General features: G+C 35.5%; 2 protein-coding genes across 4 annotated transcripts; one reads left to right on the top strand and one right to left on the bottom strand.

Annotated features, from left to right (window-relative positions):
- The first annotated feature begins 12,673 nt into the window (after positions 1-12,673).
- CLUB (TRAPP II complex TRAPPC10/CLUB) lies at positions 12,674-39,156 on the top strand. 3 transcript variants are annotated; one of them, XM_068643757.1, is made up of 21 exons: positions 12,674-13,104; positions 13,636-13,865; positions 24,695-24,876; positions 25,450-25,633; positions 25,784-25,874; positions 26,051-26,211; positions 26,699-26,788; positions 26,883-27,044; positions 27,273-27,334; positions 27,498-27,588; positions 29,679-29,842; positions 29,959-30,169; positions 30,369-30,914; positions 31,021-31,233; positions 31,472-31,853; positions 31,939-32,029; positions 32,155-32,239; positions 33,719-33,908; positions 34,808-35,100; positions 35,864-35,954; positions 38,645-39,156. In XM_068643757.1, the coding sequence occupies exons 1-21, from the start codon at positions 13,041-13,043 to the stop codon at positions 38,824-38,826; spliced, it is 3,765 nt and encodes a 1,254-aa protein (XP_068499858.1). In that variant the 5' UTR covers positions 12,674-13,040; the 3' UTR covers positions 38,827-39,156. The 3 variants fall into 3 exon arrangements, with proteins under 3 accessions (XP_068499858.1, XP_068499859.1, XP_090158158.1); XM_068643758.2 differs by having other exon boundaries at positions 12,742-13,104; positions 13,636-14,863; positions 20,692-24,876; XM_090302032.1 differs by having other exon boundaries at positions 12,752-13,104; positions 29,964-30,169.
- An 11,023-nt stretch (positions 39,157-50,179) lies between these two features.
- LOC137835310 (uncharacterized) lies at positions 50,180-52,035 on the bottom strand. The gene is made up of 2 exons (XM_068643759.1): positions 51,513-52,035; positions 50,180-51,411 (listed from the first exon to the last, which is right to left on the bottom strand). Exon 2 carries the CDS (start codon positions 51,344-51,346, stop codon positions 50,462-50,464), a length of 885 nt encoding a protein of 294 aa, XP_068499860.1. The 5' UTR covers positions 51,347-51,411; positions 51,513-52,035; the 3' UTR covers positions 50,180-50,461.
- Between the last annotated feature and the right edge of the window lie 20,054 nt (positions 52,036-72,089).

The following is a 72,089-nucleotide window of genomic DNA, read 5'->3' on the forward strand; positions in this document are numbered from 1 at the left end:
CATCCCAAACTGTTTTAATCAACAAAAAACAAAAACTTAAACACAATTATATCTCCCCTTATTTGTCTTCACAAATAGACAAAGAGAAGAGATAAAACAAGATATAATTGTTTTTATTACAGCAGAATTAAAGCAATAACAGCAGAAATAAAAAAAAAACAGATAAAACCATAAAAAACAATCGATTGTTCTGATAACCAATCGGTTGTTTTTCCTTCATTCTTCTTCATCAGCAAACTGAAGATCAAAGATTTGGTTCTGGATAGCTTCAATCTATTCATCTAGAGTCATGAATCGCGCATCCATGTTGTCAAACCTGGTGTCAATCCTCTGGAAATTGCTAACACAGAGATCATGGAGGCTCCTTTGATTTTCAGCAAAGCTATCAAGCCTATATTCACCATGAGTCTTTCAAAAGAAGACATGGTTTGCATCCTTTCTCCTTGATTTCCAGCACCAGCACTTGGTCCAGCATCTTGATAATCTTCAGGTGGATCTTCATGTTGAACATCCATATCAGCAGGTTCATCTTGTTCAAGATTAGTAGCACCTCTAGATGAGGCACCAAGATCACCATCCTTGCTTATCCATTTTCCACCTACTTTGGTAAAACCCATTTTGCTGAGTGATCCATTGTTCAACTCTTGAGTTGACTTGACCAACTCAGATGTTTCATCTTCAAGATTTACTTCAAAATAGAGTAGAAATTTAGATATCAAAACAACATATGGATAATGATAATCACTTAACCTCATGGCTTTTTACATGTGCTCTTTGATGATGTGAATCCAATTGATTTTGATTTTCTTCATGATGCAGAAGATATATACCAGATCTTCTTCAGTAAGAACAGAATGATTACTCCCCCTTGGAGTTAGAATCCAAGTCACAATGAGAGCAAGCAATCTCTCATCAAGCTTTAGACCTCCAACCGAGCATGTACTTACTTGAGCATGTTGATTCTTCAAGCAACTCTTGTAGAATTGTATTTTGTTAAAATCCTCCACCACTCCAAGGTTTCCCTTGTTGATTCTAAGACCAGAGAACTTGAGACCAGCAACACCAGTCCATACTTCCTGAGTTATCTCCATCTCTACACCTTTCACATGAGAAACTAGATTGTTTCCCTCAAACTTTAGGTTTGTGTAGAACACCCTCACTAAATCTGGATATATGTTTCCCTTCATCTCCAGGAACTTTCTGAGAGATTGATCCTTGAGCAACCTTCTCACGTTATCAAGCTTTTGACTTTTCAGCCAATCAAAGCATACAACCTTGGGGTTGTTTATCTTTTTGATACTTGTTTCATACCTATATTTCTCAATAAGATCATTGTCTCTAGAAATCAAAGATAGAGGACTTGACTCTGCTCTGCACAGAAAACGTCTGAAAAAGCTGAAAATCACATGGTCTTCACATGTGATCTTTGACTAGTCATTAAGGATCTTGAATTCCCAAGATTTTTGAATATTTTCCTTTATGACAGTTGTAACTCCTTTCTGAACGTAATCAGCTTTCAACACAGATTCTTTGACCAAGATTCTCTCTTTTGAATTGATCTGCAACGGATAGAAATTCAAAATAGCAATTAAAACAATTTCTTCATAGTGCTGTCAGACCCAAAACAATCGGTTGTTTTTCTGCAGCAGTTAAAACTGTTTTTAAATTTTAACCATGAGCAGAAAGAGTTCAAAGCAGATGACATTGAGCATAATAAAAAGATTGTTTAACCATGAGAAAGAACTTTGAAACAGAAATTAAGAACAAATAAAGGAAAGTCTTATCCTTATGTTAATTCTTCAATGAACCATGTGCTTTATGATCAAGAAGTCTCTTTTCACTGTTGAGCTCTTTTGCATAGCATTGATTCAGCTTCAATGACTGTCTTTTTCTTCAAGAACTTGATCAGATGACTCAGTCCCTCCTTTGTCTTTAGTTTTCCTGCATAAAAGATTTCAAGCAGCAAGATTTGGTCCCCTTACAAATTTGGGTCCGTTTGACTTTTCTTTGTAGTTAGAAACTTCACATCCCTTAGGAATCCATTTCATAAAACCTCTTGGAACAGAATATTTCCTTATTTAGCAGAACCTAACAGAGTGGGCTTTCTTCATGCAGTAAAAGCATGTAACAACCGGTTGTTTCGTCTTAACAATCGGTTGTTTTTCTGATTTTCTTGAAAAACTTTTTGAAAACTTATCTTGCTTGTTTTGTGGATTAAAGCCTAAACCAGCCTTTCCAAAAACACAGCTTTGAGATGCCAAGACATTCTCAAAGTTAGATTTCCCCTTTGAAAGCTTGTCCACAGTTTCAACAAGATAGTGAACCTTTTTCTCAAGATTTTCACAATTTTCGCAAATGAGAGTATCACACTTGCAAGAAGCATTTTTGAAATGGTTTTCCAATTTTTCAAAATCACTTTTTGCTTTTTCCAGATCTTCTTCAAGTGATTTAACTCTCTTTTCAAGCCAACTGTTAAGATCTTTCAATCGGTTGTTTGAAAGAACCAATCTATTAGCTTCATCATGTGTTTCTTGAAAAGCTTCAAGCAATTCACTGTAATTTTGTTCATTTAATGAAGCACATGAACTTACCTCACTTGAGTTGCAAGATTCATCATCATTTTCAGCAACCAAGCAGATGTTTGCATTTTCATCTTCACTTGATGAAGAACTTGATGATGATATCTCATTTTCATCCCACGTTATGTAGGCCCTTTTTCTCCTTGCTTTTGTTTGGACAATCTGCCTTTATATGACCTTGCTCACCACAACCAAAACAAGTATAGTTATTTGAATTAAAATCATTGGATTTCTTGTTTCCATACCTATCTTTGTTGTGGTTTCTCTTTAGGAATTTGCTGAACTTTCTTGACAGCAAGCTAAGGTTTTCTTCATCACTGGAATCTTGTTTCCCTTTGTGCTTGGATGCTTTTAAGGCTATGCTCCTTGTGCGCTTATCTTCACACTCTTGAACATTGAGACTATTCATCTCTAGCTCATGTTCCCTAAGCTTTCCAAAAAAAGAAGCAACACTTAATGATGTTAGATCTTTAGATTCGGAAATAGCAGTTACCTTTGGTTGCCATGCTCTATCAAGACATTTCAAGATCTTGATGTTCAGCTCTTCTTTATTAAAGGTCTTGTCAAGGCTCATAAGGTGATTGATGATGTACGTGAATCTTTTCTGCACCTCAGCAATTGTTTCTCCTTTAAGCATTCTAAACATCTCATACTCTTGGATTAGAGCATGCTTTCTAGCTCTTTTCACCTCATTTGTTCCTTCATGAGTGACTTCCAAGGTGTCCCACATTTCTTTTGATGATTTGCATTGCGAGACCCTGAAAAACTCATCAGAATTTAAAGTAGAGGTTATAATATTTTTGGCAATGCAATCGAATTTGGCCTTTTTGCTTTCTGCATCAGTCCATTAAGACCATGGTTTCTTAATGACAGATCCATCCTTTTCAAACTTTGGGACAAAAAGACCATTTTCAATTGCATCCCAAATTCCTTTGTCAAGAGATTCCATAAATATTTTCATTCTTACTTTCCAAAACTGGTAGTTCAAATCACAAAACAGAGGTGGTCTGTTAATTGAAGCACCTTCCCCAAAAGGTAGTCTATCAGCCATTAAAAAAGATTTTTTTAGGATCAACTTGAATAACTTTCAAGAACCAAGCTCTTGATGCCAATTGTTAGAATGGATGGCTTTAAACTAGAGTGGGGGTGAATTGTTTAAAGAGGGTTTTTGTAAACTTTTAAAACAAGAATGAATTTATCTCAGGAAACTATTGATAAGAAATTAAGTTTACCAAAAACAGCAAACAAAATCAGCACAACCAGAAAAACAATCGGTTGTTTCATAGAAACAATCGGTTGTTTATACCAGCAAACAACAAATAAAACTGAATTTAAAGAGTTAGGGATAGAAAGATTGTACGCAGATGTTTATACTGGTTCACTCCAAACCCAGAGCTACATCCAGTCTTCTCAGAAACCCTGAGGAAATCCACTAAGCAATCACAACTTGATCACTTACACAACAACCAAGAGAATGACCTTGAACACCTCAAGAAACACACTCTCCTTGGCCAACACACCAACACCAAGATTGTTGATCTTGATCCCTTCAAGAACACACAACCAATCTTAGCAAACACATAAACGAAACTTGTTTCACAGAGTACAATGATTACACCTATTACAGAAGATAATCTTAAATCAATACAAGCAGAATCCTATTCCACAAACTTTGATCAATCACAAACTCTTAGCAATCTCAGCTCTTTGAAAAACTCAAAAACTTGTCAAAGATTGATTCTCAAATCTGTTATTCTGAATTTATTCAAAGATGTAGTTTGTTATCAAATCTTAACAAACTTTTAAATTGCATTAAAAGATTGGTCAAAGCATTTAATGACTGGAGCGTAAGCAGTTAAATCATTTAAAGCTCAGTCAAAGATAAAACAGTTTTTCTGTTATGGTCCCAAAACAAACAATCGGTTGTTTCCTCGAATCAATCGGTTGTTTTGTTTCTTAGCAGTTCAACCATTTGAAAAACATTTTCAATCTTTTTCTCAAAACACCTAAGTATAAACAATCGGTTGTTTTAACTTAGTTTGAAAACATTTTATATTTACAAAGATTGAGAATGCTTTATGCTTTAGATTCGATCAAGGGGTGGATTACAAAACTCAAACTACCCCATAACTATACTAAACCAGCACAACAACACCAAGCACAGCCAACGCTTCAACATCCTTCAAAGAGTTTGGATTCTTCAAAGCTTGAACACCACTTGGTTCAACAGAACCTACTCCTGCTCCTGCCCCGGAGCTTCCCCTGATCCTCCAACAAATCCTGAAAGGTTACCAGAAAGGGGCCATGGGAAGCTCCACCAACGAGGCTGTGCAGGAGAACTTGGCTCTCAGCCTCAGTGAATTCTTTGTGCAGGCTAACACCTTCTCCCATGAGGCAGAGTCGAAGGCTAAAGAGCAACTAGCCTTGGCAGAAGAACTGGCCCTGGCGAAGGAACAACATGAGAAACAGGCTCAAGGCTTCTTCATTCGTGAGACTGCACTAAACCAGGAGCTAAGTGCCCTCCGACAGGCCAAGCTAGAAGCTAACAAGAAGCTCCATGACAAAGGCCAAGAGTTCACCACCCTACTGGGTAAAGTTGTGCCACTACGCACTCAGGTGGTGGAACTCCAAGAAGAGGCTGCGACCAGCAAAACTAAAATGGCCAACCTTGAAGAGCAGTCTGTTGATCGGGAGGTGCAATTGGGCAAGGTGGAGGCAAAGCTCACCGCAAAGGCTGAAGCCCTTGAGAAGGCCAAAGAGGAGCTCACCTTGCAAGCTGAAGACTTCGAGAAAGCCAAGGCGGAGCTCCTTGATGATGTTGTCGATGCCTACGCTGCAGGGTTCGAAGATGCTCTCGCTTAGGTTGCTTGCAAGCATCCTGAGATGGACGTTTCCCCCTTCACGATGTCGAACCACATCATTGATGGGAAGATTGTGCCAAGGCGTCCTCAGAAGGAACTTGCTTAAACTTTAGGCTTGAAAACTGCTTCCTTCAAAACACTTATAATTTTAATACAACTCGCACCTTATTTTACTTGCCTTAATCATCCTTGTTTGTCGAGGTCTGTGTCTTTAACTTGTCGCTTTTACTAACAACGTTATGATGCTAACACCGTACGACGTCCTTGACAAATTTTAAAACTTCGAACTTTAGGTAGCACGCCTTCTCGCCCTCTGCCTTAACTGCCTAACGACCTGTGATGGAAGTGAGCATGTGTGAACCTTCAACTGCCCTTTCCTCAACTTCTTGTTTAGACAAGGAAAACTCCTTTGCTGATACTTGTTCATACTTTGCGGTCTCAAGGTGTCTAGCCTCGAGGCGCGTTACTGGCCTTGTCTTCGCTCAGAGGCGAAGGGAGACTTAGCTGGGTGAACCCTATTGCTCGTACTTGGTGCCCACGCTCGAGGAGGAGGCGTTCCGAAGGAAACCGTCACTCCCTCTTGAGGTGTCTAAACTCCAAGACAACAGATGCACTTGGGGTTTTTCGTACTTGGTGCCCACGCTCGAGGAGGAGGCATCCCTAGAGAAATCGTCGCTCCCTCTTGAGGTGTCTAAACACCAAGACGACCGGTGCACTTGGTGCCCACGCTCGAAGAGGAGGCGTCCCGAAGGAAACTGCCACTCCTTCTTGAGGTGTCTAAACACCAAGGCGACTAGTTCATCGCTGGTTGAACCTTGTTGCTCGCGCTTGGCGCCCATGCCCGAGGGGGGAGGCATCCCAAAGGAAGTTGCCACTCCCTCTCGAGGTGTCTAAACACCAAGGCGATGGCATCCCAAAGGAAGTTGTCACTCCCTCTCGAGGTGTCTAAACACCAAGGCAACAGGTTCGTTTCTGACTGAACCTTGCTCCTTGGCGCCCACGCTCGAGGGGGAGGCGTCCCAGAGGAAGCTGTCACTCCCTCTCGAGGTGTCTAAACACCAAGGCGACATGCTCGCCTCTGCATTGTACAGAAAACTTGAGAATACGCGTACTTCAAATGTAAATTTTATTGGGTGACCTCGTTAAAAAACCCTTAAAAAGGGAAAAGGAGTGTCCCCTTAAACTGTGTACAATGCTAGAGTTTTAACTGAAATAAAACTTGAGATTGGCTGCATTCCAAGTACGAGGAATGGCGCCTCCCTCCAAGGTCTCAAGCCTGTACACCCCGTTTCCCAGGACTTCCATCACCCTGAAAGGGCCAGTCCACTTGGGGGACAACTTGTTCTCCAACTGGTATGGGTGAGCCTTCCGCATTACCAGGTCAGCGACTTGGAACTGTTAAGGCTTTATCTTGGAACTGTGCTTATGCTCCACCCTTTTCTTTACTGCTTCAGCTTTGATCCTTGCCTCCTCTCTGACCTCGTCTATCAGATCCAGGTTCACCTTTCTTTCTTCGTTAGACTCCTCAGCCACGAAGCTTTGAAAACGTGGCGAGCTCTCCTGAATCTCTACTGGGATCATTGCGTTTGACCCGTACACCAAGCTGAAGGGTGTCTCTCTAGTAGTGGACTGAGGCATGGTGTGGTAAGCCCACACTATTCTAGGAACCTCCTCTGCCCAGGTCCCCTTAGCCTTCTCAAGTCTTCTCTTCAGCCCCCTGAGTAGGACTTTGTTGGCGGACTCAACCAGCCCATTTGTCTAGGGGTGCTCCACCAATGCGAACACCTGCTTTATCCCAACCTCTGTGCATAGCTTGCCCAGTTGCTGGCTTGCAAACTGTGTACAGTTGTCAGAAATTAGACGCCTCGGTACGCCAAAGCGACATACTATATTCTTCCACACGAAGTGTTGTACCTTGTGAGTTGTGATCTGTGCTACTGGCTCAGCCTCAATCCACTTCGTGAAGTATTCACTGGCCACTACAAGATACTTCATCTGCCTTACCGCCAAAGGAAAAGGGCACAAAATGTCGATTCCCCATGTGTGAAAAGGCCACGGGCTATAAATCGACCTCAGCTCTTTTGGAGGCACCTTGTGCCAGTCGGCGTGCTGTTGACACTGGTTGCACCGCTAGGCGTGCCTTATGTAATCTTCTCTCGTTGTGGGCCAGTAATAACCCGCACGGACGGCCTTTGATGCCAAGGACCGCCCTCCCACGTGGCTACCGCAAATCCCCTCATGGAGCTCTGCCATTATACGTGTACACTGGTCTCTGCTTACACACCAAAATCGGGAGGGTGAACCCATGCCTGTACAGTTCCCCGACAACGAGGGTGTACTTGGCAGAGTTCTTCTTTATCTTCTTGGCTTCCGTGGACTCCAATGGAAGTATCCCATCGGTCAGGTAGCGCCTATAGGGCGTTATCCATGTATCCCCCTCCTCAACTACGTATACATGCATGGGATCCCCCAGCGGAACTGGGTAAGCGCTTATACTGGGCGTCCTCAGCATCTCCTATGTCAATGACCGATGTTTCCTCGCTCCTCCCCTGAACGTACTAACCTAATGAACGCCTACCATATTATCAACGACAAATGTCTGTGGTGTTTTGAGGGTTTCCTGTATCACCGTCCTCTGCCTTCCCCCCTTGCCCGAACTGGCGAGTTTGGCTAGCAAGTCAACTCGGGCATTTTGCTCTCTCGGGACGTGCACCAACTCAAACACAACAAACACACTCTTCAAGACTTGGACATACCCCAGGTACGCGGTCATCTGTGGATCCTTGGCTTGGTACTCCCCGGTCACTTGACCTGTAACCAACTGGGAATCGCTCTTTGCCAGCAAACTCCGCGCCCCCATCTCCTTGGCCAAGAGCATTTCGGCTATGAGGGCTTCGTATTCTGTCTGGTTGTTGCTAGCCTTGAAAGCAAACCTCAAGGCCTGCTCGATCAACAGTCCGTTTGGCCCCTCTAAGATCACGCTAGCTCCACTTCCCTGCTGATTGGAGGACCCATCCACAGAGAGCACCCATCTGAAACTGGCTTCCTCTTCCTGCTATGTACCTCCTAAGGAGAGCTCTACCACAAAGTCTGCATAAGCCTGGCCTTTGATGGAGCCTCGGGGCTCATACTGAGCATCGAACTCCGAGAGCTCCACCGCCCAACGCACCATCCTTTCTGCCACGTCCAACTTCTGCAGCACCTTCCGGATAAGTAAATTCGTCATCACCACCACCGTGAAACTCTGAAAGTAATGACGAAGCCTCCTAGCCGAGAACACCACGGTCAGGGCTGCCTTCTTCAGGGCTTGGTATCTCATCTCTAGCCCCTGCAATACTTTGCTCACAAAGTATATTGGTTTTTGTACCTGGTCCTGCTCCTGAACGAGGACCGAGCTGATCACCCGCTCCGTCACGAAAAAGTACAACCGGAGCGGTACACCCAGCTATGGCTTACACAGCACGGGAGGAGCACCCAGATACTCCATTAGCTTGAGGAATGCCTCCTCACACTCCGCTGTCCACACGAACCGACTATTTCTCCTCAAACACTGGAAGTAGGGATGGCCTTTGTCCCCTCCAGCGGATACGAATCTGGACAGGGCGGCCATCTACCCTGTCAACTATTGCACTTCTTTCATCAAGGCTGGACTTCTCATGGCAAGGATTGTCACACACTTCTCTGGGTTCGACTTTATCCCACGTTCGGTGAGTAGGAAACCCAAGAACTTACCCGCCTCGACCCCGAAGACGCACTTTTCGGGGTTAAACTTCAAATGATATTTAGCTATTGTCGCAAATAGCTCTTCCAAATCAGACACATGTTGGCCCCTCTCCTGCGAAGTCACCACCATATCATCTACGTAGGCCTGCACATTCCTTCCCAACATGGGTGCAAGGACTCTGTCCATCAGCCTTTGGTAGGTGGCGCCTGCATTCTTCAAATCGAACGACATCACTGTGTAGCAGTAACAAGATGTCTCGGTCATAAACATCGTCTTGCACTCGTCTCTAGGGTGCATCTTTATCTGGTTGTACCCAGAGAAAGCGTTTAGGAAACTAAGCATTTTACAACCCGAGGCGTTGTCCACCAAGGCGTCGATGCTTGGTAGGGGGTACGAGTCCTTTAGGCACGCCTTGTTGAGGTCAGTGAAGTCCACACACATCATCCACTTCCCATTGGCCTTCTTCACCAAGACCACATTCGTCAACCACTCAGGGTATTGAATCTCCCTTATGTGGTCGGCACTCAACAACTTCTTCGTTTCTTCCTGGACGACCCGCCGTCTTTCTTCATTGAACTTCCTTCTTCTCTAGCGGACGAGCCTGACCTTGGGGTCCATGGTGAGGCGATGGCACAGGAAATCTGGGTCTATGCCTAGCATGTCCGAGGCGGACCATGCGAAAGTGTCTAAGTGTCATGCTATCACCCCAACGACTCGGTCTTGCTCCACTTGGTCCAACGACTTACCAAGTTTGAACATTCTGCCCCCAATCTGCCTCTCCACGATATTCCCAACTAGCTCGGGTTGCCTCTCCCAAGTGCTTTTCGCGCGGCGACTCCTGCACGGTCGTCTTTGATGGGTGGGCGCTCCACAACCATGAACACCCCCCTTTTGGTTTTGAGGTTGTTCTCATAGCACCTCTTAGCCTCTTGCTGGTCTGACTTGATTACTATCACCTTCCCACTCAAGTCTGGCAACTTCATCTTCATGTGGCGTGTCGCCGCCACCGCCCTCAATCGAATCAATGTCGGTCTCCTCAACAAGATATTATAGGCTGAGTGGGCATTAACCACTGATGGAAGAGGGCCAAGCACAACTTCACAAGAAAGACAAAAGCCAAGACATGAGCACCCAAAGCCAAACCAAGAGCGTCTAGGGCTAAGGGAGGAGCGTCTAGGCCAAAGGGGAGGAGCGTCTAGCTCAAGGTGGAGAGCGTCTAGGCCAATGAAAGGAGCGTCTAGGACCAAATTGCTAAGCCCATGGCCAAGCGAATCCATGCAGATTTGTTTATGCTACATGAAGGCCCATTAGGGGTAGCTTAGTATTAGTTGTGGTGTAAATAGCATAAACTCGATTCCATGAGACTTGACCTAGATTTGCTAAAGATTTGGTCACTTTCTAGAAGGATTCTCCACATGGCCATGTGCTCCATGTGATGTAAATTTGCATTTCATTTTGATTAGCATTAGGGTTGCATTATGGTCCTCTTTAGCCTATAAAAAGAGGAGCCTACACCTTGTATTTTCAAGATTATTGATAGTAAAGTTATGCTGCCAACTTTGTGCCAAGCTTTGCTTCTACCTAGTTTCTAGGCTCTAATCTTCACCTCCTTCACCTCTCATTGGGCTGGCCGAACCTCCCAACTTCCATACATACCATGCACCTTCAAGATCACCATAGCTCTTAGGAGGATCTTGCTCATACACATCCATGGCTTCCGCACCATCTTACACATGATTCTAAGAAGAACTTCATGAATTTGCCATCAACCACCAAGTATCTTATGTTCTCCGTGCGGGATGCAGAGCCATCCGTAAAGGTGGTCCTCAGCTGCAAATGCCCCCGCACCTCCACCTAGTCCTCCGCAAAACCATACAAGCACCCCGCACCGCAACTCCTCATTTCTTGCTTGCGATGCAGCCAGATCCATCTGGGTACGCTCCTGGTCAGCTCTTGACGCTGCCATCGCTTCTTGGAGGCCCTGCATCATTTCCATAACCTGTTACAGGGTCAAACCATCACTTCCAACTGGTGCAGTAGAGCTTTGCCTGATATTCCTCATTCTTGAACGTTTCTTGATGAATCTTGATGAGTCTTGATGAATCTTGATGAGTCTTGATGAGTCTTCACGATTCTTGACGAATCTTGATGAACCTTCTCACTTTCTTGCGGTTGGGATAGATGTTTTAGAATGTGCCCCACGGTGGGCGCCAAATGTTCCCGCCAGTTGACCTTCGCGTCCTTGGTGCCTCTGATAACTTCGCGTCCAAGAGCCCTCCCTTCCTACGTCCCTTTCCTTTGATGGAAACACCTGAAAACAAAGAGACAAAGGGCGCCCTCGCGGCCGTTTGCACTCCGACGCTCAAGTCAAACTCTCGGGCAATGAAACACCAAACTCTAACTCTGAGAGCACTGTGTGTGTCCTCTCTCTCTCTGTGTTGCTTCTCTTAGTAATGCGTAATGCGTACTAACAAAAGCGTACCTTGTTATGTATGTTGTTACCTCTTATATACCTTTCAGTGTCTCTGCCCTTCTTGCTGACTGTGACTTAAACATCCTGTAGGGGCGCCTTAATGACACTATTACCCAGTCTTAGGGTCATCTTAGTGCGTAAGGCTACCCTGCTGAAGCGCATCTGGCACGGGATGACCACTTGGATGCCTACTTCATGCGCCCAATCTCTGGGGTCATCCACCCTGGGCGTTCCCTGCCCTATTCACGTGCCATGCATGTAGATCACCCCTGGGACGTGACCCTTACAAGTCGTCTCTTTCCCAGTGGCTCTCTGATGGTGATGCGTACTACCGCATTCCCTACACCCCATGCTCGGATACCTCGTGATCTGGGCCTTTTCTTACTGGTAACTGGGATGTGGCTTGAAAACCACCTTTTTGGTCCATCTTTACAGTTGGGCCCGAGGCCTCCACGCCCTGCCTCGATGTCGCCCCCTCCTCAACTCTCCTTATCCGTGAGCCCAACGAGACTCCTCCCGATCCTGCTGAACTTTCCGGTGGACCCAGCCTTTCGAGCCCCACCATGACTTTGGTCAACGCTCGAGTCCGAGGACCGGTCGGTACAAGTATCATATTAGAAATGAAAAATAATGATTTTTAACTTTAGAAAAAAATGATTAGTTTTATAAAAATTAAAACTTACTTATTTCTATAATTAAATGTTTATAATATATATAAAAAAACAATACAGTACAGCTTCTCTAGTTGGTGTAGAAAAATTGTTTTTCTATTTTATATTTCAAGAAAAAACAACAAATATAAAAGATAAAAAAACAAAAACGATAATATTAAAATAAAAATGAAAATATAATGAAGAAAACAAAATATAACAAGATAGGTAACAGAACAAAAATTAACTCCTTATATTGTATACACAGTTAATATGTCAAAGTATTATACATAATAAATAACATACCTAATTATTTTATTTTTTATTCAATATTATATATATATATATATATATATATATATACCCACAAAATTAAAAAAAAAATGGGAAAGAGTGACTGTGTTTCGTTAAAACAAAAGATTATAAGACTAAATAGACTTACGCTATTAACTCTAATTATTCTCAGAAGCAAAGCAAAGTGCAGTTAACATTGTTCCACGGAAAGAAAAAGTATACATAGAGAGTTACATGACGGCTGAGGCAACGGTCTGATGAAATGTGCGAACGGTGATGGTGTACACCGCGAAGCACTAGATCTGCGGACCGTGACCTCTCCGAACTCCATACTCCAACTAGCTCTCCCAACTCGCTCATCCAACTCAACACTCTCACTCACTGAACCACGGCACCCTCTTCTCTCTCTTTCTCCGTGATTTCATTTCCATGGATCTTTCCTGATTCTTCAGATCCGCCATGGCCAACTTCCTCGCTCAGTTCCAGACAATAAAAAACACCTCCGATCGCCTCGTCATTTCAGGTATTTCATCACTATCTTCCTCTCATCGTTTTGTAACGGAAGATCCAATCTCCTCCGTTCCCTCTGCATTCGCTCGTGGTTTCCAAGCATTATGCTATTCGCAATCACATCAAAACGCTCCGTTTCTTTCCGTTTTTATCTTTAAAGGAGCTCTGTATCAGTTTTAGATCGTTGTGTAGGGTTTTAGTTGCGTTTCACTGCATTTTATTCTTCTGCCCCTGTGATATTAGTATTGTCAATAATTGTTGATTGTAATCATCGAAATGAGGTGAAATCCTAATAACCGAACTTAGTAACTCTTCAATTACAATGTATTGTGATGATCGTTTTAAGGTAAAGATAGGTAAAGATGAGAGAGTTGGCAACTGCAAAAATAATCACAACTGTTGTCATTGTTGACAGTGAATAGTCGCAGTGGAAGCAGAAACAGTAATTAACGATAGGTGTAGTATTATTGATTTGGATGTGTGTGTATGTGAGAATGTGTGTGCATCTGACTTTATATTGATGCTTTCTCAAACTGATTCTCAGTGGAGGATGTGAGTGACTTGTGGCCAACTGTCAAACCTGCTTTTGAGGGGCGTTTGCCGTTCAAACGGGCGACTTTGAATAACAAGACGCGGAACCCTGTCTTTGTTGACACATTGCCGGCCGAGTTTATATTAACTACTGATTCAAGACTACGCAGCCGGTTCCCTCAGGAGCAGTTTTTATTTTGGTTTCGAGAGCCTTACGCAACAGTTGTACTTGTCACCTGTGAGGTAACAATAATTCCATTTGTTTATATAGTTTAGGTTGTAGTAGAAAATTTCATGTTTTAATCACATCTGAGGTTAGATGTGAAGAGGTTTTTGTTGTTAAAGAATAACGTATTGTTATTATCATAAATTAGAAGATGAGAAGGTTTATTGATGTTATAATATAGAGAATAAATTGCTATTAATCAGGGGAAGAAAAGATATTTGAGGTTACATGCTATATAACAACCTTCTAGATTCAATGAAGTTATCAATCAGTTTTGCAAGATACATATACTTTTTATTATTCCTTTCAAGTTGGTTTTAGAGCCCCCACTGGGCCTAATACATATAACTAAGCCGCAGCTTAGTTAAGAGAGAAGAGAGTGTAACACAAAGATGAGTGTGACAAAGATTTCAACAAAAAAATCCTCACTTTGATGGTTTACATTATGATAATTGGACTGAGTTGATGGAAAATCTTCTTTGTGCCAATGGTCTATCGAGCTTGGTTAAAACTAGTTTTGAGGAGCCCAATGAAGGGATTGTGTTGATTGATGCACAAATGGAAAACACCAAGAGAAATGATCATAACGTCAAACATTATCCTTTTTTGAGCCATTGATAGATCAATCTTTTAACTAGTCTTGGACAAGTGCACATCCAAGATTGTTTAGGATTCCTTGAAACGAAAATTTGGGGTTGCATAGCATATGTGCACATACGAGAGGCAAAAAGAGGTAAACATGGTGATAAGAGTTTTCTTTGTATCATGTAGGTGTGAGTGATGAGTCAAAGGGTTATTGCCTTTTTGACCCTAAAGCATGGTAGTCAAAATCGAGATCTTACACAAGATCGGAAAGAGAAATATAAATCGTACATCGGAAGATCATAACACGGATCGTAAGATCCTACAAATTTTATAAAAATTTATATACACATAAAATCATTATATCTAACTCAATTATTCCTAGTTTCTTAGGAGATTATGGGGAAGAGTGAGTCACAATTATGGGAGAGAGGTATTAGGTATAACAGTAGTAACTGTTATTAGGTATAACAGTATCAACTGTATATAACGGTCTTAACTGTTTACATTTACTTTGTATTACTACTGCGCTGGGTACTATTAATACCCAGCCTTCCCTGTACATCATGCACTGAATCATATAATAAAGATTACTCATTCTCTATCTTTCTTCTCTCAATCTCTCCTTCTCTCTATACTCTTACATGGTATCCAGAGCCAAAAATGGCCTCATCATCTACCACTGAACCCAATTCTGAAAATTTTTCCTCCAAGCCCGAGGTTCTTCTCCCTCATATCTTTCATACCCCAATCCCTCTGAAACTGGATCCAGACAATTTCCTTGTCTGGCGGCAGCAGGTTAATGCTACCCTTCGCAGCCTTGACCTTCTTTATTTTCTGGATGGTTCTTGCACTCCTCCGCGCTTCATCTCTGCCGAAGAAGACTCTTCCCCAATTGTTAATACAAAATACATCCAGTATGATCGTCAAGATCAGGCAATCTTGGCCTGGTTATTGGCATCCATGACTGCAGGTATCCTAACTCAGATGGTTGGACTGGAAACTTCAAACCAAGTCTGGGAAAAACTCCAGACCCATTATGCATCTCAAACTCGTGCTCAAATAAAGAAGCACAAACAGCAACTGCGTACACCCAAGAGGGATCGCTCCATCTCTGCCTACCTTCTTGATATCAAGAAAACCGTGGACCAATTGGCTGCTGTGGGTTGTCCAATTTCTCCAGAAGATCACATTGAAGTTGTTCTTGATGGGCTATCTGACGAATACGACCCTTTTATCACCTCTGTCACATCTCGCCTTGACCCATACACAGTAGCAGACATTGAAGCGCTGCTTCTTGCCCAAGAAAATCGTATTGAAAGGAATAAACAATCGGTTGATCACATTTTGCAGGCCAATATTGCTTCTGTCCCACATTCTTTCTCTCATTACAACTCCAGTTCTACAAATTATCCCTCCTCCTTCCGCCTCGCTGCTCCTGCTAAACAACGGTTTTATTCAAAACCTCGTTTTACACCATCCAAGAACTTCCCCAAAACACCATCTAATTCTTCTTCAACCCGGGTGCAATGCCAAATTTGTGGAAAATATGGCCACACTGCTCTTCACTGCTGGCATAGATTTGATTCTTCTACCCAATCTCAAGTTACTGCTAATACTGCCCATTTTTCTAGATCTCTTGGTGATGATGAACCTTCGATCCTCGGAACTCCCAATACTCTCCATGACCCGCTTTGGTATCCTGATAGTGGTGCCTCCCACCATCTCACTGCCAACAGCAACAATCTCTCCACAACCACTCCTTACACAGGTTCGGAAAAGGTGGCTGTAGGTAATGGTTTCCAGCTTCCTATTACTTCTATTGGATCTGCCAGTTTTACAGATCTTAATACCCATAATACCTTCTCCTTACAACATCTTCTGCATGTGCCTACTATTTCTAAAAATTTGTTAAGTGTTTCTAGGTTTGCAAGTGATAATCACGTTTACTTTGAGTTTCATGCTGATGTTTGCCTTGTTAAACGTCAGGGAACCAACGAAATCCTGCTCCAAGGCAAGCTTAAAGATGGTCTTTATATGTTTCCAAATCTTGTTCAAACTGCACTCTATTCTGCTCACAATACTGCTATTACTACTGGCTCTTCTGCTTATCATTTGTGGCACTCCCGGTTTGGTCATGCCCAACCAAGAGTGATTCACCAAATTATGAAGATTTGTAATATACCTTTTACTACTAAACGTGCATTCTGTGAGTCCTGTGTTGTTGGCAAGTCCCATCAGCTTCCTTTTAATGCTTCTCAAACTATATACTCTAAACCTTTACAGCTTGTTTTCATTGACATTTGGGGGCCTTCTCCTACCCCTGCAACTAATGGTGCTACTTACTACATCTCTTTTGTGGATGCCTATACTAGATATGTTTGGTTCTACTTAATTCATGCTAAATCTCAAGCCCTTACTGTTTTCAAATCTTTCAAATTATATGTTGAAAAACAAACTAGTTTTCCTCTATTAAGCATTCAAACTGACAATGCAAAAGAATTTCTCTGTTTTAAATCTTTCTTGTTATCTAATGGCATATCTCATCGTCTAACCTGCCCTCACACTCATGAACAAAATGGTTCTGTTGAACGTAAGCATAGGCATATTGTTGATATAGGATTGACTTTACTTGCTTGTTCAAAATTACCCATGCATTTTTGGGGCTATGCTTTCACTACTGCTGTTTCCATTATTAATGTTTTACCCACATCTGTTTTAAACAATCAAAGTCCATATTATCTGTTGTTTAACTCACACCTTGATTATTCTTTTTACAAAACCTTTGGATGTGCGTGTTATCCTCTTCTTCGCCCATATAATAAACATAAAATGAGTTTTCGTTCATCTTTGTGTGTGTTTCTTGGCTATGCCTCCAATCACAAAGGTTACATGTGCCTCTCTCCAACTGGGCGTATGTATATTACTCGTCATGTTACTTTTAATGAATCTGTTTTTCCCTATGCTGTTTCATCTAACCCTTTCTCTTCTGTTTCTTCACCCACTAATAGCCCCCACTCCGATTCTTCCCCTTCTTTAACTGTTTTTCAGCAACCGCCTGTTTCTGTATCTCAACCAGCACCTCCTGACTCACAACCAACCACCTCAGATTCTTCCCATGAACATCCTGATTCCACTGCTTCTATGTCATCTCACTCTGACTTGTCTTCCACTACTTTCACTCCCCTCAATCCTGCTCCTCAAAACACTCACCCCATGCTTACACGCGCGAAAACTGCTCTACTTGGTCCAAGTGCTTTTACTGCTGCACCTGTTTTGCCTCTTCCCAAATCCACCAAAGAAGCCTTACATCTTCCCCAATGGCTTTCTGCCATGCAGGAAGAGCTTGCTGCTCTAACCACGAACAACACCTGGATTCTCACCACTCTTCCTCCTGGGGTTCAACCCATTGGTTGCAAATGAATTTTCAAAATAAAATACAATGCTGATGGCTCTTTTCAGCGCAATAAAGCTCGCCTCGTCGCCAAAGGTTTTCATCAGCAACAAGGTTTTGACTATTTTGAAACATTCAGTCCTGTGATAAAACCTGTCATCATACGTATTATCCTTACTCTAGCTCTTCAATTAAACTGGTCTGTCAATCAAATTGATATTAATAACGCCTTTTTGTATGGTGATCTTGAGGAATCTGTATACATGGTTCAACCTCTTGGCTTTGAAACTGGTGACTCCAACACTGTTTGCAAACTTAACAAAGCTCTCTATGGGTTGAAACAAGCACCTAGATCCTGGTTTCGCAAGCTAAGTACCACTTTAATCTCTCTTGGTTTTCATCCCACTAAAAGTGACACCTCCCTCTTTCTTCACTTCCACAATAACGTTACTCTTTTTGTCCTAATTTATGTTGATGATATTCTAATTACAGGGAATTCTAACACTGCCATTCAGCGTCTGATTTACTCCCTCAGTCAACATTTTGCTCTAAAAGATCTTGGCACTCTCCACTATTTTCTCGGTGTTGAAGCCAATTGGACATTGGATGGAGGCTTCCATCTCTCTCAAACCAAATATATTCAAGATCTCCTCCATAAAACCAACATGCTCTCCTCCAAGCCTCAACCAACACCCATGCTCTCCACAACTCGTCTCACAAAAGACGCTACCACTGCTGTAGACGATCCTTCCCTCTATCACTCAGTGGTAGGCTCGCTTCAATATATACTCATGACTCGTCCAGAACTCGCCTATAGCGTCAACAGAGCGTGCCAGTTCATGAACAACCCTCAACATCACCACTGGAATGCTGTTAAACGTATTCTCCGCTACCTTGCTGGCAGTACCACTCATGGGCTTCATCTTCGGCGCCCATCCCAACTCACACTAAATGCCTTTGCTGATGCTGATTGGGGTTCTGACCCTAATGACAGGAAATCCACCTCAGGCCTTGTTGTTTATCTTGGATCGAATCCTGTTGCTTGGCTTTCAAAGAAACAAAAGGTTGTTTCTCGCAGCTCCACTGAAGCTGAATATCGTAGCATTGCTGCCACGCTTGTTGAACTCAAGTGGATACAGAATCTGCTCACTGAACTTCGTCTTCCTCCTACTCTTCCCACCATTCGATTTGATAATCTGGGCGCTGTTCTCCTTGCATCCAATCCCATTATGCACTCCAAGACCAAGCACTTTGAACTTGACCTTCATTTTGTTCGTGATGCTATCCAACAAAAGCAGTTACAACTTCTACATGTCCCTGCTACACTACAGATCGCTGATGTCTTTACGAAACCTTTAAGTGTTGGCCCGTTTTCAGCCTTCTCGCATAAATTAATGGTGTATCCTAAACCATCAATTTAAGGGGGGGATATTAGGTATAACAGTAGTAACTGTTATTAGGTATAACAGTATCAACTGTATATAACAGTCTTAATTGTTTACATTTACTTTGTATTACTACTGCACTGGGTACCATGGTAGTTAGAATCGTACGATTCGTACGATACGAATCGCGATTCGATTCAAAATAGGGGGTTATCGATTCAAATCGGACTATGAATCGTTTTTGGCATGAATCGGTCTTTGAATCGTGTGAATCATGAGAATCGTGGATTCTCGATTCTATTTCCGATTCGGTTCGGATATTTTCGAATCAATGATATTCTGGAAAATTCGAAAAAGGAAACGAAAGATAGTGAAAATCCGAAAAAAAAAGAAAGATAGTGAAAATCCGAAAAAGGAGATGAAAGATTTAATTTTTTCCAAAAATCTTAATAAAAAAAACAAAGCGAACAGCCAGAAAGACCATGAATTTGTCTATAAAAGTCAAGAACGCAGAGGGGAAGAATGTAGTGGGGAGAATAGAAGAGAAGAAGAAGAAAAGTGAGGAACTAGAAAAATTGAAATTTACCAGCGATAGAGGTGAGAAGAAGAGCAGTGCAAGAAGAAGAAAAGTGAGGAACGGATTAAGGAGTTCCATCACCGGAGAAGAAGGGAGAAGATCAGAAAAAAAATTATTTGGTAAAGTTTCTGAACCAATCTCTAAACAACCGCCTCTTTAAAAAAGTGAAAAGCTGAACCACTGAGCCACTTTCTGAACTTCTCAGAAAAGCTGAATTTTTAGAAAACATCAGGAACTTTCAAAAAAGCTAACCTGAACCATATTTTTAAGTTTCTATTTTTTTTTTATTATATTTTTTTTAAAAAAATTGTATTATAAAATAAAAACAGTTTATATTATTTTTAATTTCTTATAAATAATTATTTACTCTTGAAGAGGGAGCTCCAAGCAACAAAAGGAAGAGAGGTCCAAGAAATTTAACTACTAAAGTTGATAAAAAGGGAAAATCTATTGTAAATGCAAATGATAATGAGATTGAAGATATAGTTGAAGATGTGGAGGATGAAAATGAGCTCCAAAAGAATGTTATATTAGAGGAAGAAGATGATCTAAGTGACCTTGATCTCGGAAATGATGATTAGGATGTAGGATTTAAATATAGAATAGAAAGTATTTATGTTTTGTGATTGTGTGGATTGAATCTTTTAACTTCATATTTTGATTTTTGATTTAAAAATATATCATATTTTATCTATTATGTATCTTACGATTCATAATAAGATTCGATTCACGATTCAAAAAAATCGAAAAACGATTCACGATTCGAATCTCGATTCTATAACCATGCTGGGTACTATTAATACCCAGCCTTCCCTGTACATCATGCACTGAATCATATAATAAAGATTACTCATTCTCTATCTTTCTTCTCTCAATCTCTCCTTCTCTCTATACTCTTATAAGAGGGATCAGTGAATCCTGAAATAAATCAGTTGTGATTCTCTAAATCTAGTCACAATGCAGTGGTGGAACTTGGAAGTTGGAAGAGAAGGAGTCAAGTGGAATGGAAATCGTGGCAATTGGCTTTAAAGAAAACACCAATTTGGCTTTAATTAATTGGGCCATGCAGAATGACTAATGCCTCCCATCCCAACCCAATAAAGTTATTATTTATTATTGGAGATCTTGCCTAATCAGCATCTAAATAACAAATGACTTTAGTATAGTTATTATTTTATGACCATATAACAAACCTTTTCCAGGAGAGCCTTTACTGTCCAGTATACGAATGATTGCATTCCAATGCTCTTCACATTGAGTATTAAACATGACGATTACGAGTAACAGTGAGATAGTTCAATTTTTCAACTAAGCTTTTGTACTTCTCAGGATCTGAAAGAGGCTCCTCCTGATTGGGTAGAAGTTTGACATCGGGATCCATGGGAGTATTAACCGATTTCGAATCCATCAACCCAATTTCCTCCAAAATATCCAATGCATATTTTCTTTGAGAGATAACAATACCAGTATTGAATTGTGTTACCTCAATCCCCAAGAAATATCTGAGTTTGCCAAGATCTTTGGTCTGAAAGTGTTCACAAAGGTGTTGTTTTACTTGTGAGATGCCATGCTGATCACTGCTCGTAAGAAAAATGTCATCAACATATACTACAAGATAGATACACCCAACACTCGAGTGACGATAAAAAATTGAATGATCTGCTTCACTGCGAGTCATACTAAATTGTTGAACAACATCGCTAAATTTTCCAAACCAAGCCCTAGGAGACTGCTTGACGCCATATAAGGATTTGCGAAAATGACATACCAATCTAGAAAACTCCCCTGGAGCAACAAAATCGGGAGGTTGCTCGATATAAATTTCTTCCTGCAAATCCCCATTAAGAAAGGCATGTAAGTGAGAGTAACAAAAATGGTTTAGAAGAAGAGGAGGGTTTCAATAATGCTGGGGAGAATAATGTGAGGGGTAGTCATGTTAGCAATTAAAATAATATAAAGGGTTGTGATGCTAGAAATGAAGTAGAGAACTCACATGCAAATGCAATTGAAAGTTGGACACTAGCTTGGTGGAAGGATTTGTGAGTGGTGAGGGGTTGAGTGAAGAAGAAGCAAAGGCCTACATGGTACAAGACATTATGAGTGATGATCCAACTTTGTTTTTTTAAGTTGTGAAGCATGAGAAATGGAGGAAGGCTATGAATAATGAAATAAGCTCAATAGTAAAGAACCAAACTTGGGAGTTCATGGGTTTAGTCATAGGAGCAAAAGGTTGGAGTGAAATGAATTTTCAAGACAAAATTGAATGAGTTTGGTGAAGTTGATAAGTATAAAGCACAATTAGTGGCAAAGGGTACTCCCAACAACATGGAATTGATTATTCTGAAGTGTTTGCCCATGTTGCACGCATGGATACCATAAGAATGATTGTGGTACTTGCAGCATGCGGAGGATGAGACATCTTTTATTTTAGTTGGATGTCAAATCTGCTTCCCTTCACGAAGAATTAAGTGAGGACGTGTACATTGAGCAACCAAACGGATATGTAAAGAAAGGGGAAGAGCACAAAGTATACGAACTACGTAAAGCTTTATATGGCCTAAAGGAAGCTCCAAGAACATTGTTCAATCATATGGAGTCCCACTTCATGAAGGAAGGATTTAAAAAATGCCCAAATGAGCAAACTTTGTTCGAATGTATTGAAGAAGATTGGAATGTTTTGGTTTTAAAATTAACAAAGATGGTGCAATTATAGATGACACTTATTTTAAGCAAATTGTTGGAAGTTTGATGTATCTTACAACTACAAGGCCTAATATAATGTTTAGTGTGAGCTTAATTAGCAGGTATGCATCAAAACCAACTCAATTGCATTTACAAGCTGCAAAAAGAATGTTAAGGTACTTAAAGGGAACTATTGGCTTTGGGATATTTTACAAGGAGGAGAAGATTTGCTTGCTTTCATAGATTCTGATTATGCAGGAGATGAAGAAGATTCTAAAAGTACATCTAATTATGTTTTCTTATTGAGCTCAAGAGTAGTGTCATGGATGTCTAAAAAACAACCAGTTGTTGCTCTTTCAACTACTGAAGTAGAGTTTATTGTTGTTGCAGCTGCTTGTGTGCGTCAATCTATGTGGATGAGAAAAGTTTCGAGAAACTTAAACCATGCTCAAGAAGGTAGCATGATCATCATGTGTGTTAATAACTCAACTATTAAAACTTTAAAAAAATCCAGTCATGCATGGAAGAAGCACACATATTAGAATGCGTGATGTTGCAAAAGATGAAAAAGTCAAGTTGCTGCATTGTGGAACCCAGATCAGATTGCAGACTTAATGACTAGAACCTTGAAACTTGAGACCTTTTAGAAGATTAGGAAAATGATGAGAATGCTTGATTTCAATGAAGTAAATTAATTTTATTGCAGTTGCATTTAGTTTAAGGGAGAGAATGAAGAGGTTTTTGCTGTTACAGTAGAAAAAATAAAGTATTGTTATTATTATAAATTAGAAGATGAGAATTTTTCTTTTTTATGTTATAATAGAGAGAATAAATTGCTATTAATCAAGAGAATAGAAGATATTTGTGGGTACATGTTTTGAAGGCTATATAACTGCCCTTTTGATTCAATAAAATTATCAATCAGTTTCGCAAGCTACACATTTTTTTTATTCCTTTCAAGATGAGGGAGGTCCACTATGATTTTTACCGCAGTTTGCAGCTTTCTGTTACATTTTGATTCATTTAATCCTTATGGATGCTTGATATATAACTTAGGAAGTGTTTGGAAAAGCTTTTATGAATCTTACTCAAACACGTCCTCAGAGAAGCTAAATTTCGTGCAACTGAATGTGAGAGAAAAACCATAAGTAACAGGTAAATAACATGCAAGGCATATTGTTTCAATTCTTACCAAGTTAAAAGATAGGTTTTTACTGGGTTAGTGAATAACGTATCATTGAAATACATTTGATAAAACTGATTACACAGAAAGGTACTTTTATTTTTACTTTTTGCAATCCCTTTTCTGTTGGGAAAAGAAATATCTGTCATCAAATATAACATTTTGTCTGTTTTAGATACATTCTTGGGCTTGCACTTAACTTTTGAGCTTTTAGTTAAGATGACTGATTTCTTATATGTTATGATACCTTTTTATTTAGGGGAGCTGAAATTTGGTCTTAGTTAATCCTTTGTTATAATTATATTGTTTTAGCACAGGGTAATGTTGTGTGTATTCTTTGTCCAAGCTTCAATTTCTGATGAACTTTAATGTGAAGTGCTTTCTTGGGAAAAACAACATTTTTGGATTTGCACCTGACTTCTTTAGCTTCTATGACCATAAGTTGAATGGCATCCTTTTTTATTTAAAATGTTCAGTCTTCAGATAGTTGCTATCATGAATCCATTTTAATTCATTGGATTTGACTAGGTTTGTTTCTGCACGCATTTCCCGCTCACCATTTATAATTTTTGTTAGCATTAAGTTGCATTTTAAATGTTATTGCCTGTTGGTTCTGTTGAATTAGCTTGATGATGCCCTGATGTCCTGATTTATTGCTAGTTTCCTTGCTTCTTGTGAAAAGCAATTCTGATAACTTTTTACCTGTTTTTGGAAGTTTTTTCAAATGTTGGAACATAATTATTGTTAATCTTCTGACGAAATCCATTATGGAGTTTAATTTCATAGGTTAATCTATACTTGGTGTATAACTATCATGTGGAATTAGCCCGATTGTGGTTAGTTTTCTTGCTTGTGAAAAACATTGCTGATATTTTTTCATGTTTTTGGGAGTTCTTCAAATCTTTAACAGTATGTATTGAGAATCTGATGCCAAAATCCATTACAAGAGCTTAGTTTCAGGGCTTCAATAGGTTTTTGGTGTATAATCCTTTCAGTTATGATTCAGTTGTATTGCGTAGTTTAACTCTTAATTTTATTCCCAGGATCTGGATGAGTTCAAAACCATCCTTAAACCACGTCTAAAATTAATTGTCCAAAATGACGAAAGGGAGTGGTTTGTTGTATTTGTATCAAAAGCTCACCCAGCTAACGATCAGGCAAACAAAATGGCAAAGAAAGTATATGCCAGACTCGAAGTGGAGTTTAATACCAAAAAAAGAGAAAGGTAACTTGAAAAATTAGACTTGCAATAAGTGTACTCTTCCCGTCCCCAATAGAAGTTTGAATGTCTTGGTTGATAGTTTGCTGATATTCTTTTCAAGTCAATATGTTTTATCAACTTTTTCACAGATATTACAGAATATGATCAACATGTAGGAATCTAAACTATTTAATTGCTAACTGTTTTGCTTAGTATGAACTTGATGTGTCGATATAGAAAGCAAAAGTGGTGCTTGGAAATTTAGCTTCAAGGTTCAATCTTATACTTTCTTTCAATAGGATTATTAGATCAATACTGTGTCTTCTTTCTTTCATAAATAAATATTATGGAATCATCTGTTAACATTATATATGGAAGTAATTGAGAATTTTGATGGTAGAGTTAGGAAAAAATAGTAATAGTTACCAAACAGAAATAATAACCATTGAGAAGGAAAAAAGATTGGTTATTCAAGTTTATATTGATTAATGTTTAGTTTAATTGCATTAATGACACAACTTAATTTCCTTTTGCTTTTTAGGAGAATTTTATTTCCTTCTCAATTGATGCTTTTAACACGGTTTCTTCCTCATCTAGATGTTGCAAATATGATATACATTTCCCTGAAGCAAACTTTTGGGAGGATCTAGAATCAAAGATAATGGAATGCATCAGAAATACGCTGGATAGACGTGTACAATTTTATGAGGATGAAATACGAAAGCTCAGTGAACAGCGCCTCATGCCAGTCTGGAACTTCTGCAATTTTTTTATTCTGAAGGTTAATGCTATTTTGATGAATTATACTTAAAGTCCAATAAATGATTTTGACTTATGAAAGTCTAACCTTTGTTGTTCTTTATAAATTTCCCCTTTCTGCTTATTCTAGGAGCTTTTGGAGTCTTTTAATAAATTTGTATTCTGTGCTCAGGAAAGCTTGGCTTTTATGTTTGAAATGGCCCACCTTCATGATGATGCATTACGGGAATATGATGAGCTGGAACTCTGCTATCTTGAAACAGGTGCATGATGCTTAGTTTCCTTCTCTGTTATTGTTGTAGCCAAGTGGAGTTGAAGTTTTTGATTGAAAATTTTGTGCTTTATAAAAGCCCCTTCATGCGACACTAAATCTTGTGTCTGACAGATAATCTCCTGTGAACAATGAAAATTGATTCAAATATGACTGAAATGAATGCAGTTAACATGACTGGAAAGCAGAGAGATTTTGGAGGGGCTGATCATGGTGATGATCAGGCAGCATTGGTTAATACAAGAAATAAACCATTGACACAGATGGTTCAAGAGGATTCATTTAGGGAGTTTGAATTCAGACAGTATCTATTTGCATGTCAATCAAAGGTTTGCCCTGCCCAGAGCACTTATATAATACTAAACATGTTGGCAGCTTAGTTGTAAAACAAATTTTGATTGATTTTTCCCCAATGTCTTCTTTGATGTTTGTAAGCTTAGCTGCTTCTTTGCTTTTATTATTTATGATGTGATATGATATGATTTAAGATCATAGTTCTAAAAATTGGACTGGCCGGTTATACTGAAAATCAGTCCCTGTCTAGTTCAGTTGTGGTGCAAAACTGATATCAGCGCTGTACCATCCTTCATGACCTGTTTTGTTACTAATCCATTCAACAATTCCTAAAGTTTGATCTATTTGGTCCTTGTCACTGATTTAGAGATGATTTTACTTCAAAAATTGTAATGTCTGAAGCCTTTTAATGACTATCTGTTTGTGTTGTTGTCATTGACAATTTGTGTTCAGGTACTACATTGCAAGTAACCATCCTTTTACCTGAATTATGTGGCTTACTAAATTACTGTCATTTTGCAGCTCTTATTCAAGCTAAATCGTCCCATTGAGGCTGCAACACGAGGCTATTCATTCATAATAAGCTTCTCTAAATCCTTGTCATTGCATGAGGTATTTGATTTACTGTTTTTGATATAATGCTCTCTTGACATGTCCATATTACTATATTATTCCATTTTGACTTCAATATGATATTTCTTCTCAGCGTATTCTGCCATTTTGTATGCGTGAAGTCTGGGTAGCAACTGCTTGCTTGTCTTTAATTGAAGCAACCACTTCAAATTATACTGATGGACATGTGGCGCCTGATATAGAGAAGGAGTATTTTCGTCTTCTGGGTGACCTATACTCTCTATCTAGACTTAAGGTAGGATTCTCATGAAGTTGGTAAATAGACTGGATAACTATTTTGTTTTGATGCGCTCTTCAAATGAGACAACTCCAATGACAAAAATGCACGATTTAGAAATGGAGTTGAATCAAAGGCACTTTTTCGTCCTCATTTTCTCTGCCATGTTGATTACCAACTACATTGATATTGTTCCGATACCATTGTTAACAAGGATTGCTTTCTAAATGTTATATATCTTGGCAGTTCATGAGGCTTGCCTATTTAATTGGGTTTGGAACTGATATAGAAAGAAGCCCTGTCAACAGGTACTTTTTTTTGTTATTGAAGACCAACTTATTCTTTTGCATTTTCTTAATCAGATCATACTGTATTCCTTTCATTAATCGTGTAATGCATGATTAGTTACATCACAGTTGGTATCGTGCTCCCTTTTTCTTGTTTAATAGTTGTTTCTTTCCCTTTGAGCAGTGCTTCCCTCAGCTTGCTACCTTGGCCTAAGCCAGCTGTTTGGCCTTCACTTCCTGCTGACGCATCTGCAGAGGTGCTTGAGAAAGAAAAGGTATTGTAGTCATAATTATGGGAATGACTTCACAATTTATAAGATTTTGTCACCCAACGGAATATAATGAACAAAATAACTGTTCACCCCTTGATATCTCACTATGATATCAGCTGGTATGAAAAAGGATCTTAATTAGGAACTTGTCTCCCCTGACCCAGTACCCGTGTGGCGCAGAGAGAGAAAAACAGAAGTGAATACAATACACTGTCACTGGTATTTGAGAGACCATTAATTTCCCCAGAATACACTCATATAATATCCGATTACACACTCCTCTCCCTTCTCCATTCCCATTCTATAACTTACCGCCTTTAGTCATTTACATGGTTGTGATCTATTATTATAACAGAACGAGCTTATGTCTATACTTTTCATGCAACTGTTTCAAACCCACTTTTTTTGTAAACATGTTCACTTAATTCTTGGTTAAAGGCGTTTTGTGTTCTGTGTGGTAGTTAGTTAAACCCTAACTGCTAGTGTGATCTATTATTATAACAGAACGAGCTTCTATTGTCTCTATTCCTCCTCACATAAGCCTTCTTAGTAAGGGGTTTGTGGTCTATTACACTATAATGCTTTTTCACACTTGTTAAAATTCAGTTGAATTTTAAGACTGATACTGGCAGTGGAAGATCTAGTCATCTGATGCCCAGTTCCATGTGTATAAAATAGAGGAGGGTTGTATGATGCAGCCAATAGCCAACATAAAAGTTTTTAGAATCTTCGCATCACAGTTGATGTGAATTTTACAAAGTAATTGTAGCAGTCAATGATATTTGTTTTCTAAACTGGTCTGTCTGGCCTCCATCAGTAAACAAATTCACAGGTTATTGGAATTGAAAGATATTGCCCTAGAAGCCCACATATTTTGCACCAGCCAAAGGCACCAAGGAGCAACATATGTCTATGCTTTTCATGCAACTGTTTCAAACCCACTTTTTTTGTAAACATGTTCACTTAATTCTTGGTTAAAGGTGTTTTGTGTTTGTGTAGTAGTTAGTTAAACCCTAACTGCCAGTAGTTACATCAGTAGTAGTAGCTACAAAAATAATTATTCAAACATTCTCTGAAAACACTATTACCTTGAAATGAATCCTATGAAGTTCGATTATCAAACTTCCTTTTCTGTATCTTCGTGTGTGTGACACCTAGATTTTCTTCTTTCCCCTTCTTCCCAACCGCGCTGTTTCAACTAGAACCCTAACTTCTTTCTCTCTAACAATTGGTATCAATCTTGGATGATTCTGCTAGGAAACAGGGCTGATTCTACAAGGAATGCAATGGTTTTTAAAAAAATGGAAGAATGTTTTTCTTCAAGATTGGGGGCTCGACTGGCTTTATTAGCAGGATCTCTTCAAAGAACCCTCAATGACTCTTTAAAAGAGACTGTCCAATAACTTATTCATCAATCTTCTTCAGCCAATTACAATTCTTCAATGGGCAGAGGTGTTCCAAAACACAGCATATTCTGGGATAACAAGATTGCCAAGAATTGACTTCCCTAGGTTCAATGATGTGAAGTCCGATTGTCAAGCTTCCTTTTTTGTATCTTCATGTGTGTGTGGTGCCTAAATTTTCTTCTCTCCCCTTCTTCTCTATCTCTTCTTCGTGCTGCGCTGTTCTGACTGGAACCCTAATTTCTTTCTCTAACATTTTGTCATTTCTTTTATTCTTGTATTATAAATTGAAAATATTTTCTTAGTTAGAAGTTGAAAAAAATTGCTTATGTTTTTTGTAGGAACGGAATTTACTGTGGCATGATAGAAAATATTCTACCCAAACGATTACCTAACCTCTCTCATTTCCCTTTTCTTCCCTTGTATTGCAGACTCACGATACTTTCAACAATTGTTGCCACATATGCCAGTTTTGTTATTTATATCTATATTCCCTCCCCCTCTTGTGCTTACCCGTGTTGGAGCATCCTAACACTTTCTTTTAGTAGAATTAGAATCTCACTTGAAATAGTAAGAAAAAATTTTAAATATGAAATGGGTTGAATTGAGTTCATGCTGTATGTTTTAAGTGTATCCCGAGATTTATACCCATCATATTTCACCTTAAATAATGTGATTATATATTTGTAGCTTATTCTCCAAACAACTTCCAGAACCAAGCACTTTGGTATCCAAAGGAAACCCCTGCCCCTTGAACCTACTGTTCTTCTGCGAGAGGCCAACAGGCTTAGGGCTTCACTTTCAGCTGGAAATGCGTCTGAAATGTTTGACAATCGCCAGGGTCCATTGGATGGGTAATGAAAAGCTATATATTGTTACAGATGGATTCCTTTCTCATGACTTGGCCAGAAATCCTATATTTCCTATTACAATTTGGGTTTTTTTATCAATCTGATTTGTATGCTGACAGATCAGGTTTCGATGCATCTACAAGAATATCACCACACAAAGCACCTGCAAATTCTATGTCACGTACAAATTCATCACCAGGAAACTTTGATAGTTCAATTGACCGACCAATGAGGCTTGCTGAGATTTTTATTGCTGCTGAGCATGCTTTGAAGCAAACCATTTCCAATCCAGAACTGTTGAAATCGTTATCATCATCTGAGGAATTTGAGGTATGATCTTGGTGTGATGCATAGCAAAAGCTCAATGAAATTACTTTCTAAGGTCCCTCGTTGAGAGTTTTTGATAATTATCCACATATCTGATTGTGTTTTACATTTTCCTCCTATTGCATGCTCCTTGAATACTTGTAAACATGTTCATATCTTTCCAATTGAGTACGAGATTAATATGTATCTTGGTTATGGGCAGCACAAATATTTAGAGCTAACTAAAGGTGCTGCTGACAATTACCATCGTTCCTGGTGGAAAAGACATGGTGTTGTCCTTGATGGTGAGATAGCAGCTGTTGCTTTTAAGCATGGGAATTTTGATCAGGCTGCAGAATCGTATGAGAAGGTTTGTGCACTGTATGCTGGTGAAGGATGGCAGGATTTGTTGGCTGAGGTCCTTCCCAATTTAGCTGAGTGTCAGAAGATGCTCAATGATCAAGCTGGCTACTTATTATCTTGTGTGAGGTTACTTTCTCTTGATGAAGGATTATTTTTGACCAAGGAGCGCCAAGCCTTTCAGTCAGAAGTCATTCGTCTTGCTCATAGTGAAATGAAGGACCCTGTACCTCTTGATGTATCATCATTAATAACATTTTCTGGAAATCCTGGGCCTCCTTTGGAGTTATGTGATAGGGATCCCGGTATTCTTTCTGTAACTGTATGGAGTGGGTTTCCAGATGATATAACTCTTGATTCAATCAGTCTTACATTAAATGCAACATATAATACTGATGAAGGTGTAAAGGTATTTGTTAGTAGGATCTATTTTACTCTTTCCAACTACAGTATGAGCAGTATATATTCTTTAATTATTTCTTCTCTGATTAACGCATTTATTTAAATTGTTTTAGGCATTGAAGAGTTCTACAGCTATTGTGTTACACCCTGGTCGGAATACTATTACCTTAGATCTACCACCTCAGAAACCAGGATCTTATGTTCTTGGAGTTCTTACTGGACAGATTGGACAGTTGAGGTTTAGATCTCACAGTTTTTCAAAAGTTGGTCCTGCAGATAGTGATGATTTTATGAGTTATGAAAAGCCAGCTAAACCCATTTTGAAGGTAGACTTTTAGCACGCTGGAAAAAGTAATGGAATGTGACTTAGGGATTTTTTATTCTTATTAAATTACTTCCTTCCTGTTCTCCTCTTGATCAGTACATAACTTGAACTTAAATTGATCTTATATAGGTTTCTGGTGATTACAATCTACCATTTGTTTTCTGTGGTGCTGTTTATCTTTTCAATGACAAAAAAAACAGATTTAATTATCTAATAATGCCTTTTTATCTTTTTTTTAGGTTTTCAAACCTAGAGCTCTTGTTGATCTTGATGCTGCTGTTTCATCTGCTTTGTTGATAAATGAACACCAATGGGTTGGCATTTTAGTTCGACCAGTAAAATACTCCCTCAAAGCTGCTGTCTTGCATATCGATACTGGTCCAGGGTTGGAGATTAAAGAGTCACATGTAATTGAGATGGAAAGCTATGCTGGTGTGTCACAGAATAAAGATGATCAGCTGCAGAATGACAGTGCTCAAATAAATTCTGATAAAAATTTTGAACGTTTAACTCTTAATGATGGTAAAATAGAATTTCCGAATTGGGCAAGTGACAATCCTTCTATTCTTTGGGTTCTGGTTCGTGCCATCAGTGACACCCTCAGCACAGGATCTTCTTCAGGTTAAGATGGTGACACATTTTGATGGCTCCATACATGCCCTTTTTAAATTTAACCATAAGTACTTATTTTGTTTTCTCTTTCCAGCCACAACAAGGAGAGAGAGTATTGTTGATGGAATGAGAACAATAGCTCTGAAACTTGAATTTGGAGCATTCCACAATCAGATATTTGAAAGGTTTTTCCATTTTCGTTCATCCTTATGTTTTAATCAGCATACAGCTGTTGAATTTTGCATGTCATGAATATGACTTTAGATACTCTGCCACTGGTTGCTTAATAATCTCTTACATTGATATTCAGGACCCTAGCAGTACATTTTACATATCCTTTCTATGTGAGGACACGTGTTACTGATAAATGCAATGATGGCACCCTGCTTCTGCAGGTATGGATATTTATTTTCATAATTATTTAATTACACTTGATTATAATATGCTGATAAAAAAAATGCCGATAACTATCGTGAATTAAAAAAAATAAGGGAATCAAAGCATAAAATATAGTCCATTCCATTGATTTTTGTCCCAAAATTGGGAAGAATACATCCATTGCCTATTTTGATTTGGACTAACTTTGATTGCTACCTGGAGAGAGAAAAAATGGAAGATAGATTGAATATGTAAATCTCAAGGAATTCTCATATTACTTAGCCATCATAAAAGAATATGTACCTTCAACTATCATTTTTTTTTCCATATAGATTTTAAATACTAATTTATGTACCTTCACCTAACAGATTAAGCTTTTAATACAGTTGGTTAATGACATGATATCAGAGCGTCTACGACCAAGTTGTCTGGAAATTGATCATTGTTCTCATTTTCTAATAAGAAATTTAATTTAAGCACAATGTAGAAGGCCTGTGCTTTGTCCACACTTCAAGCCCGAAGGGCTCTTGCATTACATGGTATGTTAAATATGTTATTATAAAACCATTCATGGGCCTTTACCTAACACCTTAGGGGAAAGGTATCATATTATATTCCCAGGACATTCCCAAAAGTATTGTAACTAGGAATGTTATTCTTGGGTATATATAAAAACATGCTTGGTTACATTTTGATATTCCAAGGAGGAATACCATTATAATTTAAAAAAAATTCAATAAAATTTATGCAAAAAAGAATGTTACAGGTGTGTTAAAAATGACTTCCAGTATTCCTAAGGGAATATTGCTTTCCCACTCCTCTCCATGGGAATGAAAATGTAGAAAAACACAGTAAAAATATAAGTTACAACTTTCCCAGGAATAAACAATCTTGGGAATAATTTTTCAATAGTTATAACAAACATGGGAATATTACATTTCTGGGAATGAACTTTTAATTCGTGAAACACACTGTTATGCTTTTGGAATGGTTGATTTATGACAAGTGTAGTAGTTCTGTAAGGTCGGTGACAAGGTTGGCATCTCATTCTGAGATGCTTCAATCAAACCATTGTTCATTTGTTATAAAACCATTTGGTGCTCCACCAAACAAGTTAAATTTTGGTATGATTGGGTTGACATGTTATCACACCCCTCAATAATTCCGTTCTAATTAAAATTTCTAAAGAAGTTATTGTAGACTTGAGCACTGTCCATGTTTCAAAGCTTTCCTTGCATGAGGGGATGTGTTATATATAAATCATTCATTTGCCTTCCCAAATAGCTTAAACTTTTGGATGGTCTATTCTTTATAGCAACATTCAACTGCTAATGTTATGCAAAAGTCTAAGTTATTTTGAGCCTTCTACTTGTATGAAGATTTTTGTATATCTATACAAAAATATAAGAATAATATCTTCTCATGGATACATTTAATCTGAGTTTGTCGGATTATTTTTCATTGATAAAGTACATAATTGTTCTCATGACTTCTAGGTAATACTTCACTCTGAAGTAAAGGCTACACTGAGCGTATATGATGCTTGGCTTGATCTTCAAGATGGATTTGTTCATACTGGACAAACTGAGGGTAGAGCTAATTCAAGTTTCTTCCCGCTAATCATATCTCCCACTTCCAAAGCAGGAATTTTGTTTAGTATCTGCCTAGACAAGACAAATGCAGAAGGTAATTTCATTTCGTTGGGGAGATCATTGAAATGATGCTATTGTTGCTTTTAATATTTTTACACCAAATAATTTGATAAATGCACTGATTAATCACAGCAGAATTTGGGAACTGTAATCCCACCCATTGCAGCCAATTTGTGGCCAATTGCAGCAGTCAATGACTCTACTAATATTTTTTTTTCTTTTGAAATTTAATATTGATCTTCCTTAAAAGCAAGAAATATGTTTGAGGGCTTTGTTCTTATATGTTTAACATGTAGTGTATGTTAAACACCGTGGTTTGATTTCTAGTTCTTGTTGTTAGTTCGCAGGCACAATTGATTAGTGATTTTGATTATATTACTACCTTATTGGTCATATTTTGTTACGTTCTCAAAAGAGAAAGAAAAAGATTCACACTTTGAACACCGAAAAGGGAATGATTTCTATTATTCCAACACCTTATCAGAACACAAACATTCACAAAGGAAATCAATTCCTTTCACACAGGTATTACTCCTGTCAAAACAACACATACAAAAAAGAGTCCCCGTAACCGACAAAACTACCCGAATACCCACTTATCAGTATTCTTAAATCTGCTTCTATAATACACCTTCCACACCTTCTCCTTATCGTCTTATCTAACATATTTTCATTCTACTAAATTTGTCCTTGAGTGTTTTTACTCATTAAGCATGAGTTGCATGTCAATAGAATGTTATACTATAGATATATTAAAGCATTATGACATTCTTTATTTTTCTTGAGGTCTTGACATATTGTCAAGCTGAGTGATAGTCGGATTTACCTGTTGTAAAAATTTGTGTCCCAATAAAAGTATCTTACATATGGAAATGATTATAGCTTGATTTATGCAGTTAATAAGTTGATTTGATTTTTCAAAACAAAATGCAGAAGCCAGGAAGAAACCAGAAAGCATATTATATATCAAATACGGAATTTCTGGTAATAGAACAATTGGGGCCCACCCTCCTGTCATGAATGAATCTACTGGAGTTGATGATGCCAGACAAGAGTTAATCTTCAGGAGTGCAATTACTTTGCAAAGGCCTGTGCTTGATCCTTGCCTAGCTGTTGGTTTTCTTCCTCTCCCTTCAAATGGCCTAAGAGTTGGACAACTAATTAAGATGCAATGGAGAGTGGAAAGGTTAAAGGATTTGGATGAGGAAGGAGTTTCTAAACCGGATGTAAGTTCAAATAAGCAGAGAACAATTTTGATTCCATTTCAATCCTACATTTTTATGGTGTCCTATTTCTCTGGTGCTGCGGATTTCAAATAGCCAACTTCAATTTATTTGTGTTTTTATTTTTGGTTTCACTGCTAAGTGAAGATACAAATACTAATTATTTGTGTATTTGATATTTTCTGTACCATCCTAGGGACCTTAATTTTTGGAAACAAATTGAGACAGGACAGAAAATAGAGGCTCTTCTTTTCTTTTTAAACATATAACGAGAACTGGTTATTTAGGGGGAGGGCGTTATATTTTTTCCTCTACTTACGCTGTCAGGGAACAAGAAAGAAAAGTTACTGGTACAAATACAAACCTTCCATTTACTTATATTTTTTTGCATCAATTTTAATGGGCTCATCATAAAAAAACTCTCTTTATTGGTTCCATCCATGATATTCTCTCCAATCTTCCAAATGTAGTAATACATTTCACCTCTTCCTATTACTCCCTCAACAATTTTATTCCTCCATCCTTTCCCCCACCACTAAGCATGCATGGTTGCCAATAAAAAAAAAACTAAGCATGCATGGTTATTCTTATAGAATGATGTCAACATGCTGTATGCTTTTCTTTGGAGAAACAGGAGAGGAAACTTCGGTTAAACATATGGTGTCTGAATTTTGAGTCCTGAAATCTGGATAAATACTGAGATTATTGTTCGATCTTCAACTCTTAATTCTGCTTGATGCCACAATTTTGTTTTTAATTTTGACAGGATGAGGTGCTATATGAGGTAAACGCAAATTCTGGAAATTGGATGATAGCCGGGAGGAAAAGAGGATACGCATCTCTGTCCTCAAAACAAGGTACTTAGATCCATTGACTGTTTAGAAATTTTTTGTTTTCAGTAAATGAGAAACATATTTTCCACTGTTGAATGACTTGCAATGTGCTATGTCCTTTGTTCATATTTGAATTTTGTTTAATGAAGATTGACTCAGCAAAATCTTCTCTAAAGATTCCTAGACCATTTAACCATGCTAGACTGTCCAGTATTTGATATGCAGCTTCTATCATATTTGGTAGATGGTCTCACTGGACTGTCTAGTCTCATAGTGTCTACTAGGACTTGCCATACAGTGAAACCGTCTAAGTGGAATTTCCAACTCAGTAATTAGAAGCACTGTTCATGTGTCTTTCACGTTAGTCTAGACGCCTTTCAAGTATGTTAGATGTACGATATCACTGTATAAATAGGACCTCTGTAGGCTAACGTTTGTGTTGTACTTTGAATGAGAGTTTGCTGTGAGAGAAAGTGTGAAGTTATAATCTGAGTTTAGTGAATTCTCCCGTAGATTGAAGTTCCTTAATACTTTAATCGAACCACATTATTTATCTGTGTGATTTTTTCTTGTTCTTTCTCTTACTGGTTACCTTCTACCGATGAGGCTCTCTCACAACTCAAATTTCACTTGGAAAGGGCGCAGGATTTGATGTCCAAATATGCCAACCGCCATCGGAGACCTTCTCCGATTAAAGTAGGTGATATGGTTTACTTAAAAATCAGGCCCCATAGGCAACTGTCAATGCCAAACAGATTACATCCAAAGCTGGCAGCCAAGTATTATGGGCCGTTTCAAGTGGAGGCTGCTGTAGGGAAGGTGGCTTTTCGCCTACAGCTACCAGAAACAGCTCGAATTCATCCGGTCTTCCATGTATCGCAACTGAAGTTAGCAATAGGGACACAAGAAGTTCAACCCGAGCTCCCTAGGGAGTTGCAAGGCCCAACAGAGGAATGGTATCCAACGGAAATATTGGATAGACGAAGATTGTTCATCCAAGGAGCATATATTCCACAGCTATTGATAAAATGGAATAAAGGAGAGAGGGACACCGCTACGTGGGAGGACGTGACAACAATCAAAGAACAATTTCCTGAATTCAACCTTGAGGACAAGGTTGCTGTGTCAGAGGGGAGTAATGTTAGGACAGAAAATAAGAATAGGGAAATGACAGGAAAGGTGTACCATAGGAGAAACATTAGGAACCGTTAAGGGAGCAGTTAGTGGTTAGGGGGGTATGGTTGGTCTTTAAATAAAGACCAACAGGTTTTGGGAGAGGGAGTTTTTTTGGAGTATTAGTTTTTGTCAACAGGAATAGTCCTGTGAGAAAGGGAGGGTGTTCCTTTTGAAGGCTTGTCTTCCTGTAACACTGAATCACAATAAACAGAGGAATTTTCAGAATTTCTATCTCTATCTTTGTGTGTCCTGTTTTCCTTTACGGGGTACCTAACAAATTGGTCCGACCTGCCGGATCTGAACAAGAGAGATTGTTAGGATACACAAAGAGGATGGAACAGAGGACCGCTGCATTGGAGGAGTTGACCAGCGAACAAGGAAGATGGATTGCGGAAATGAGAGCAGACATTACTGGGTTGAAGCTGGACCTGAAAGAAATAAAAGAAATGCTGCGGGACATCAAGAAAGGGGACAGAATGTCTGAGGGAGGAGAGAAATCTGTTAGAGCGGACACAATGTTCTTGAAGGAAAGCCTTCTGGACTTCAAAGAAATTAAAGAATTGTTGTGGGACATCAAGAAAGGGGACAAAATCTCGGAGGGAGGAGAGAAATATGTTAATGATGAAGAGAAGAGGATCCAAGATGTTGGAGAAGGTTCAGATATGAAGAATCACATTCTCTGCAGCGAAGAAAAAACCAAAAATGAAGTGAGATTTGCAAGAGAAACTGAAATGATAAGGGCAGAAGGGGATGCATCAATAAAGAAAGTGAAGACTATGTGCTGTAATGATCTTTTTCTTGAGAGGCCAATTATAGAGCTATCCAGTAAGAAATTTGAAGGTGGAGATGCAACCAAGCATCATTTTTTCTCAAATTCAGATTTACTTCATAAGCATAAGAAATCATTGTGGAATCAAGATTTGATAATGAAGGTGGCTAGAACATCAATGACTTCAGAATCTTGGAATTTCAACTTACTGGGTGCAGAGACTTTTATACAAAACCCCCACTCATTCCCACCACCACCTAAGCCTCCAGACCTGAATTTGCATTCAGTAGCCAATGGGTTCCCTCCCTAAGATAGACAATATCACAAAATACTTCCAGGAAGCGTAGATAAAGATCATGGTGTTGAAGATGAGCCACGGAGAAAAGGTTCCGCTGTTCCAACCTTGAGGACAATGTTGTTTTCTGTAAGAGTGTATTGTTAGGTTACACGTAGTGGAGGAGGAGTTAGTTAGAATTAGAATAGTCATGAGTTTGTTATTTGATTTGCTAGTTAGATATAAATAAGAAAGAAGGAGAGGGGGAGGGGAGTGTGTAATATTTTTGTAGATTGAGCTTTAGCTCTTTGTGAAGGGGAAACCCTTGGAGGAGAGAGTGCTCTCCTATTTCTTGTTCTTTTCTTTCTATTCAATAAAAACCTTTCTTTTCTTCTCTTTATAATTCTTGGATCCTAACAGTTTCTCTATGTGTGTGGTTAACGCTCTACAGTGAATTTGTTTGAGCTAATTATTTACATGTTCTTGTCATGACAGGGGCAAGAATTATTATCTCTGTATTATGCATGCCACTGGTGGCTGGTTATGTTCGCCCTCCCCTACTAGGGTTGCCAGATGTTGATGAGGCAAATATAAGCTGCAAGCCTGCTGGACCACATCTGGTTTGTGTTTTGCCACCGCCTCTCAGTTCTTCATTCTGCATTCCAGTTACTTCATGAGTTTTCACTATGCGATACTCAAGTTTGATTGAGTTTGTGTTCTATAGGAGTTTAGGATGTTTGAGAAAAAAAAATTATTTCCGTAAAGTAGGAAGTGTAACTTTGTGCCTGTTAATTTCATTGCATGAAAAAATCTCTGTAGTTGGATTTGTGTTGCCTGTAGCCTCCGTGCAGTTTCCGAAGTTTCAGCAGCAGCAACCCTGGCGCATGTACAGTAGAATTTTGTGCTCTTGTACGATAGACAGATAAACGGATCATAGCATTCTTTTGTCTCATTATTATATATAAATTATAAATGTTGGTAGGAACCACCATATACAATTTTCATCATTTTGCTTCCCTAGCATCGAACATTTTCTTGATTCCCTCCGTCCCCCTAACTTTCTCCCATCTCATTAATTAATAAGCATACAGTTAAATTTGTAGTGTGAAAAATGAGCTAATTGAACAGACTATGCTTGCACGATTGCTTCATGATTGGTTGTGTGCTTTTCAATATCATTTCACTGATTTAACATCAATATTACTTGTATAGTATATGTGAGGTTTTAGAAGTGTAATTGTAAGAGTCTCACTTTTTTTTTTGTATAGTAAGACTTTGTAACTATGCATGTAATTCAGTTATTCTATTTTTAAAATAGAAAGTCTTGCGCATTTTAATTATCTGATATTTCTTTCCGTTGCCTAATTATACCGTTTTTATATGATACTAAATAACACTTAAATCATGAACAAATGTATAATGTCCGGTTGTTTTGAACATATTGAAACAATTATTTGTGTTTATTTCATAATCAAATATGCGATACCGTTTAAATTTAATTTGATTTTCATTTCTTTTTAAAATGTTTTTCGAAGTTTGATATTATATCAAATATTAATCTTTAATTGCACATTTATGCAATTCTTTCTTTGGAAACTAACAACCTTCGTATTTTTAATTATTGATATTGATCACAATCGCCAAACTAAATTATTTACTATAAATAATCAAATGCATTGCAATAAATAGAATAATGTTTTATTTAAATCTTTTTACATGATTAAAATGTTAGGATTGTTTATTCTTGCTCACCTTCACTTCAAGTCTGTCGCGTTTACCAATATCATAGAGAATACGTTCTTAGTTCATTCGTTTTCTATTCATCAAACAAATTGTATCAGTTTTTTTTTTCAAATCTCTACGCACATTATTAGACTAAAATTTGATTTGGAAGGGCTCATACATTTTTCTCTGAAATATTTGAAGATTCAAACACTAAATCTAATTACTACGACTGTGTTTGATGTTCAGTTCAAGAATCCCAACATCAATAAAAGTAAAAAGACTGTTTGGTTTTCAGTTAGATAATCATAAAAGGAAGTTTAACCTTAATTTCGTATTGAAACTTAATTTGAAATAAAGAAAAATAGGTCTACAAAATTTTCAGGTTTACTTGTAATTTTGGTCTTTTTAGGGAATTCACAGTTTTGGCCCCTAGATATTTTTTTCCCAAATTTTAATCTTAATTATTTTACTAAATCTGTAGTTTTGTTTCTTAATCTAATTTTCTCAGTTTTATTCTTTTTTAATTCTCCATAATTTCATTTAGTTTTATTTTTAGAACGTTTAATTATGCAGATGAAAGAATTATTTTTTTACGCTTATCAAATTAGCTTTTTCTTTCTTTTTAGTAAATTACGAATTATCTTTCTAAACGTTTAATAGATGAACTTAATATAAGCGAGTTTCTTCTTATTTTATTTTTAAGGGTTACCACGTTTTGAACAAGAGAAAGTCATAGTAAAAACTGAAAAATGAAATTAGATAATTAAAAACTAAGAAATTAAAATTATCATGAGAGATCAAAGTTACAAATTTTGCAAAATGTAAGAACCAAAATTGCATTAAAGAAGAAAGTCACGGACCAAAATTACGAATTTTAAAAAATGTATAAATCAAAGGTATTATTAAGCCTAAACTTTATCCAAACAACCCTATTCATACCTTCTAGTAAATTTACCCTCACTTTCTCACGTTTTAAGATATTTCAGTCTCAAAATTGATCACTAATGGGAAATAGAAACTAATCTTTAATTTTCTTTCAACAAATTTATGTATTGATTGTCCCTTTAAAAGTTTGATTGATTCCTTGTTGTACATATATGCCCTTATATCTTTATGCTTTATAATTTGTGCTGGTCATATCCATGATTTGTGTTGGGCATAAAAAGTTTATTCCATAACTATGTAAAAGCAAGTTGCATTGAAAGTATGTTAATTCAGTTTAAACTTTTCGCTTGTTAACAAGCTTCCCATTGATCACTAACAAGACAATTTTTTGTAACACGGATCTTGATGCCCTTTTTCACTTCCTTCTCCTACAACATTCTCACTCTACCAAGTCCTCATCTCACTTAACAATAACCAATAATATTCACAAATGAAAGTTTTGCAGATTAAATTACAACTTTTTTACATGTGGTAACATCACATCAAACAGGACAATTCTGAGTTTCTCGAATTTTAACTAAATAACAAACTAACAAAGAAAAACTTTGGCAAACACCTCACGTGAACTGCAACACAAATGGTTTAAAAAAAAGAAGGCAAATTTTCCTGCACCTTACAAGTGTCACATGCACTTGATCTCCTTTCAAAATTTCCAAATTTACCTTTCATTTTCGATTTAAAAATCTAGAATTCAAAAAATACAAAGAATAAATTCATAATACATTATTGTGTTCTAAAAATAAAAATCTATAATAAAATTTAGAAATTAAAATCTCTATGTTCTCTACACAAAACAAAGTTCAGAGAACAAAATCTAAAAATATATTTCAGAAAATGATTAGTGAAATTCAGAAAAGTGTTCCGAAAATCTAAATTCAGAAACGTGTTCAAAAAAGGGATTTTTAGAAATATTTGTGATTTGCATCCTATTTTATTTAAAGATATTTTTGTCATTCACATGTAAATTGGATGCAGATTCTAATTTTATCGGATGCATAAAATAATTGTCTAAAAAAATATCAAATTTTGGTCTGCCAATTAAAAATTTTCAACATAAAGAATAAGGTTAATTAAGGTTAGGACTCACTTGTATCAACTAACTTGAATGACAAAATCATAAAAAAAAAACATAAAATAATAAATCTTTAAAGTAAATAATAACTTATTCGGTTTGAAAATCTGATAGAATAAAAATTATCTCTACTTTCCAACTATTGTACTATTGTAAAGTGTGATCAAGTTTGGTAATATATGAGGTATGAAAGAAAAAAAATTAAAAAGAAGAAAGAGAGAATATGAAAAAGATAGAAAAAAATTAAGACATGCATCTTTACAGCAAAGTTACATTGAATTACTTAAATAATAAACTACTAAAATTACTTTTTATTACTTTCATTTCTCATTTTGAATTAATCAATTATTTTGAAATTGTTATTTTTTAAAATAAGAAAAAATAAATAACATAATTGAAGTGGAATAAAACATATAGTTTTTGTTATATAGTACACCCAGCTTAAATCCTTATACTTTTTTTAAAAGCATGAAATTGGAGAACTATTTTATTTCTAGATTAATATAATACAAAAGAGAAAAATATTTTCAAAACAATTATGTGGTCTATTAAGAGAAAAAAAAAACTCAAAATCCTTAGTGACAATAACATCATATATTCTATATGACTTGTTAGTAGGGTTGTTTGAACCAATAAAAAACTGAAAAAAAATAAAAAATAAAAAATAAAAAACTTTTAGATTTTTTTAGATTTTTTTTCTTCTAAAAATTTAGTAGTTTGATTTGTTTTACAGTTTGGATTTTCAAAATCGACTCAAATGGAATCGAACTGTAATATATCTTTAATATTTTTTGTTATTATTATTATTATATTAATAGTAACTATAGTAAATAACAGAAACTATTCTATTTAGTAGAGGTGTTTGAACATTTGGGATGTGACATTTGTTTCGTTTGATCACATTTGAAACTTCTTTATCTCTCCAACATTGTCCTTGATGTCTTATTTGCCAATCTTTATTACTTATTGAATCACTCAAATAATAAATTACTAAAATTATTTTTTACTACTTGAATCTCTCATTTTTGCATTAATCATTTCAACAACAACAAAAAATTAAAAGTAAAAAGGATTAAAAATAAACAACATACTTGAAGTTGAACAAAGTAGTTAATTTTTGTTATATATTGTTTTTCTTGTTAAGTAACAATTTAAATCCTTATAACTTTTTTTTGTTAACACATGATGTTAGAGATCTATTTTAATTTCTATATGATATGTTGAGAAAAAGCATTTTCAGAACAATTTTGTTTGGTTTATTAAGAGGAAAAAAAACTCAAAATTCTTAATTACAATAACATCATGTATCCTAGTAGGGTTGTTCAGAAACAAAATGATTAAAAAAAATGAAAAATCCTTAATGTCAATAACATCATGTATTCTAGTAGGTTGTTATGAAACAAAATGATTAAAAAAAAAATGAATCTAAATAATCGATAATCGAATATCATTTTATCATGTAAAGAGGTATTGAATGAAAAAGTAGAGGATGCAAATACAATTTGATTATGGGAGGAAAGATCTATAACTAAAAATCCAAGACTGTACCACAACTTTGAACAAAAAATGAGGTTATTAAGAAGGACAAAGTGACATATACTTTATTCATAAGGTAGAAATGGATTAACGGTACTACAAGGTGAAAAACAATGGAAGATATAGCTTGAGATCAATATATAGAATTTTGTATAGTTTAGAATATGGAACCTAATAATGACTTTTATACGAGATATGATGATATTTTCAAAAGTGTACATTTAGATGTTACTTAAAGACAACTTCTTGCTAAAAAGTTGAACTAAATTACTCATTTCATTATGGACAATAATAAGATATTTTATATGTGCTATTCACTTGCCAAAAAATATGAGATATGGATGAACTTATGCATGGATTAACCTTTTAACCTGCCTTCAAAACAACACCGTAGAGAATCTATAACAATACAACTTTAGCTTGGAAAACAAAAACAAGGAAAATAATATGTGGTATGGTAATATAGGTTGGGATTCAAAGTTGACAATATATGTGTATTTTAAGAAGAATATGGAGGTACATGATTAGAGGCAAACCCAATGTAGGAGGATTTACTTCAAGGTTTATTATTATGTAAAGTTATGGTTGATAAAGTTTTCTTTAATTAAAGAGTTTCTCTCTTATTTTGCTTGTGTATCCTTCTCTAGTTAACATGTATTTATTTCAATGTTTGCAATTAATGGGTAATTAACCTCAAATAAGGTAATTATGTAAAGTCTCATATGTACTTTTGCATCTGTAGGTATATAAATTAATTTTTTATTAAAAAAACAATAAACTATTCTTTTATACTATCTTTTTATAATTATTAAGAGGTTATGTAACATCCCTGTATTTTCCCCATAACTAATAATCATAATCTTTATGAAATATCAAAACAAATATATAAATATAATACAAATATGTTTACAACTCTTTCATATAGTGTTTCAAAACACATTCCTCTTCATACAACTTCAAATATTTACATAAAATTAAAACAAATATTCAAAAGAAAGTAAACATTTTCATCATCCAGTTTGTCACTGAGGAGCTTTATCACATGTAACATCACCCGCTCCCGCATAAATACACGATTATTACAGATTAAAGAAAACAACCACAAAATAAAGCAAAGGGTAAACTAGCTATTTTTAAAACTTCTAATATAAATATAACTTTAAATATCCACATAAAGCCATCAATTCTCATGTATTTCCACATAATCATCAAGTGTCTATCAAAATTCACAAGTCATCTTTCTCATGTCAAACTTCTATCAACTCACAACACATAGACACTTGACTTTACTTCCGGAAGACTCATGTATTAAAATTAACATCCAGAGATCTGCACATGTCATACTACTCATTATGAAATTCACACAGCCATGCACATAATCATCTAAATATCTCATCATCTCATATGACAGGGTAAATCCATTTGATATACTCTAATCAGTTCTTTCAAACCTCAAACTCAGCCAAATCTCCTTCGACTCTCACCAACTGAATAACTTTATCTATGTGATTCCATTATATCAGTAGAGTCAGGATTGTTCATTCACAAGACACTCACAAATCAATACACCCTAATAACCATCTCAACACGACATTTCCTTTCCTGAAAATACTATCACACTTTCACATCATTTCATTCCTCATGTAACACATCAATACACCATTCAATCACATCATATTTTAAAATTTCTAACAATCCAAATATATCTTAAAATTCACTTAAACAAATAACTAAGTTTCTTTAATCATATTTTTAAATAAAATTTAGAATTTTCACTTAAAAACAATAATCAATAATAAACTAGGCTTTCAAAAGCAAAAATAAAAATTTTAAGTATTTTGTTTTTTACAAAGAGTCTAGCTTGAGCGAAAATTTGCTCGCTTGAGTGAGAATGGGTCTCGCCCAAGTGAAAATTCTCTTGCTTGAGCGAGATTGAACCCAAGAGCAACCCCAAAATTTATCCCATTTTTGCTTGAGCGAGATTTCTTCTTGCTTCGATGAAAATGGACCTAAGAGCACCCCATCTTTTCATTTTATTCTCGCTTGAGCGACAATTAGCTCACCTAAGCAAGATATACAAAGAAATCTGCATAATCATGCCTAAATTCATCATTCATAGTCAAACAAAACAATTTCAATAACTCATTTCAGTTCAAAAGTAACTTACACTATATCAACTATACAAATCAACCAATTTTTCAAATTCAAACATAAGCATCTACCATAGTTCATCCATATCAAAATCAACATATTCACATTTTATTTCAAACAATATTATGTATTACTCATAAACAATCATTCTAGGAAACAAAATTTAGAACTAGTGACCATGTCACCCCCACATCCAAATCTTTTAGCCTAGGGTTCTATTGAAAATTAAAACTAGTTTCCCTTACCTAAACTTAAGTAGATACTTACCATGAGCTCCAAATCTACCAAAAGCTTAAAGGTAACGTAACCTACACCACAGATTCCTGATAAAAAGTCTAACTATATCACTAGGACCCTGCGCTAACAGAGATTAACCCATAAGCTATAAGGGTCACATGCAAAGCCTAGATAAAGACAAACCTAACAAGTTCGAAATTTGACACAAGGAGAAGAGCAAAAAAAATAAACTTACTCTATCAGATATTCTGATCGGCCAGTCTTGTGGTATTCAGTGCTAGGACTCTGATGGCGAACTCCGATCATCAAATTAATGAGCAAGGAGATCTGAATCTTAGAGAGAAGATAGAGGAGGAAAAATGAGCTTTTAGAGAAATGATGATTCTTTTAAAATTAAACCTTAATAATTGAAATTCTATTTATATGCTCTTTTAACTTTAATAATAAAATATTCAAGTGTCATTTTAATTGTACCACTTCTACTCTAAGACTATTTTTCTCGATCCTTACGAATTATATTAATACAAAAAATTACAAGAAGTATTTTTTTTATCCATGGGTTAAAAGTTTGCATTTTATATATACCTACATTTGATATATTCAACTTTGGAGCATATCTCAATTGTTACAAATTCTAAAATCGAATATCATAGTTCTACATTAAACCCTGAATACTCCATAGCTCAATATTTCGAATACAAAATTTAGAATTGAAAACGAGTCATCAAAGTATTATTTAATAAGGAACTATATTTTTTGTTATTTAACTTTATTGAATGTTAAAAACTTCTAAATACATATCAATAACCAAGGTAGCTTTCCTTTTCATCATTGACAATTTAGTTGGAGATTATCCTCAAGAAGTCCACATACTTCGAAAGAAACTTTTCTTTTTACACCTCTTCTAACCACACTATGTCTTCCAATAAAAAGTACACTTCACACCAAATGAAGTAAAATTTAACAAAAGAAAATATTTAAAAATGAAGACTCTTAAAATATTTTGTTATTTATACTTAATAATCAACATTTTTGCAAATCATTTTGGAAAATGTAATCAAATACATTATTATATAAAATTACATTACCACATAGTATCATTTGTTTTAAGTTAGAGAACCCATCGAATGATTGATTTGTGATACATTCTTTATCATACTTTATTAGACTGAAGAGTTTAGTAAAAAAAATTTTTCTTTATATACATCATTGATTTCATACCATAGTCTCTATTATTCTTCATATAAATCATTGATTTCATACCCTACTTTGTGGTTATATGATATGAAAAATAACTAAATTTCATGCCTGAACATAGCAAAGATAGCTACAAACCTGAAATTGCTTTTGCAAAATTACAAAATTATCTTTCAGTGCAGTTAATAATAATGGAGGTGCAGGAAGAAAAAACCTACTTTAATTCCCTTACAAGCCCAAAAAGTTTTCATCTAATTATGGAAGTACACAATAAATTTGATTACATTTTTCTGAAAAATTTTGTTAACAAATATGAGGAACAAAAATTGGCACTGTCTCTCGGTCAGATGTTGCATTGTTGATTAAGCACAACAATCATTCAAACAAATTGGTGAGGGTGCAATTGAGAGATGAAATGAACCACCAAACTTTAAAGAATGAGCTGAATCCCAAATAAATAAACTAATTTTCAAATAACAGCTTAACATGGCTATTTAATTTTTCTCCACATGCTGTAAGAGAGATAGGAGACATATGATTGGAAGCAGTGACACATGGATCCATTAATTTGGTGCTCTTTTTTTTTAAAAAAAAATTTCCCTCAAAATATAAGCACGAGTAAATATCCACATGGGATCTTTTGGTTCTGTTTCGCATTCATCACATCGCACACTGCAAGCTCCTGTTTGCTAAATATAACTTGTTCAAGTCTCATCTTTGCCGTCTTTCTGATCTCAAATTGCCAAATTTATCCAATATCTTTTTACTTTTCATCTTTCTTTAGTAAAAGATTTGGACTCAAAATGTGTTAACATGTAGTCCATCACCACTGTGCCCAGGGCACAAAGTGGCCAAAGTGCATCAGAATTAAAGGAAGAAAAAGCACGAAATCTTGTGTAGTTGTCTTTGTTACGTTGATGTAGATAGAGAATATGTGAGATAATAAAATACATGTTATAAAAGAGAATGAATTGATTCCTGGTTAATAGTTGTACGTGTACAACTGTTTTGCTCTTTTCATCGTTTCCAAATAGATTGCTTGCAACTTCCTCTTGTAGCTCACCAGGACTGTTTCAAAAAGGGGCAAGGTTGGTAAACCGTGTACGGTATATGTATACGAAAATGTATAAGAAGCTTCTTGGTTTGAACTTTTTTTTTTCATAAAAAAATCAACCATTGATCTCACTTTCAAAAAAGTATAAAAAAATGATCTCAGCTCTCAGCGGAATTCATCGGGCCTATGACATTTGTGGACCTTGCATTAAAGTTTGGATGAGAGTTTTTCTCTCCACGCTATAGACTTACAAGTTACATTAGATAGGTTAGTTGTGAGGCGTGTCTCTGGTCCCCAAAAGAAAATTAAATATATATATCACTGGAATGCAAGATTATGATCTTCGATTAGCCTTAATCAATGCCGGTGCTTACCTTCTATGTTCATCATGTTATCATGTTTGCTTTTAAGTAGAAACAAGCATTTGCCCTTATTCACATCGCATGCCACTTTTGCATCTACTTATAGGATATAGATCAAATATCATCACGACAATTTTTATTGGATTTCAATTTTCGAATCATAAGAGGATAATGGTTCCGGGAAACGATCTGTACGCTAAGTTTTGCTATCAAATTAGCGAAGAATTTTCTGATTTTAAAGTTTTAGAAGTAAACGACAAAGCCTTGTGTAGTTGGGCTCTGACTTCGTCTAAAAGTGAGACATTATGAAGGTATTTATCCTTCCGATTTTCATATCAGTAAAGATCCCAACTTAGGAGTATTACGGAAGCAAGATGCAGGGATTTCTGAATCCTTATCGCTACTTTTAATTACAATGGAAAGGATACAGACAGAGTATCTGCTATGGATAATTCAGAAATTGTGATCTTCCATTAAAATGAGATATCTAGATTGAACCTAAGAAAGGAAATGATGGCCTCATTGATGTCAAGTCCCTAGTGGTCATTTGGTTATGGGATAGGCCGTATGGCCCCAGACTCGTCTGGTGTCAGACTAGAGGAGCACATGCACCATGTGGTCCTGTGAGAGGCTACTATTTTAGATAATCTAAGGTATTATCCATCAGGAAAAAACATAACCATATAATTTTCACTTACTGGTTTTGATTTGAGAGTAAGCAATACAAATCAGTGACAAGGACACTTCCCCCTAATAAATTTAATTGGTTATGCGGGACATGAATTGTAAATGCGAGTTAGATTTTCCACAATGCCCTTCCTATTCCCCCCGTCTTATAAAACATACTACACCTCTCTCATTCATTCATTGGAGGAAACAAAACCACAAAAAAAAAAAAAAAAACAAACAAACAAACAAGGGGAGGATAAAAGAAGTAAATGTCTGCTGTAAATCCACTTAAGCACTTCTTGTCCATCAAGTGTTTTCTAGCAAGGAGCCAGTGACAGTGAAGCAACAACCCTACAAAGACAATGCAAGTCATAGCTCAATTAATTGAGCATAATTAGTTGTGAATACTATACCACCAGTAATTTTGAAGGATGACGCCCGAATTGGTAGAACAAAACAAAGTAAAATTACTAACAACGACCAAATCTGAACAAGGCTAGATTAACTATTTGGCAAACCATTTCAGCTCTCTCTATCACTAGCTAACACTCCTAAGCATGAGATGTAAACTTCCAACAAACTCGCTCCACCACGTTGTTAAAGCTTCACCATCCAAAATCTCTGATTGTGACTCCCCAACGGGGTCACCAATCCTCGCCATCATTTCAACCCACAACCTCCATCAAGTTGAACTGTAGAAAGAAATATCACTACTTTCCTTTTCCCATCGTCAATTAGCTTTCAACCTTTTCTAATAGAATCCAACCTCACTGGAGAGAAGAAAACCAAAACCCCAAAAATTAAATAAAGACAACGACTTCTTCAGGCTAAAAAAATAAAATTCTAAAGTTATCCTTGTCCTCCTCCTCACTATTCATCTATTCAACCCACAATCACCGGCTTTTCCTCAAGTCATGATTAAACTCGTTTGAACAATTTGCAGCCGTAGTAAAATCACAAAAAACGCATTCGAAGACATGAGACAAGCTTTTCCAAAATCTAACCCACATAACCTAAAAGATCAATTTATCAGTCACGTAAAATCAATTTTACGAAAATTAAAAAAACAAATAAGAACAATATGCATCAGAAGAGCTAAAATTTGAGCGCTATCTATATAACCATCAAGATATACAAAAATTGGGTTCCAGATCTGTCATCAAATTATTATGCTATCCATCTTTTTGTTTACATATTTTTTTGGTTAAACATCTGGTTCGACTTCGCCTCCCCAGCCATAACTTAACCTTAAGATATTCACTCATATCTTTCCTTTCTTAAAAATAGAAAAGGCATTTTAAGAAAACATTTCTCAGTATGATATATATTTAATATTTTTCTATTCAGTGTGAAAAATTCCACCGTCAACATAATCTCCAATCCAAGCGAACCTCGGCGGGGCCATGCACGTGCTGACTGGGCTTCCGGAATGATACGATGTGGCTGCTCACCATGAAGGCAGTGACACGCTCGGAGACTCTCACATCTTCCATCTTCAACTCCTGCAACCTAAGCACGTACTCCGGCACGTGCAATAGGTCCCACACCACTCCCACTCCACCAGGCTTCATTACTCTCACCAACTCCGCCACCGCGCGCATCCTCTCAGCCGCGGCCTCCGCCGTGCGCGCGCCGTACTCCCTCCCGACAGTGTGCACGAACACGCCGGACACCACCACGTCGAAGTAGTTATCCGGAAACGGCAGTCGCCGCGCGTCGCCCTCGCGGCACGTCACGTACTCGCCGACTCCTTCCATCTTCGCCGCGCGGAGCGTCGACATCGTGGTACGCTTCGACCGGTCTAGGCCGACGACGCGGCCGGAACTCCCTTCCTTCTTCATCTGCGTCGCCACCGCGTTCAGTAGGATGCCCCGGCCGCAGCAGCCGAGGTCCAGCGCGAGCTTCACGGAGGACCAGTCGTGCACGGCGGAGACGATGCGCTGCGCCATGTCGAAGTGCAGCGGCACGGAGGAGTAGAAAAAGTTCGCCGCCGCAAAGAAGAGACACAGCGCGGAGAGCGCCGTGACGGAGCCGGTGATTCCTGCGGCAAATCGTGCCGTTCCGCCGGCGCCGGAAAAGATTCGCTCGAAAAAGTTGCAAACGAGATCAAAATAAAGAAGATACAAAACAGACAACACGGAGAAGAGCATCGCCTGGCAGAGGAGGAAAATCAGGGTTTGGCGCTGCTCCATTCCGTAGATCGCGTACATCTGCGTCCAGTCTCTGTTACCGCTCGTCGATTTTCCCATTCGGTTCTTCTAGAACCTTGACCTGGCGCTTTGGCTCACTGCTTCAGCAAATTGCTGAATAAAATCTGCAATAATTCAGAGCAAGGCTTGTGAGAAAATCGTGCTTTTGGTTTTCACTTTCGCAGTGAAACAAAAAGTGTGTGAATCGTTTGAATGTGTCTCTAACCAGTGAGAATAATTTGAAGATTTTGAGAATCAGCAAGTCAGATCCATTTTCCTGGCGGTGAAATGAAACAAAATAACGAAGCGGTAGTGGCAGTCACGACCACACCGTCGATGATATTCCAGTAGTACAGTTGTCAGTTACGGTTGTCTTCCAAACGCGCTTTGCTTCGTCGTTTTGCGTCCTTCAAAACGGCAACGCTGTTGTGCGTTCAGTATCTCTCTCTCATCTCTGTGTCTGGTTTGGGACTAGCAGTGCACGGATTTCAAGAGTGGCGAAAGAGGGAGTGAAATATTGTGAATGCCAATGGGATGGGACCTTCTTGTTGGTTGTGATTCGACAAGAAATAGTTATATAGTGTGTACGGCGATGAAGACCCTTTGAAACTTTGAAGAGTTTACCGGTTCACCGGCTTGGGTGGTTGCCAACTTCCCACTCTCTTTTTTCTTTTTTTCGTTTTCGAGTGTGAAAACAGGGAAAGAAACAACCAAACTGGTCCTCGTAACGCTTCTTCGCTCACTCGTTTACAGCACAGCCTCTCAGACCTTCTAATTAATGCCAATAATTTTCACTATCATATTTGGACTTTTTACCTTGTGCCTAGAGAAACAAAGGAAAACTCAGCCCTTTCCTTTCTAAGCATAACATTTACTCCGTGGTAACTTCCTTGTTACTTTTGGTTCTTATTTAAACAACATTACCATTCTTTCTCTGTGCTTTATAAGGGAGAATTTCATATCAAAATTATTAGCACGTGACGGTTTACTGCTTCCTTGCAAAAACTAATTTTCAATGTGTTAATTGTTCTGCGAAAAATTGGTTCCACCCTTGTCCTTTACTTACGCATACAATTGCACATTTACCTAATTAATAGGTAACAACTTCGGCCAACGCTGCTATAGCCCCCATTTTTTCCCCGTCTTTTGGTTTCATAATAATAAAACTATAATAACAAATTTAAATTGCACAACGTATTCCTTTTCTTTTGTTATCATACTTAAACGGTGAATATTTCCTGCGTCACATTATTATTGCCATTTTTATGACACGATCCCTTCACAATGGTAGTTTTAATTTGTTACATGATTCTTGTTTAACCATCTTTTTATTTTATATATGCATGTACTAAGGCAGAGCAAAATAATAATGAGGCAGAATCAATTGTCCAAAATAACAAAACATAATAAGACAATAATCATTGCATATTTCTTTCCCAATCGAATGTGATTTTCAGATTTTTAGAACCAATAAGCATGTTATTTGGGTTAGAGATTATTTTGTATTTAAATTATGATGATAACTACTTTATCCTACCAAGTTAGCTTTAATTGACGCTTTCATATAATATAACTAGTTTTTTGGGGCTTTAACTCCACTATAGTGATTTCTTAACTAACCACCACTCCACTGATAAACTCTTATGTTGTACTATACCTAAGATTAATTCATGGCAGTATCAATACATCAAACAAAATTTATTAAATATTTTTAATTATTTAAAAAAAAATTAAACATAACAATTTTCAATAATCTTCCGCTCTTTTTCTTTAAATATAAGTGCATAATGATTTTTTGGTTATGCAAATATAAGTTTTACATGAGTCTCACTTAGGGTTAGATTAGGTGGGAAACTATGAATAGGAGAAGAATCAGGTGGAGTCAATAGTTGAAAATGTCATAAACACACATTCAAGGACCACAACTGTGATTTTAATTTTTTTATTTATTTGTATAGTTTGGTTGCATTAAATGACATTTTTGATAGTTTTTCATGTAAAAAGAATTAAACTGAAATTGTAAATTTATCTGTTTATGATGGTAAAGTTGGGGAACTTTCATGAGATACTGTTATTTGCTTGAAATTCAAAATAAGTAGTGAACACGTAACCCACTTTATAGATTTTTCTATCACTCAAACGATCCAGGGCGACAAAGATGCCATGTAGTGTCCTTCATTCACAGTTCGCAAATCACTCCTTTTTCTTATTCTCTCTTTTTTCATGAGAATATTCTGATATATAAGCCATTTAGCCATGTAGAAAGAAACACGATAAATTACGTCCGTCCACATACACGTCTTTGAAATTTGGTAAGTAAACACAATCAAAAAGTGCATTTTTGGTGCACTGCCAATAATCTAGTTTCTAAATCAACAATGGACAATGTTGTTTAATTACATAACCAGGAAAAATAAAATCCAATCATAAAACGATTTCCAAATCCCAAATTTCACCATACATATTTTTTTTCTGTTGTAAAAATAAAATTAATAGATCATACATTGTTGTTAATTAATAGATTTTTTTAACTTTATCACGATTTATCATTTTTAAAAAAATGTTTTAATATATTAAGAAAAAAATTATATTTAAATTATCGACTCTATTCGGTATTGGTGAGTGTACCAAGGACAATAAAAAAATATTGTTAGTTTAATTATTACTAATAAAAACTAGAAAAGAGGTGAAACTGTATTTTATACATTTGTCTGGAAAAAGATGTTGTAGCATTTCATGATGAGTTATTTTGAACTTTTAATTGAGATGTTGTAGCATTTTATGATGAATTATTTTGAACTTTTAATTGTTTAATTTATTCATTGTCCAGACATTTTAAAACAAACAAAAAATAGAATTTATATTTTTCATGTATTAATTGTTAGTTTAATCTTTTCGTATTGTTAGAAATAATCTCAGACATCATTTCTGAATTGACTATTATAAAAACAACAAATTTATTATATTGTAAATTGTGATTTAATAACAATGAAAAAGATATTTACACCATCATTGTGTTTTAATTAAATTAAAAATGTATTACTCAAGGTTTCTTTTAACTAAAATTTAGTCTTCCAAAACATAAATATTTGAATTATACTCTTATATATTAAATTAAAACACGTTTTCTTGTGAGTAACTTAGTTTTTATTATATTATCGTTTTAAAAAGGAAGCATAGTATTCTCAATATTCCATTTTAATTTTTAAATAAGACGTATTTTTATCGTTTAAATAATTTTGTATTAATTTATATTTTTACCTTAATTAATAAATATAACAGTTAACATATAAATGGCTGAATTTGAATAAGGTGAGAGAGAGAAGTAGCAGAAATGGTTGAAACTAAAATAGGAAAAAACCTTGTGGTTCAGACAACCATGCATGTTAACATGATTAGGTACCTTTCTTTCGCATTACTCTGCGTGAAGGAAGTAGTATGCTCATAACTTTGCACACCTCAGAACCAGCAAATAAAAATGATAAAACCTCAACATTTTCGGACTTCGTTTTATCACTTTATGTTTAATATAATATTTGGAATATTTGCATATCGTATATATAATTTAAGTTATCGTTTTTTCTAAGACAATCGTTAAACACCTTAAACACAAAAATTGGTGCATCAGCATTGTGTGTGTTTCACTTTTCGGATAACATCTTATATAACTTGTAAATGGAAAAGAATAGAAATATTAAGACGCGTGTCTTTGGTTCTCACTAAAGCTTTACTAATGACGCTTAAAGTATTTTTTTTTAATGTCATGAATAAAAACAAAGATAAGAGATTTTTTTTTTCTATATTACGCTATAAAACTACAAAAAAAAAATATTAAAAACTGATTAATAGTTATTATAAATTTCTATATATAAAAATTTGTATTCAGTATTTGATAGAAGTTGCATTTGTAAAATTTATAATTGTTGCAGTAAAGATTGAGATTATCGTTATAAAATCTATCTAATATTTTATATGTTGACGTGTCTCTTTCAGAATGTTGATTTATTTCTTTTTTTCATTGAAATTTTCCTCTCGGAATGAACTTATGGAAGATGAGAGGGAGGGTTTGCAAAAAATTGTTAAAGTTTATTTATTTATATACAATTATGATGGATTATTATCTATTAGGGATATTACAATTAAGTACTACTAACCTTTAAGGATAGTACCTTTGTGAGTAAAAAAATAGTAATTTACTTACGGATAGTATTTACGAATATTACTTTAAATCAAATTTTATGATTATTATTGATAATATTATATATGTTATCATAATTATTATTAAAGTTAGAACTAACTTAAAGCAACTTGAACTCGAAGTTAAGTTTTTTTAATTAATATTATTAATTATTAGTAAATATTATTATATTATTAAAATTATTAAATATTATTAATATTATTAATATTATTAATATTATTAGTATTTTTAGTATTATTAATATTATTAATATTATTAGTATTTTTAGTATTATTAATATTATTAATATTATTTAATATTATTAAGATTATTAATATTATTAATATTATTTAATATTATTAAGATTATTAAATATTATTAATATTATTTAATATTATTAAGATTATTAAATATTATTTAATATTATTAAGATTATTAAATATTATTAATATTATTTAATATTATTAAGATTATTAAATATTATTAATATTATTTAATATTATTAAGATTATTAAATATTATTAATATTATTTAATATTATTAAGATTATTAAATATTATTAATATTATTTAATATTATTAAGATTATTAAATATTATTAATATTATTTAATATTATTAAGATTATTAAATATTATTAATATTATTAAGATTATTAAATATTATTAATATTATTTAATATTATTAAGATTATTAAATATTATTAATATTATTTAATATTATTAAGATTATTAAATATTATTAATATTATTTAATATTATTAAGATTATTAAATATTATTAATATTATTTAATATTATTAAGATTATTAAATATTATTAATATTATTTAATATTATTAAGATTATTAAAAATTATTAATATTATTTAATATTATTAACATTATTAAATATTATTAATATTATCAATTATTTAACATTATTAAATATTATTAATATTATTAAATATTATTAAGATTATTAAATATTATTAATATTATTAAATATTATTGATATTGTTAAATATTATTAATATTATTAAATATTATTAATATTATGAATATTATGAATATTATTAATATTATTTAATATTATTAATATTAATATTATTAATATTATTATTATTATTTACTATTATTAATATTATATAATATTATTTAAAATTATTAATATTATATAATATTATTTAAAATTATTAATATTATTTAATATTATTAATATTCTTAAGTATTACTAGTATTATTAAGTATTACCAATATTATTAATATTACTAAGTATTACTAATAATATTAATATTATTAGTATTACTAATATTACTAATATTGTTAAATATTATTAAAATTATTGATATTATTAAATATTACTAATATTGTTAATATTACTAAATATTAGTAATATTGTTAATATTATTAAATATTATTAATATTATTAAATATTATTAATATTATTAAATATTATTAATATTATTAAATATTATTAATATTATTAAATATTATTATTATTAAATATTATTAATATTATTAAATATTATTAATATTATTAAATATTATTAATATTATTAAATATTATTAATATTATTAATATTATTAATATTATTAAATATTATGAATATTATTAATAATTTTTAATATTATTAAATATTATGAATATTATTAAATATTATTAATATTATTAAATATTATTGATATTGTTAAATATTATTAATATTATTAAATATTATTAATATTATTAAATATTATTAATATTATGAATATTATGAATATTATTAATATTATGAATATTATTAATATTATTTAATATTATTAATATTAATATTATTAATATTATTATTATTATTATTTACTACTATTAATATTATATAATATTATTTAAAATTATTAATATTATATAATATTATTTAAAATTATTAATATTATTTAATATTATTAATATTCTTAAGAATTACTAATATTATTAAGTATTACCAATATTATTAATATTACTAAGTATTACTAATAATATTAATATTATTAGTATTACTAATATTACTAATATTGTTAAATTTTATTAAAATTATTGATATTATTAAATATTACTAATATTGTTAATATTACTAAATATTAGTAATATTGTTAATATTATTAAATATTATTAATATTATTAAATATTATTAATATTATGAAATATTATTAATATTATTAAATATTATTAATATTATTAAATATTATTAATATTATTAAATATTATTAATATTATTAAATATTATTAATATTATTAATAATTTTTAATATTATTAAATATTATGAATATTATTAAATATTATTAATATTATTAAATATTATTGATATTGTTAAATATTATTAATATTATTAAATATTATTGATATTGTTAATATTATTAATATTATTAAATATTATTAATATTATGAATATTATTAATATTATTAAATATTATTGATATTGTTAAATATTATTAATATTATTAAATATTAATAAATATTATGAAATATTATTAATATTGTTAAATATGATTAATAGTATTAAATATTATTAATATTATAAATAATGTTAATATTGTTAATGATAAATACTATTACTTTTATTAATATTATTCATATTATAATAAAATTAATTAAAATATAATTAATGATTTAATTAGTTAAAGTAAAGTGAAATAATTTTTGATAGACTTACATAATCTAGATCTAGAATTGAGTGCGATATTAACCTTTTGATTTATAGATACAACACACATCAAACATGTGTTAATATAATAGGAAATCACTCTTCCTTTAAAAAATAATAGCATCCCACGGAACCTCAGCTGGATTTCTTCTTATGGCCACATCAACCTGTAATAATGCAATCTAGGATCGTTGGTAGAAACATGTCATTTCCAACGTTGTTTTTGCAAAAATAAATAATATTTAAAATTAAAATAAATATACAAATGTATTCATACGTAAATAAAAATTAATAATTATAAATTATTTTTTTACTGATTTTAAAATAGATCCAACGAGGTGTCTAAGTTAAGTTATGAATGTTTGAAAATCATCTGCCACATTAATTATCTCATATGTTAGCACATGAACTATAACATCAACAATATACATTTTCTCGACCATAACCTTCACCACATTAGGTGGAACTACATTTGTAAAATAGTGACCTCAAGACTTTCCCCAAGATCACCAGCCAAGGAATAAAATCATCTTCCACATATAACTCACATTCGCATGTCGAGCCAATGTCATCATCCTCTTATTGATTATCAGCTGCATAACTCCGCATGTTCTAACTATCATTGTGGAAGCCATAAAGCTCTGTTGTGCAGGAGGTGTTATGATAAACCTAAGATCTTGAGGGGCTGCTCAAACATATACCTCAACTTCTTAGTAACCTCCTCTATCACCTCCTATGTGATATGCTATCTCAATATAGAATGGCTTCCTGACTGGGTATAAATAATTTAAATAATAATTTAATTTAACTAAGAATCTAATTAATAATCTAACTAACTAATTAAATTTAACTTTACAATTATAATTAAAATATTATCGATTAATAAATATTATCTAACATATACTACATTCATGAAAAATAATAATGACAAACATTAAAATAAAATAAAATAAAAAATACCATAAAAATTTAACTAACCTAGTGAAGGAGACATAGGTGGCCGACTGTGACGGAGGTGGCTGCAAGTGGCTGGAGGACCAAAGAACCAACACATAATGCGTGGCTATGGAGGAACGATGGTTCTTTACCAACTCAAAATGCAAATAAAACTCACACCAAACAATGCAGAATCCAAACAATGCAGAATGGACCCATGGTGGCAATGCACGAAAGACAACACAGAGAATACAAGATAGAGTGCAAAGAACAAGTGCAGAGAAGACTAGAAAAAAGTGCCAAGAGAGGAAGACAATGCGAGGGCTTGTAAATAAGCTCATAGACGATGGTTCTTAGGTCAAAATTGTTGGCTATTGATTTTTTTTTTTAATTTAGAGTATGGGTTTCTCCCAAACCGTCATCTATGGAGGTTTATTAAACAACAATTTTCTAGCCAAATCATTATCTTTTTTTATGAACTTTTATATAGATGACGAGTCTCATGTTAACCGTCGTCTTTGTATTGAATATATTTTCAAAATTAACATCATGTTTTATATATGACAGACAACTCCAAATGGTTGTCTAATAAGTGTCGTCTATTAGTGTTTTTGCACTTGTGTTCATGAGAATTCTTAAAGAAAGAAAATTTTACTCTTTTATCATTTATTTGGTCAACACCATGTTGGCCCTATATTTGTATACTAACCGCCTAGACTTGAGAAAAGATGAATCAATGAGGATCCTACATCATGACAAATTGGGATGCGGATTTTTCCAACATATACAATAATGACATTAAAGTGAAGGTGTACTTGGAAGATGAAAACTTCTTAATATGGACCATTAGATTGAGGGAATCTAACAATTAGGGAGGTATAATGTCTATAACCATTCTAACTTGATCTATAAATTTGTTTTTGGTCAACATATAAATGAGACCACTTCCTAGATTGTTGTCTATGTTCATATTTCAATTTTTTATTCGTAAATCGGTAAATGATTCCAAGGATATGTGAGTGGGTGAACAACTTTGTTTGAGGTTTACATTGTTGGAGTTCGTGAACATTAAATAATGGGTTAAGAGAAGAGTCAACATGTTAAAAGGGTGATGATAGTCAGTCATCTAACTAGGTAGATGAACACGATATGTAAGTGGAACTAGCCAAAAAGGATCTTTATTTATGATTTGGCTATGAATGGGTGGAGCCTAGTGGGAAAAATACTTTTCAAAGTATATGTGAATTTGAACTTTAATGATTGTGGAGGTATAATGGTTATAACCATTTTGAATTAATCTATAAATTTGGTTTTTGGTTAGGATGGCATGAGACCACTTTCTAGACCGTTGTCTCTGTTCATATTTTAATTTTTAATTCATAAAATTTGGTATGTCTTTGGTGAGTGATTCCAAGGAGATGTGAGTGGGTGAACAAGTTCGATGAGACAACAAAATAGTCGACTTGTTAAAAGGGTGATGATGGTTTGTCATCTAACTAGGTAGATGAACAAGACCTCCAAGTTGAACTAGCCTAAGAGGATATTTATTTGGGATTTGTGTACAAATGGGTGGAGCCTAGGGGAACAAATACTTTTCAAAGCATATATGGTCTTGAACTCTTCATGCTTATAGTGTAGCAATGCTTGAAAGTTTCCCCATAGATGACATTATTTCAGTCAAGATATGTTGTGTTGTTGACCATGTTTATCATGGCTTAGAGGATTCGACAAAAGATTTTTCTACATGTAGGCATGCTTGATAAAAAAATATTCATGTCTAATTTTATAATACTTGGGTGTTATTTCAAGTTTTTTGTTTTATCTATAAGGCATTGCATTTGAGGTCAACTCCACAAATGTTCCATCTTTTTTATAGTAAACGATCAACAAGATGAATTAGATTGGCTATCATCGATTGGTTAGTTGGTAATGTCTTTATTAATTCCTTTTACCTTATCCTATAAAAAATCAACCTATTAGTTTTTTCATGAGTCTCTTTAAAAACATCAAGAAGTTGGCTGTAATATTCAAAGTTTATTGAAGTGCTGGAACTTACACTGCTTGTCTCTGATTCTCCCTTTGCCATCAAGCACATATTTGCCTCTTCATTTCCATTTGATTGATAAGCTAGAGGAAGAAAAATTTGTTGAACTTGAAGCTTTGATGTCTCCAAATCCATGAAGGTTACTTGAAGACTAGGTTTTTGCTTGTGGGCATGGGTTCTGGGTAGATTAGAATTTGTCAAAACCACTTTTAGCTTAATCCAAAACTAAATCAATCAAGCTCTTTAAAGAAAAGTGTTTTTCAAAGAAAGTGAAAAACAACCTGTTGATTTGTTGTTTCAATCGGATGTTTTACACTTGATAGTTTTGGAAAGGATTTGGAAAAGCTAAAATTGGCTGACCTCATAGTCAAAGCCAATTCAATCGATTGATTCGCACTTTCAATCAGTTGATTTTTTGAAAACTTAATAGAATTGGTTAAATATGTTAAAACTATTTTTACTTATTTCTAATTTGTTTTGGCCCTTGATTGATAGTCTGAAACGACTATTTTTTAGGCTATATAATTAGTTTTTGAATCTCTAATTAGAGAGAAAGATTAGATTACAAAAGATCAAAAAGGTTTTCCAAAGATTGCTTAAAGCTTTGCATTGGTTAAGAGTGGAATAGGATCTGTTGTATTCATTTTTGTATCAAGTGTGATCCTTCGTATTCTTTGTTGTTCTTCAATTCATATTGTAAAAGTGTCAGAAGCTGGTGTCTACAGTCAGAGGGTGTTTTGACCTATAGTGGTTGTGTTTCAAAGAGGGTGGGTGTTCTTGAAGGGTTCAAGATCACCTCTTTGGTGCTTGTGTTGTGTAATCTGTATTTGATTGCTTAGTGAAATACCCAGGGGTTTCTGGAGACTAGATGTAGCTCAGGTTAATAGTGAACCAGTATAATTCGTGTGTGTTAAATCTCTCTATCCCTCACTGTTTTTTAAAACTGTTTGATCTGTTATTTTTCAAAGTGCTAATAAAAACAATCGATTGGTTTTACAATCGATTGATTTTCTGGAATCAAATTAAAATAGTTTTGTTGTTGGCTGATCTGATTGATTCTTTTGTGATTCTGCATTAATAGTCATTCTTGTCCAGAATTTTTGAAAATCTTTCATCAAACAATTCACTCCCCTTTTGTTTAAGGCCTCTAATTCTAACATCATTATCTTGTCAAGCAATGTAGGCTCTTTTAGCTTTGCCCTTCTTCTCAAATTTCTTGGTTGCTCCTCTCTCCTTGTTTTCATTGTTGGGACAATCAACTTTGATATGACCCTGTTTACCACATCCAAAACAGGTATAATTGTTAGCATTAAAATCATTAAGTTTCTTGTCGTTGTTCTTCTTCAAGAACTTATTGAATTTTTTGGTAAGCAAGTTAAGAGTTTCTCCATCACCGTCCTCACTTGATTCTTGACCATCTTTATAACCAAAAACTTTCAAAGCAATGCTCCTCACATGCTTCTCTTCATGCTCTTGATCATTCAGCCTGTTCATCTCAAGTTCGTGTTCCTAAGCTTAGAAACAAGGACATAGTAGTCAAGGTAGTCAAATCCTTGGATTCAGAGATAGCAGTGACTTTAGGCTGCCAAGATTTTTCCAAGAATTTGAGGATCTTAGTGTTAAGTTCCTTTCTTTCGAAGAATTTTCCAAGGCTGATGAGATGGTTTACAATGTGAGTGAATCTCTTTTGGACATTAGCAATGGTCTCCCATTTCAGCATTCTGAACATGTCATACTCCTGAATTAGAACATGCTTTCTTGCTCTCTTGATATCAATGTTTCCTTCATGTGTAACTTCAAGAATATCCCACATCTCTTTTGCTGAAGCGCAATATGAGACCCTGAAAAACTCATAAGAATTTAGAGCATTTGTGTTTATGTTTTTAGCAATACAACCAAATTGAGCTATTATGCTTTCAGTCTCAGTCCATTGGGACCAAGGTTTCTCAATGAAAACATTATATTTTTCAAACTTTGGAACAAAGGGGCCATTTTCAGTGGCATCCCAAATTCCTCTATCAAGTGATTCCACAAAGATTTTCATTCTGACCTTCTAGAATTGATAATTTAGACCACAAAACAGAGGTGACCTATTTATAGTTTTTTAGCCATGAAAAAGGTTTAAGGATAGAAAACTTTAATGAATTTCAAAAACTTATCTTTGATACCAATTGTTAGAATTGTAGGCCTTAAACAAGAGGGGGTGAATTGTTTATGAAAGATTTTCACAAATATTGAAGGTAAATTGAAAGTCATTGAAGAATCAATGAATTAGAAAACTGTACATCCAATTACAAAACTGTTTTTAGTTTGATTGCAGAAAGTCAACCTGTTGTTTTTGCAAAATAATCGGTTGTTTATACAGGCAATGTTGAAAATCAAAGCAAAAGCAGTTTTAAAAAGAGTAAGGATAGAGAGATTAACACAAATGTTTATACTGGTTCACTCTTTACCTAAAGCTACATCCAGTCCTCAACAACCACTAAGAATTCACTAAGTACTCAAACCTTGATTACAAACAACACACCAAAGTGATGATCTTGAACCCTTCAAGAACACACACCACCATTGGCAAACACCATACAATTTCCAGAACAACCTCTTAAACTGCACAACACCAATTCACACAGAATTTCAGTGATCAAGAAAGTAAAGGAATGGAATACACCTGAGTACAATAAAATATTAAAGTACAGAGAATACAGGACAATCTGATTTCACACTTGAGAATGATCCAAAGCTCTTTGAAATCTTGAAAACTGATTTGAATGATTTCTCTTAGTTGATTTATGACCAGAAGCGCAAAACAAGTTATTTAAACTCCAATCAGATGGTCAAAACATTTAATTTAAGAACCAAAATCAATTTTAATCATTTAAAACAAATTAAAGTCACTTAACATAATTCTATTAAGGTTTTCAGAAAATCAATGGATTGAAAATACGAATCAATCAATTGAATTGGCTTGACAACAAAGTCAAACAAAATCAAGTTTTTTTCAAATCCTTTTCAAAATATACTAAGTGTAAAACAACCGGTTGAATTTTCACACTCTTTAGAAAAAACCTTTTTTTCAAAAGGATTGAGATATAGTTAACCTTGGATCATCACAAAGAATGGATTAACAAATTCAACTACTCTAGACGCACACACACAACTAGCAGCAAGGATATTCGTGCATTTTACTTGGATTTGGAGACATCAAAACACCTTGTTCAACACATATACCTGGTCTTGAATTGGTCCTCACGGTTCTTACTGTATGTCAAACTCAGACAACTCAACTGCCCAACGAACCATTCAACTTGCAATGTCAGGCTTTTACAGAACCTTACGAATGGGTAGGTCGGTCACTACAATTACAGTGAAACTTTGGAAGTAATGACAAAGTCATCGATTTGTGAACACCACAACTAGAACAACCTTTTCGATAGCTTAATATCAAACCTTTGGTCCATGTAGCACCTTGCTTACAAAATAGATTGACTTCTGCACCTTCTCTTGTTCTTCCAGGATAACCGAGATGATGGCCCGATCTGTTATTGAAAAGTATAGACGAATAGGACTTTCTGGGTCAGTTTGTCGATAATTGGAGGACTAGCCAAGTATTCCTTTATCTTGACGAAAGCTCCTTTGCATTCATCAGTCCATGCGAAACTGTTATTTTTCTTAAGGCACTGAAAATAAGGATACCCCTTTTTCTCTACTGATTGATAAAAAAAACGAGACAAGGCGTCCATGCGCCCAATTAGTTGTTGCACTTCCTTCACATTAGTTGGACTTCTCATTTCTGTGATCGTTCTACATTTATCGGGGTTCGACTCCATACCTCTCTTAGTTAGCAGGAAACTGAGAAATTTCCTTGCTTCTACTCCGAACACGCATTTATCAGGATTAAGCTTTAGATTGTACCTTGCTATAGTGGCGAATAGCTCCTCTAGGTCGGTAACATGTCGGTCTTCCCTCTAAGGTGACGACCATGTCATCCACACATGCTTAGACGTTGTGCCTGAGCATTGGTGAAAGGATCCAGTCCATGAGTCTTTGATAGGTCGCCCCAACATTTTTCAGGCCAAAAGGCATGACCTTGTAGCAATAATTGCGACCTCGATCATAAAAACCGTCTTACTCTCGTCCTTCAAGTGCATAAGAATATGGTTGTACCCTGAAAATGCATCTAGAAACTTCAACAAACGACACTCTAAGGCATTGTCTACCAAGAAGTCTATGCTCAGTAAAGGGTAAGAGTCCTTGGGACAAGCCTTATTTAAATTGGTGAAGTCAACACACATCCTCCACTTCCCATTTGCCTTTTTAACCATTACGACATTTGCCAACCACTCATGGTATTGGATTTCCTTTATGTAGCCAACAACTAGAAGTTTCTGAGTTTCTTCTCGGATGGCGAGACGTTTTTCTTCATTGAATTTTCTTCGTCTCTAAACCACATGTTTAACCTTTTCATCCATGGTAAGACGGTGGCATAAATTCTAGTCATATCCGAGGATGACCATGCGAAAGCGCTCATATTCTTCGAGATGACGTCGGCTATTTTATCCTCTGATTCCTTGCCTAGCATGCGCCGAACTTGAATTTCTTATCATTCATCTTTGTGTCCTGAACTTCTTTAGTGGGCCCAGGTCATCTCTCGTCGCTGATGTCAGTCTCCGCTATCCATCCTGGCTCTTTTGGTTGGTTAATAATTGTGTAAGTTCCCCTACGATTTTTCAAACTATTCTCGTAATACTTTTGCGCCATCTTCTGGTTGGCATTGATGAAATTACCCCTCCTTCGGACGAGGGAAACTTTATCTTCATGTGAGTGGTTGAGGCCACTGTGCTCAACCTATTCAAGGAAGGTCACCCCAAAAACAGGTTGTATGCGAAAGATGCATTGACGATGATTCACTTTACAATGATATTCCTGGTTGCACTCTCGTCAGGAAAGGTTGTCCTTAGCTTGACATATCCTCGCACCCCCACCTGGTCACTTGCAAAACCGACTAAACAGCCATCGTAAGGCATCAACTGGTCAGGGGATATTTGCAAGTTGACAAATGTTCCCCAAAACATTATATCAGTCGAGCTCCCTTAATCAATCAAGACTTTGTGCACCTTTCGTTCTACCGTGACAACAAATATTAGTATTGGATCTTCCTCATGGGGAAACACATCTTCCAGGTCGGAACTTGTGAAACAAAGGGAAGGCTATGTGGTTACCGTCAGGCTCTTTGTATCTTGGGACATTACCACTCGGGCATATCGTTTGTGTTTAGAGGCTGAGTTTGCACCTCCAAAGAATCATCATGCGATGGTGTTCAATTCCCCATGGATCAAAGTTTCATGTGTGCTCTAGGGATGTGGTTTTCCCTTTTGGTTCCTCTTAGCTGACCTCGAGATATTCCTTCAAGAAACCCTCTTTAACTAAATTAGTCAGTTGATAACTTAGGGTGATGCATCGTCCGATGCCATACCCATAAGCCCCATGAAAGTCACACCAGGTATCTCTTCGTGACCCTAAAAACCGGTGTATCTTTTCTGGAAATTTTAACCTATGTGCTACCCCAACATGTTTAAGAGTTCTTTGCAGGGTACTCGGAACCTAAGCTTGATTGTCGTTTTCTCCCTAAATTTCGTCTTAGGCTCATCCTTCTTGGCGACATACGGGACATACCTTTTTATGGCATTGAGGTCTCCTTTTGGTGTATTTTGGGGTGATATTTGCGGAAGCTTATGGATGTTGATGGAACAAGGCCTTCCTAGGAAGTGTGGGTGCCTTGAAGGTGCAGGAAGTGATATGATTCCAATAGCACAATATGAATGATTCTTTGACATTCTTAGGAATCAACTTGAGTTGGATATGAGATAGGCACTTTTTGATAGAATTGGATCAAGGTTCTATGTTCAAGAACTCACTAAGACTAGTACCAAAACCCAAACTCACATGGAAGATCCATGTATTGCCAATTGAATCAAAACAACAACTAGAAATGAAGAAGAAGCAAAGAGGAACAACAAATGTAAAATGACCGAAGCAAAAAACAAGGGAAACTAGAATGCCGAAACTGAAAATGCAAAGAAAACAAGCTAAGACATGAACATAAAAGGAGAAGGAAGGAAGGAGAAGAGAAAACTCTTGAAGATGGATGGCTTGGTTGGATGATCACGCCACTTAGAGGATGAAGACTCCAAGATGAGTGTGCTATGCCGCCACTTGAGGTAACCAAGAACACTCAAGATAAGACTAAGTGAGGAAGGCACAAAGCTCTCCAATTCTCTCTCAAATTGAGTAGAGTTTCTCTAATTCAAAATTCCAAATCTGAAAAATACAAAGGAAGCACCTTAATTTATAGGCTAAGAGGTGCTGAAATGTAAAGCTAAAACAAATGCAAATTCCCCCCAAATGACATGAAAGTGGCGCCAACTATAGCATGAGGAAGGTGTGACTTCCTTTCTAGTTTGGCACCATTCCTATTTACGCCTACACCCCCCCTAAGCTACCTAAACTAAAAAAACCTAAAGATGATTTTACAAAAGAGGTGTCTCATGTTTCCCTCTAAGCACCTTCTAACACAAAGAGATTATAAAAAGGGAAAACAAACGTCCATTAGCCCCTAAAGCCTTGAACATGCTCCTTGTAAGCCTTTGAGGTGGGCTATTAACTCCATGAGCGTCCTCCATTTGAGCCTCAACCTCTTCTTGCTCTTGATGATTGGCCTCCATGTCCACTTGAGCTTGATCTCCATCATACTCCCCGAGTTGGAGAGAATTCGACCACGAATTCTGGAGACCTACAGAAAAAGGAGTTAGATCACTGATATTAAAAGTATGACTACCAAGGAATGTATCAGGCATATCTAACTCATAAGCATTGTCATTAATCCTCTTTAGGACTTGGAAAGTTCCATCCCCACGAGGCATTAGTTTGGACTTCCTTTGAGTAGGAAAACGATCCTTCCTCAAATGAAGCCAAACCCAATCACCCTCCTCAAACAACAATGCTTTTCTCCTTTTATTGGCAAGTTCAGCATACTTGCCAACCTTCTTCTCAATTCTCTTCTTGATGTCTTTATGCAAAGTTTTCACAAAAGAAGCCTTTTCATCCCCATCTTTGCACAAGACATCATCAAGAATGGGAATAGGGAGAAGATCAAGAGGTGTTAAGGGATTAAACCCATAGACAACCTCAAAAGGAGAGTGAGAGGTGGTAGAATTTACTACACGATTATAAGCAAACTCAACATGGGGTAGTAAATTCTCCCACACTCTAGGGTTCCCCGAAATGAAACATCTCAATAGTCACTAACTAACTAAGCAAAAGAAAAGGCAATTACAAACAATTAACAATTGCTAATTAAGATTTCTATACTAGTCGGCCCTAGGTGAGGCTTCTTGGACACTTTGAGCCCCTGAAGACACACTCACCGTCTAAATCGTAATTAAGAGGTAATTAACACAAATTAAGTTGCAAGGAAATTAAGAAAAACTCCCTTTGTTGATCCTCTTTTTGCTAAATGCACTTCCATGTTGTCTTTGCTTGTTGACCCTCCAAGTGTTTGTAGTGTTTTTCAAGAAAGCTTGTTTCGGCCTTGGCTTTGTTTCCCCTTAGAATGAAGGTTTTAATTCTCCAATTCCAGCACCTATCAAAAGACTAGACCTTACCCAAGTCAAGTTTCCATTCAATTAAGCACCAAAGGAGAAATAAATTCCAGCACCAAATTAGTGGTCAAAGAACAAAAGCAAGAAACAATTTAATTGAATAAAACAGTACCACCAAAAGGAGTTAGATTATGACAACTAGAAAGAGGTCCAAGAAATATTAAGCAAGCAAATAAAAGGTACCAAAATAAAGGTAGGCACACAAAAGAATCCTAAGAATGGTATTAGAATTAGATGACCAAATAAAAAAAACAGCACCACTGGAAAATGTTGTGGGCCAGAAACGTGTTTTCCCAAATTTATGCTGTGCTGTGTTTTTAAGATATGATTCTGAAATTTGATATGCATGATATTCAAGATCTTAGCTAAAATCTGGCTTTGGAATCACTCAAAACGCATGCACCAATGTTTTTTTAATAAATTTTTCAATTTTGGTGTTCAGTTACGCCAGCTGTAGCGCCTCAGATTTGCACACTGATTTTAAAAGATTTATCATTTTTTTTCTGTTGATTCTTTTGAACTAATTCTTTTTTTTTCCTTTCTATAACACTTCAAACTTGCATATTCCAGAGAATCAAAATTTTCCTATGAGTGAAAATATTTTTCTGGAACAAAGCAGCCATCACAGAAAATTTGAAACAGGGGATTCTGGAAACTGGAAACAAAAACAGCAAGATACCAAAATTTAAACACAATGGAATTTGTGAAATAGAATTGTGTAGGATCTAAACACAATATGAACTGAAACTAAAATTAAAAAGGCACCAAAAGATCAAAGAACAGCAGATTCAAAGCAATTAAAGATACCCAAAATCAAGAAACAATCAAGCCAAATAAAGGACTACTAAGAATTGTTGACATTGTGGATGAACATGACTTGACAAAACATATATGGATTCAGAAATTAAAGACTCAAAAGCATAATATGAACCAAATTAAAAGTACAATAAAGACTCAAAAACCTAAAAGAAAACAGCAACTCAAAGGTGTATGGAATCCTATCACAATTTGCACAAGAAATTGTTCAAGATCAATTGAACAAAAGTGCTTCGGTTGGATCTTCCAAATAGCACACCAAAACAAATTAAAATGCAAAAAACAGCAAGACAATTATGGAAATAAGATGAACAACATGAAATAGAGAAGAACTAGAAATGAAAAGACCAAAAGCAACTCATCTTGAAGAACCCAAGCTCATGATACCAAATGATGGCAAATTTCATGAAGGTCTTCTTGAATCATGTAAGAAAATGGTGCGGAAGCTATGAAGGTGTGTGTGCAAGATCCTCCTAAGAGTGGTGTTGATCTTGAAGGTGCATGATAGGTATGATTATAGGGAGGTTCGGCCAGCCCAAGGAGAGGTGAAGGAAGTGAAGTTTAGAGCCTAGATTTCTAGGAGAAGCAAAGCTTGGCACAAAATGGCAGGATAACTTTACTCACAATAAACTTGAAAATACAAGGTGTAGGCTCCTCCTTTTATAGGCTAAGGAGGACCATAATGCAACCCTAATGCTAGCCAAATGAAATGTAAATGTGAAGCACATGGGTGCACAAATGAGCACATGGGGAGGGGTGTGTCTAGTTTTTATGCTCACCCCCTCCATGGGCTTTCTAGACCGGCCTTGGTAAATTTAGAGGTTTTTTTAGAAACTCTAAGTTTACCTAGGTTGGTGTTTTAGGTGCCAAAATTAATTCTAAGAAAATTACAAATAAAGTTCCTATGCTAATTTTGACAAGAAATTAAAGTCTACTCTACACTAGAGTTTATGGCATTTGAACATGTAAAAGAACATCTTCTTGGATTCTCTTGGCCATAACTCTATGGTTGGCCCAAATCTACCCTTTGGTGGGCTTGCATGTGGGCTTGTGCTTGGGCCTCTTCCATCAATAGTTGTCCCAATGTTCTATTCACCACCTCGGTTTGAGCATCAATTTGTGGGTGGCAAGTGGTAGAAAATAAAAGTTTAGTTCCAAGCTTGCCCCACAAGGTCTTCCAAAAGTGACTTAAGAACTTGGGATCTCTATCGGACACAATAGATCTAGGGATCCCATGCAAGCGAACCACTTCTTGAAAGAAGAGGTTTGCAATATGACATGCATCATCGACTTTGTGGCAAGGAATAAAGTGAGCCATCTTTGAAAAACGATCCACTACCACAAAAATGGAGTCCTTTCCCTTTGATGTCTTGGGTAATCCTAAGATGAAATCCATAGATATGTCAACCCAAGGCATTGAAGGGATAGGAAGAGGAGTATATAAACCATGGGGATGCATCTTAGATTTAGCTTTGCGACAAGCTATGCATTTATCACACAAACTATGAACATGTTTATGCATATGAGGCCAAAAGAAATGTTCATGCAACACATCCAAAGTTTTAGCAACCCCAAAGTGACCCATTAAACCCCCCTCATGGGCTTCTCTAACAAGAGATAATCTAATAGAGCTTTGAGGCACACAAAGACGTTTTCCTTTAAAAAGAAAGTCATCTTGTATAAAAAAAAATCTTTGTGTCCTCCCTTAAGACACTCTTGATAGATGAGAAAAAAAATCAAGGTCATCATGATAAATTTCCTTAATGTGATCAAAGCCAAGATATTGAGAACTCAAAAGATTTAGCAAAGCATATCTTCTAGAAAGTGCATCCGCCACAATGTTTACTTTGCCTTGCTTATGTTTGATCACATAAGGAAATTGCTCAATGAATTCCACCCACTTAGCATGCCTCTTGTTAAGCTTGTTTTGGCTTTTCAAATACTTAAGAGATTCATGATCACTATGTATCACAAACTCTTTAGGAAAAAGATAGTGTTGCCAAGTAAACAAAGCCCTAACAAGTGCATATAATTCTTTATCATAAGTGGAATAATTGAGATGACTTCCCTTCAATTTCTCACTAAAATAAGCTATGGGGTGGCCCTCTTGTAGGAGGACAGCCCCAATGCCTATACTTGAAGCATCACATTCAATCTCAAATGTTTTAGTGAAATTAGGAAGGGCTAAGATGGGAGCATTAGTCAATTTTTCTTTTAAAATCTCAAAAGCTTTTTGTTGTTCTTCTCCCCCATTGAAAAACCACATCCTTTTTCACTATATCATTGAGAGGTGCAGCAATGGTACCAAAGTTTGGTACAAATCTTCTATAGAAAGAAGAAAGTCCATGGAAACTTCGGACTTCATTCAAAGTTTTCGGTGTAGGCCAATTTTGAATGGCCATCACCTTTGTTTTGTCCACATGGACTCCTTTGCTACTCACAACAAACCCTAGGAATTCTATATGATCAAGAGCAAACAAGCATTTAGCAAGGTTAGCATACAAATGTTCCTTCCTAAGGGTTTCTAAGACTTGC

This window comes from Phaseolus vulgaris, chromosome 5 (genome assembly GCF_051622355.1).
Source record: "Phaseolus vulgaris cultivar YP4 chromosome 5, ASM5162235v1, whole genome shotgun sequence".
In the NCBI taxonomy this organism is placed as follows: domain Eukaryota; kingdom Viridiplantae; phylum Streptophyta; class Magnoliopsida; order Fabales; family Fabaceae; genus Phaseolus; species Phaseolus vulgaris.

Excerpts from the sequence above, each read along its gene's own strand:
- LOC137835310 (XM_068643759.1), bottom strand. The coding sequence starts at position 51,346 with ATGGGAAAATCGACGAGCGGTAACAGAGACTGGACGCAGATGTACGCG.
- CLUB (XM_068643757.1), top strand. The coding sequence starts at position 13,041 with ATGGCCAACTTCCTCGCTCAGTTCCAGACAATAAAAAACACCTCCGAT. Across the intron at positions 25,634-25,783 it reads GCAATTTTTTTATTCTGAAG|GAAAGCTTGGCTTTTATGTT; the intron begins GTTAATGCTATT and ends TTCTGTGCTCAG. Across the intron at positions 35,101-35,863 it reads AAGGAGTTTCTAAACCGGAT|GATGAGGTGCTATATGAGGT; the intron begins GTAAGTTCAAAT and ends TAATTTTGACAG.